The 72089-nt window shown below is 28.5% G+C and overlaps 2 protein-coding genes across 2 annotated transcripts; one reads left to right on the top strand and one right to left on the bottom strand.

Moving 5' to 3' along the window:
* Positions 1-368: 368 nt before the first annotated feature.
* Positions 369-21061, top strand: LOC135928145 (solute carrier family 2, facilitated glucose transporter member 1-like). The gene is made up of 6 exons (XM_065464514.1): positions 369-549; positions 757-864; positions 972-1159; positions 4498-4792; positions 11159-11286; positions 20828-21061. Exons 1-6 carry the CDS (start codon positions 369-371, stop codon positions 21059-21061), a joined length of 1134 nt encoding a protein of 377 aa, XP_065320586.1.
* A 6506-nt stretch (positions 21062-27567) lies between these two features.
* LOC135928156 (uncharacterized) lies at positions 27568-29796 on the bottom strand. The gene has a single exon (XM_065464525.1). It carries the CDS (start codon positions 29794-29796, stop codon positions 27568-27570), a length of 2229 nt encoding a protein of 742 aa, XP_065320597.1.
* Between the last annotated feature and the right edge of the window lie 42293 nt (positions 29797-72089).

Below are 72089 nucleotides of genomic sequence, written 5' to 3' on the forward strand. Positions count from 1 at the left end.
TATTAACTTTATTACACAATATTATTTATGTATATTGCTATCATCATTAATTTTGGCATCGCTAATTGGAAGCAGACTAAGTGATTTTCTTTTTAATAATTCATCTTTAAAGTCTTGCATGTTTGCAATTGCAAAGGAAACTCAATATCATCAATATTTCTTTTGGCTCTATATTTTTTATATTCTAATCTTTGAACTAAAGTGACCTAGTCCATTTAGTAGTTTGAGCTGTTGAATTCATATATTTCATCGAGTAATTAAAATGATTAAAATAGTTTAACACTAAGATTTTCAAAAAATAAAATTTTAAAGGCCCTATTGATACCTTTAAAGAAGTTTTTTTAAAATCCCTTCCATTAAACTTTTAAATGAATAAAGGAGTTACATCTGGTGCAGTATCTATATATTTAGCGGAAATATCGCCCACGAATTTGCGAGGATCTATGTGTTCAGCTCACCAAGTAATGCTAAGCTTCGCTATATTAATTTCGCAATTATTGGGATTACCACAAGTTATGGGCACAAGCCAGCTTTGGCCTATATTATTCGGTAATATATAACGTATTTTTTATAAGCTTAAGTTTTATTATGATAATTTAAAAAATAACAAATATAAAAACGATCATTATATAAATATGGAAGATGGGATTGCTAATAGTTCTTAAAATACAGGCAGAATAATATTTTAAAATAATAATTTGTATTTTTTTTTGGATAATATTAATTAATAATAATTGTTTAATTTATTTTGCAAAGCATTAACCATCATTCCAGCAATAATTCAGATATCACTTCTCCCATTTCTGCCCGAATCTCCGAGATATCTTTTAATATACAAGGAAAAAGAGCAGAACGCGAAAAAAGGTTTTCCAGAAAGATAACAGTTTAAATTTAAAAGTCTTTTTTAATATTAATTTAAAAATAATTAAACTCAAAATTGATTATTTTTAAAAAAATAATGCATGTTCTAGCTCTCATAATTTTGAGAAATTCTCCTGACGTAGAGGACGAAATAGAACAAATGAAAGTGGAATATCAGGATCAAAAAAGATTGCCTCCGGTAACTTGGGCTGATATGGTCAAGAAGCAGGTTTATAGAAAACCTCTAATAATTGCTAGTGAGACCAGCATATCACAACAGTTAACTGCTATAAGTGCGGTAAAAATATTTATAAATTTTAATATGATTTATTTTTAAAGTTATATTTTTTATTTTAATATGAATTCTTAATAGACCTGTGCACCGTCAGCGGCAAAGGCCTTTATATTTTATCGGCTTTCGTCAGCACGCCGAATACATTGCCGCCCTAAAATTGGCGATGCATTTTAAAAAAAATTAAAGAATGTAATTATTTAATTCAATGTATTTTATATAATTTATTTAGACACGCTTAGTTTCATCATTGTTAATAGAGTTTCTGAAACCTTTTTCGTGTCCAACCCTTTATAAATTTATGTATTTTTCTCATTCTCCATAAATAGATTAATGGAAAAATTTTCCTCATTTATATAATATTTTATAAATTTATTAGTATAATCAATAGTAAAACAAATTTATTTATAATAACTATAATATTATCAGATAAATTTCGAATGTAAAGGTATATAAATTAAAAATCAAATTTCGCTAAATGATAATTATTGTAAATAAATATTATTTTAATAAAATTGATTGGACATAGTTTCTTCTGGCGTTAAATATTAATCTAGGGATAAAAAAATTTCGCTAGTCGTATTTTTTTCAGGGAAGCAAATAATTTTTCTAACTAAATTAGCCAGTGGGCCATTTACTTTTTTCCAAAAGGAAAGAGCATCAGGTTCTTGTAAGCATATTAACCAAGTAAAATATAACATTCTTATTCAAAATTTATTCGAATTTTTACCCATAATACTTTCGATATTTTTTTGCAATAAATGAGTTTGATATTTGAGTCTTAGCTTCAATTTCAAACACCATTTCATCATTTAAATTATTGTCAATAGGTTTTAAATGCTTAATTAAAAATGGATTGTTTCGCCTGGAAAATGTGCCTCAAAAACTAACTATTAAAGATGCCTTGGAGAAGATATTTAAATGTCTCGTAGGACTTACAATAAAAAAACGATAAGATAAAAGATAATAAAGAAATACATAATCATCCCGAGAACAATAGAAATGGAGACCAAATAAAAATAATTCAGTTAAGAATGAAGCTTTGAATAATACTCAAACTCCAAATTAATTTATTAGATTTCAATGCCACTACCTTCACCTCTCATAAAGCGCGTAATTCACTGATCACGGAGTTCAAATAGTTTCTTACCTCCTAATCTTAGTAGCCTTTTCGAGCTGGTAATCCCGAATATATGCCAATACGGACAAGTATGAAGATTTCATTATAAACTATTAACCTGTTTTTGCAGGGCGTCCCGATATTTAAACAGCTTTATTTTCTTGATCTGAAACATTTTCTATTTATATTTATTTTCAAAAAAATCCTGATTCAAAGTGCTTACAAATTGAGTTTTAGCGTTGTTTTTCCTAAAAATACTTTTATTTAAGTTGAACTGGTGTTTATTATTACAAAATGGTTTTAAAACAGAAATTTTCCCTCTTTCATAGAAAAGAAGAATTTTTTGTTTTCATTCATTTGTGTTAAGCGAAAAACAGAAATATTCCTTCTCTCATTCTTAAAGAGAAGATTGTTTTCATATTCATTTACTTTGAAATTTAATCATTCTTGGTATACATTGGAACACCGGAAACTCAAGCAAGTATAAAATCTATTATATTTTAAAATTTATTACAAAATTGTTAATTATTTATAAAGTATAAATCCTATAATTAATTATATAAAATTTATATAACTACTGCTGAAGAAAGATCATCTAGCAGCATTAATTTACTTTGAGCCATCTAACCATGAGAATCAAAATAAGGAGGATTTTAAAGATGAAAATGAAGGTTGTATAATAAATAATTTTAGTGATACGAAGGAGTTTGAATCACACAGAGAAAGATTATATTAATGAAATATGCGAAATCGTCAAAAACAAAAAGCAAGAACATTATTGGGGATCAAATAATTTATTTCCATAATTTTCCTAAAATTCATTCTTTCGTAAACAATTACAAATTTATTTTATCCAAATTGAATATTTTGAATTTTTGCTTTGATTAATTATAACTTGCAGTTATTTATATTTATTGAGATACGGAAAGAAGACAGAGGGAATGTCAAAATCTTCAAATGAATTAGATTCACTATATATCAGAAGGTTATATCGATGTACATTATGTGAAAATAATTATAATTGGGAAACAAAAAATGTCGTATGAATCTCCACGAAACTTTTTTTAAAAATAAATCATATTAGACGTTATAAATAATTTACATTCAGGTTTTATCCCTGGATTCAAAAATTTGAGAAAATTTTTTTTTAAAACAATTTAGAAAAATCTTTAAAAAAAATTAACTTTGAAAATTTAAAAAAAAAAATTCTGAGAAAATTAAAAAAAAATTACCTAGCAAAATCGTCTATATGATCATATTGGGGCAAGGGGGGGGGGTAAATTTATTGGGCTAAAAACCTGAACCAAAATGTCCTCTTATAACCATGAGTGAAAAGTGACCAGAAAAAAATTGACTAATTTATTTTTTATGACATCAGCTAAAGCTTACATGCATACTTAATAAATAATAAGTAACATAAGATCCTTAAAGCATTTCGCATTTATTTAAGAATTTGGAATTAATATTGAATATGTTGTTGTTTTCCTTAAAAAATGCATTCTCAATATATTTATTATTTCGCGGTAGTGCGTTCGGTATAATACTTCACACAAATACATTCGCGGTGGAAAATTCTCTACAAGGGGTTAGCGATATAAGTTTCGCCATAACGAGTTTGCGATAATCGCTAAAATGTATTCGAAGTTAAGTTTTGCTAAAATAAATTCGCGATAATGGGTTGGCGATATTGTCTTCCTATAAATGTTTCATGGGAAAAAATTATCGGAATTGGTTTTGCTCTATTACATTCGTTATAAAATTCCTTCGCAATTAACGACATCCGCGATAAGTTTCGCGAAATATTTTTGCTGAATTGACCTGATACGTAGTAGACATATCAGTAAAATTCATTTTAATTTTATTAATTTTAATATTCAAATGTAAAAAATAATAATTTAATATATAATGAAAGATTCATTAAATTTATACATATAAAATATAATTAAGGCATTTTAAACATTAAAATTGGCTGCGAGCCTGTTGACGCAGCTTAATTCAATATGCAGGTTCAGTGTGGGGAAAATCGCTGGCCGCAGAGTAAGCCGGTGGTCCTCAGGTCTACTATAATAATTGTTACTTAGTATTATTCATTAACAAAGGCAGACCTTTCTAAAAGGGATTGAAACATTCTCAATTTTTTTGTAATTAAAAATATTTTTATATTTATAAAAATGTTCAAAAATTTTGGTAAAGCATTTTTTTTGTTAAACTAAATTACAAAAAGGTACTCTCATACTCCACGGCATTATTTATATCAGCGGGAGTAGCCGTAGGATATGCTACATATATAACCTTAGCTTTGGGGCTACTCTATTTTTTGCTATGCACCTTGTCTTTATTGATTATAGAGAAGGCAGGGAGAAGGACATTATTCTTAACCGGATTGGGTGGTATGTGGTTCTGCACATTATTAATAACCATAAGTCTGGGTATTGGAAATAGACATGGGTTAGAATGGGTCTCTTTACTAGGAGTTGTTTTCATATTCGGCTATGTAGGATTTTGCGCAATTGGACCAAGTAATTTATATAAGAATTTTTATTATAATACTTAAAATACAATCAAAATTTGTTGGGATGGATATTCTCTAACTTTCATATTTCAGTATTTAATTTCTTTTTTTTAAATATTCAATTTTTATTTATTGATCGAGTTTTCCTATTAAATATTTCTTCAAAGAATTAATAGAATTTTATGTATAATATAACTATAATGAAAAAATCAACTCATAATAATAAAAAATTATTTTGATAAGACAAAAATATGATGCTTATTAATAGCCTTAGCACGAAATTTTTATATAAAAAAAATATTTTTACCATGTTTATAGGTTTGGTATCATTAATTTTTCTGACATTATCAATTTTTGAAAAAACATAAAAGAGGGTTTTAATAATTAGCTTTCCTAACTTAATAACAATCCTCTCTTATGGCTTTGTAAAACATTAAGCTGATGATGATATTTATTTTTTATTAAACAATGTAAAGAAATGAAGAATATCATCGAAATTAACAGTCTTTAATATTTTAGTGAGTAATATGTAGCTCAGTCGATAATTTTTGAACGCGTTTCCTCCATTCTTCTAAATCATTTATAAAGAGTGGCTTGCTGGATCTATCCGTGAGTCTTAATGATTAGATCATAATTCTGGGAAAGTTAGCTAAGAACGAAAGGATAAGTTTTTTTTGTAGACCCCTGCACTAGCTAATTCAATTTCGAGTTTGAATTTTCTCAAACTTGGTCGGATTCGGATCTTGATTTTAAAATTTACTTTGGACCTAATCGGGTTCCGGCGTTGACAATTAAATTATATTGTTTTCCTAATGTTTTTTTGAATATTTTTTTCAAGAATAACCACAAAATTGTTTATTATTGAAATATGGTACTTTTACAACAGTCAAATAAAAAAGGTTCGAATCTGATCGGGCCCATTTTATAAAATTTTGGATCATATCAGACCTGAATCATTGGGGGAAAAAATAATAGGGTCGGATAGGTGAGAAAAAAATTTTTTCGTATCGAATCGGATCTAAAAAAAAATAAGCCTAATAGAGGGCTCTATTTTCTTGAAAGGCTAATAAAGCTATTTGGAATCAAGATTGTAAACCATCTTATCGAAGAATCATATATTAAGGGGCCTTTCTAAAACTTAAGCTTCTTATTCCAACCATTATTTTATATAAAATTACTAGATTTTTATTTGATTATCATCTGAAAATAAAATTTTATAAACAGATATTATATAGCTATTTTCAGGAATTATACCCATTAGTTTGAAATATAATTATGCTCGAGCCCCGCTATTCCCATAAAGTCGGTGCCTATGTAACTTATAGTGTTTACAAATTGAGCAATAGAAATTTTTAGTGTTGTTTTCTAAAACGCTTCGTTGTTTAAATTAAAATCGCATTTTTTTCAAATTTGAAAAATATACAAACTATTTTGTCTTTTTTTTACCTCAAAAAAATAGGTTTAACAATTTTCAAGTTACTATTTAAAACATTGTTTATGAAATGCAAAACAAAAGCGGTCCAATTTGTAAAAACTATCTAGTTTGCAAACTAAATAGTAGATAATTTTAATTTTATGGATTTTTCTTATCGTTTAAATCCCTCCACTTTTAATATAATAAACACATAGGTGCTGATGATAGAAGTGGCTATTTATATTCAAATATAAAATGACAGTTTTTTCCGTTAAAGACATCTGCGAAAAGATATTTTAATTAAAAAATGCAATTCTGCGAATATATTACATAAAATCATTATCAAAATCGCATTTCCGCAAATATATAATCATGAATATATTATTTAATGCGTTACAGTGATTAATATCGCGCATTTCCATATTTTTCGCGTGAAATATTATCGCGAGGCTAGGAATATAAATATATTTTATTTTAGCGGGGAGGCTGGTCATAAGTATCTGATTGTTTATAACGACAGGTAAACAACTTTGACCATAGTCCTTACTTATCTACGGGTTAAGCAAAACATTTATATTTATTAATTCTTATTAACATAACCCAAATATAATACTTATCATAGTAGGCAACCCAGACTTTACCCTGTCCCTATTTTCGGTGTGATTATGAAATCTATTTTTATATATTTATTAATTACATTTTCTTGAATCATGAATCAGTAGATTTAGATTGATTTCCTAATTTTAATGACGATGCAGTTATAAGAACCTGATTGATTATGCAGACATGTAACTACGAAGCCTTAGTACATACCTAGTTCTGGAAACTCAAGCAAAACATATAAATAAATTAATATAAGTCTAACTTCGAGATGTAAAAAAATCCAAATAAAATGATGTTTTTTATTATATATAAAAAGAAAATAACATGTTTAAAAATCATTATAATGAAATTTTGAAACATTCTCATAAATTTAATTTAAAAATTATTTTTTTATAAAAAATAAACATTTTAAAAAAAATGAGCAAATTATAAAAAGATGAGATAATGAAAAATTTCCAATAAAATACTTAGATTATTTATATTTAAAATTATTATGATATTGAAAAATTGCAAATTATATTTTCAAAACAAGAATTAAAAAAACGTTTACCCTCCTTCCCACCGATTTTTTTATCCCTACTTAATCTATACAAACAGTAATAACCCAGGCCTTAGCCCATACCTAGTTCAATCAAGATTAAGAAAATAATTTATATTTACCAATTAATATTATTATTATGATCCTAGATAACCTCAGTCCTTAGCCTGATATGCTTTTGAAGTAATGTTTTTGTTCTTTGAAATAATTGAAATGCATTTGCTTAAAATTTAGTGGGAATAATACATTAAAAGAAGTTCTGTGGAATGACCAAGGGGCGCATTACCCTAATTCGTTGCTGATTTTAACAGTGCTGCAGTTATCTGTTTTTTTGAATTAATTAAAAATATAATCCGACCAAAGGCCTGCAATAAAAGAAACTAAAATACTCCAATGAAATAAGGATGGGGCACCCCATATCCCCCTGTAGGAAAATCTAAGCTACATTTATTTCGCTGTAACATTTTTGGGTACTCACTTTCTGCAGGAAGTATGTATTAGCATTTTTATTCTGAATTCCTCTCTATGCCTTCCACCAGAGACTTGTTTAATGACAGCCATCAGAGTTCTTGTATTGGAAGGATTTAAGGATTCATAAATTACCAAATTAAAAAAGTTTATTCAGAATGTTTTATATTTAACCTAATATAAGTAACAAAAAATTAATAATAAAAATCAAAAATTAATTTCCCTAATATTTGAAATAATTATAATCCAATCAAAGCGTCCCTCGCAGTGGTGTAACAAGGATTTCATTTTGGAATCTAAATGACTGGGGTATATTCAGTCTTTTCTTCTAACTTACTAGACTAAAAAAAATTTATAGTGAATTAAATTCAATATCTTTAATTAGGTTTGGCCAAATTTAGATATAGCCTAGTTTCCAATTATCGTTCATTCAAACCAACTAAATTAAATTTTCAATTTTGTTCAGCATTTTTATATATTTTATTCGTCGAAGATTTTTGTAGTTATGATAAAATCTTAAACGGGTAAGCTTTACTGAGAGTAATGGTTTATTGTTTAAAATATCAAAATAAATAGGGAGTACCTGGGTCGATTGACAATTACAAATCAAAACAAATTATAGATTTATATGTAGCCAAATTCCTTATCTACAAAATAAAAAGGTATAGTTCTATACCAATAATACTTTAGGATCTTTGATTAATTATATGAAGTGTGCTATTTTCGCCATTTTACCCATACCCGGCAAAATAGCTAAGCATCAGGGTGTGGGTAGGTGGAAATAGCTTATGAAGATATTTGCGAGACCAGACAAATTTTTGAAGTGGGGATTTCCCCTTACCCCCACTTGCCTACGTCTATCGCTAGATGTAATGTTGTATTTTAAAATAATTGCTTAATATTTAGTCTGTATGAGACAAATTGCCTAGATTTTGTTTTGCATTAAAAATTTTATCTTAAAGACAGTCTTTTTTAAAAAAAATTTCGCAGTTTGAATACACTGAAAAAGCTGATATATCCTTAACTATCATAATTTTTTACTCTTAATTCGCTTGGTGTTGGATCTACCCCATTCTATGAAATATGGGCGAAACCAGGCAGCTACAGCTAGTATATATCATCGGATATTAATGTTAATCTTTACAAATAAGAAATTAATTTATTAAAAAGATACCATGTAATGTTTGTTGATTAAAATTAATCATGATTTCATGGTATTTGAATTTTGTAAAAGATTTATAAAAAATATAAAAAAATATAATTTGTATAATAACGTAGATTTAATTTCATTTAATATTAAACAATTATTTTTGATTTGTTTAATTTTATACCTAGAAATAAATTTTATATTTTGATAATTTTAGTTTATATAATTTTTTTTATATATAAATTTGTATTAAAAAGGATTATATTATATTTAAGACAAAATATATCGGAAATGTTTCAATTTTGGCATAAAATCTATAGCTAAAGGACTACGATACATTGAAATCTTAAAAATATATCCATTATGGATACAAATAGAGCATCAAATATACATCGCGATACTTTAACTTTTATGTAAGCAGAATCTGAAAAAAATAATATGAGAAATTTTACTATTTATTAAAACTGAAAATTCGACTCGTTTTATCCTCAAAAATGGTCTTTTAAATATGCTAATTATCTCTCAACAAGGGATGGTGTCTTTTTTAACTTTTACAATATATATTATACTTTTAATAGCTTTAATGATTGTCCCCGATTCATATATCTAATAAAATAAAAGGAATATAATTTATATCAATTTTATATAAAAAATAGAAACCTCATAAATTTTACGCGATAATAATCAATATAGTAAGAAAATTAATAATTCACCTAACATATTTTTTATGTCATTATAAAATTTTCAGACAAATCGTGGTTCCAGGTCTCTCTTCCATCTAGCGGGATTGGTTTCCGCCCTCCACCCCACCTCTCTCTTACTGCTTTTATCTCCTCAAGATCAACCATTTCAAATACAAAATAAATCATGATTTTGATTTTGGATACTAAATAAAAAAATGAAAAATTCTATGACTACTAAAAATACATTACAAAAGATTTCGATATGTGCTCACGTGGGTGAACAAGGGACAACTTGACGTTAGCAGACCCACATTCACCCTTCAGAAAGCATAAGATATTGCCATAGTGTCTTCCTACCTACTATGAATTTATTAGAGCAATGTCTAGCCAAGCTTTCCTGAATTCTAAATCGGTATACCAATGGTTGTTGGCTATCTTTTCACTAATGAAGAACTTCGTATAGCTATTTCTTTTCGTCTTGGCTGGATATATCACTTCCTTCTAAATGTATTTATTATTCTTTACTATCTAATTCCAAAGGGCACTATCTTTTACATTGTAGTTATTTTAAGACCGTCTCCACGACAAACATAAATAATTTAATCTCAAAAGCTCTTAAAAGGGCCAACATATCAAATATCATAGAGCCCAATTATTTATACATAAATAACAATAGAATACCTGATAGTATCAACCGAATACCTTGGTTTGCTGGTCTTCCAGTAGCTTAGGATTACACATGCTATAAATTTTTGGAGCGATCCAACAGAAATGCCTCATCAGTTATTTCTGTATAAATCTTGAAAATAAACAAATAGGCAGAAGACATCGTGTAATTTGTATCTCAATTGTCGCCAATAGGTGTTTTTGATGAAGAATTCCTTAAATTTATCACATTATTAGGGAAAATATTAAGCCAAATAAGTGGCGATCGTAATGAAGCCTTCTATCAAACAAGCCATTACGATGGCTATTCAGCAAAGTGATGCATTGCTATTTATGGTTCCATATAGCAATGCAAGTAAACCGATCTCTTAATTGTTTTTTATTAAATTAAATTAAATTTATTGTTTGTTTTAAATTTATATGATATATGCGCTATATTTTTATGTTAATTGTTTTTTTATATGACCTTTGTTTTAAATACGTTTATTGAATAATAAACTCAATGATTCTGTCTATAAATATAAATTAATGTTAATAAAAAATATTAATATGGCCTTCAAATTTGATATCTTTGCCTTACTCTGATTTGATTCCGTGTCTGAATTAGTATTTAAAAAATATGTTAATTTTTTAATAAAAAATTGGTTTTGAAACATTTTTGAAAAAGATCAGGGCTATTTATCTATCATAAGACTCATATTTTGAAAAGTAATAAAGTAATAGTAGTAACAAATATTATTCGGTTAAAATGTTTTATAAATTTTAATGCCGGCAAAATATTCACATTATATGTGATATAAAATCTCATTAATAGTTCATTATTTAATTATATATGATATATGCATGATCTGTAGGTGTGATCGCGTGGTTCATTCCAGCTGAATTATTTACCCAATCATCGAGACCAAAAGGAATGAGTATAGCAGTGGGATTCAATTGGCTCTCTAGCTTCTTGGCCGTGTTTTTGTTTCCTATATTATTGGTAAAATAATGATTCATTTTATACATGTAATATTTTTAATATCCTTCATTCTAATATTATCTATTATTTGATATTCGTTCATAAAATATTAATTCTAATCAATGGGAAAAGTGGGGTGACTAGCCATGATTTTAATTTTTTCAAAGAAAAGGATTAACAATTGAGTTTAATACAAATTTATAGCCAATCATGTGTCTATAAAATTTGAATTATAGCTGTATCTAGAATAATTTTTAAGTTAGATGGGTTTACTTAAAGTTAATTTTCGGATGCCCTATATCAACTGTCCATAGTATCTTATTTAAGAATTTCATCATTATGAAATGGATAAAGTATATTCCTTGATTAATATTTAAAAATCTACACAATTTAATTATTAAAATCTACGTTAAACAGGCTTATTTTAACGTAAATTTAACCGGACTCATCCATTTAGTGATAATATTTTAATATAGATAAAATCTGACCATACTTACTTATCCATTATTAAATGTCTCTATATATAAGCCAACTAAACTTGTAAGTTCTAATTTTTTGTACGAATAATGTTAAGAGCCTAGGATGATATTCATATAAATTTCATTAATTTGATCAACAAAAAATTCAGTGTGATTTTACTAGAAAGTGGTATTTATTACACTTTTTAAAATAGTATTATATTTGATTTTTTAATTGAATAAATAAACTTAGCTTATATGTCATAAATATTTATTTTAATTAGTTTTGTAAATGTTACTTCAAAAAAAACGCATTACCGTTACGTAAAAAAAAGAAGCGCCTTACCCTTACTCTTTACCTTGTGAGAAAAGGAACGCGCATTACTAGCTATTAAGAAAGTAAAGTGTTACTCGTTACTTGAAAAATTAATTATACAAAAATAATATACTCTATTGATTTTTATTAAAATTCATATACAAATATGATAAATATTATTATTTAAAAATTAACATGTATGGTATAATATCAGAGATCTGCAGAGGTACCATTTGTACGGCCCGGCCCAGATTAAAAAATTTTCGGCCCGGTCCGGCCCGGATTTTTTTCAAAAATTTTTTACGGCCCGGCCCGGGTTTAACAATTTTAGGCCAGGCCCGAATATTTTAAAAATAATTTGGGGGGGGGGGCGGCCCGGCCTGGATTTAAAAACACTCGGAATTTTATAAAATTATATTCGACCTGGTATATACAAAAAATTAATTATTTCGTATTTTATCATATTTTTCAGCGAGTATTATCATTTAATAAGCAAGTATATTCGCTAATGTTGTTAAACGGCTCGTTTTGAGCCGATTTTAAAAAACGGCTAACTCAATATTTTCGTCAGAAAAATATTGACTAAGTCTCAAAATTTTGATACTATATATCTAGACCTTTGCTCCTTCTATGAGCAAAATTTTCAGGCTTGCATAATATTTTCTGGATAAAACACTGAGTCCGTTTAACAACACTATTTTATTTATTTTTTATTCTAAACAGATATTTAGTATATTACAAATTGATACTATAAAAAATTTGTGTAAATAATATTTTGAAAATATACTATGTATTTATAAAAAAAATAAAAATGATATTTTAATTAATAAAAAATATACTTATATTATATATTATATAATAATGTATTTAATCCTTTGCGTATTTATTCCATGGCAGGAAAATTATAATTTTATTATGTAATAGATACTATGAGTGTTAGCTAGTGTTAACTTTCACCAAACATTATATTAATCATAACTATATATAATCATTATAACCATATCTAATTGACGAATATAATAATTCATGTTGTATAAATTTTTTAAAAAAAACCCGGCCCGGCCCGGGTTTTTTTAAAAAAAAAATTTTCAGGGCCCTGGTAGCCGGGCCGGGACTTGCCGGGCTTAGGGCCGAGCCTGCAGGTCTCTGTATAATATAAAGTATATAGTAAAATATGTCATATAAGTACAAGTTTAAAATAAAAAATTAATACAAAGAATGAGAAAAAATTTTAAAAAAAAATATATATATAAAATAATTTTTTTAAAAAAAATCAGGTGGCGAGGTCGGGCCAGGTGTTTTAAATATTTGATAGTTAGATATAATTAAAGAGGCAGCTATTTTCTGTTTGAGTTTATAAAATGGAGAGGTATGATTTTTTGATTGATTTGGATATTATTTTGAAGAGATTTAATGCCGCTTATCCAAAAGAGCAGGTTGATGCATCTGTTATGGGAACAAAGTGGTTGTCACACATTAGGTGCTATTTTTGATTTTTTAGAGATTCAGCTCTATTAAGGGGATCATGCAAATTATTAGATGGGGCCATGGGATCAATGCAGGTAAAATCCCACATTAAAAGCTTTCCCATTAAAAACGATACGATTGTTTTTCCGTCAGGGCGTTTTTTATCTAAAAAAGATGTCGGTTCTAAAATACAAAGAAAATTGGCTTTATTTAGAAAAGAAGCTATTATTGAATTTATTTTATCATGTCGGCTGATTTTTGATATAAATTTACAGTGGAGAGCGTGTCTCCCATACGCGTCTGCCGATTGATTGCACTTAATGCAAGTACATTGGTTTAGGATAACGAAACGAGCCGTTATCTATTAGTTGGTTATTTAAAATGCTGGAATAATAGTCCAACCATTCGGCCAGAGTTGTTAAAATTAAGTGTACTTAGGAGGGATTTATATTGATGATCATCGCTCAAGTTGAGGTGAGCTAAGGAACGAGTTACCAATCCTTGATCCCAATCTTTTTGTTTCGTTGAATCTGGTAGGGCTGTGTTTGGTAAGACATTAATATTCCAACAACGTAAGGCTTTATCTAATAAATTATCTTATGGTAATAATTTGCGAGGTAATATTTTTTGCTGATTTGGTTGATGATATGAAGGAAACAAGGGCTATACTTAATGCCGATCTTAAGCCTACTCCAGATTTACAAGGGAGAGTTGCCTGAAGCCAGGAGTTAGAATCGAGTTTGATGTTTAATAACTCTGTCATCATTTGTAGCATCTTTTGTTCGTATTCTTTTAAAAGAATTTCAAAAAAAAATGCACCAGAAGTTTTTAAACAATACTGGATTTGTGGTATTAAAAGGGCGTTTTGAGAATGAAATATGCTTGATGGATTAATTTCTTTAAGATCGATAGTTCGGGGAATAGTGATTGAAGATGATTATTTAAAAAATTAAAACTCCCTGTGCACCTCCCAATGGAGCTACTAATGTACTGAAATCGTATAAGGGCGCCCGTTTAAAGTTATTTAATATGATGTCTGTTGGAGGCGGAGAAGGATAAATTTCGCATTTTTTTATATTTAAGGATAAATTAAGTTCATTAAAGTGTTTGTTAATTATATCTAGACAATTCTGGGTTGAAGAAATGGTCCCCGATATAGTACAATCGTCAAAGTACCAAACGTGTAGATTGAGTTTGTGTGAGAGAGCAATATCATAAGATGTTTAAGGGTATAGCAAAAAAATAGCGGTCCTAATGGGTCACCCTGTTGGAGGCCTTCTGCAGAATTAATTATATAATTATTAAATCTGAGTAAGGAAGGAATGCCATAGCTAAGATGGATGTAATTGTGGTAGTCAGGGAATGTTTCCAAGAAAGTATCGATCATTTTATTCATATTAATTGAATTAAAGGCATTGGACATGTCTATTTTTGCCATATATTCAGGTTTGAGGTTGGATAAAACTAGGCAACTGCAATGGATTGCGGCCTCACAGTCTCCTTTTACTCCAAATCCAACTTGGTAAGGAGCTAAACTTAAGGTTATTGTAAATTTGAGTCGATTACAAATAATTTTTGAAATGGTTCATCGGTAGAAAATTCCAATAGCTATTGGGCGCGCTTCAGCTTTTTCAAACGCAATTAGTCGAGCACCAAAATCTATTGGTGCTAGTTTATATGGTAATTTCCCTTTGATAATAAGAATAAAAATTTTCGTTAAAGAATTAAGTAGAAATTCGGAACTGTCTAAAATCAAGAGGTCGATAATAAATGAAGGTCGAAGGTAATCCAGTCCTGGAGCAAAATCGTTTGGAAAACATTTAAAAACGGTTAAGGCTTCTCCGGGAGTGATATTTATCTTTGAATTTATTATAGGCAGTATTTGAGGAGTGTATTTGAGCTCGGATGTTTTTCTAAAAGTTGGTTTCTTGTGGTTTTTAGCGGTGTTAATTTTTCAAAATGAATATCAAAGTTTTCAATTCTTTCTTTGATGGTTCTGCATAGTGAGATAAGATATTTTTATAATAATTATTTATTTATATTTAAAAATTGATCTTCAAAATTTTGATCTGATAAACAAGAGAGGGCTCAACTTATCTTCCGCCATGCTAAACACACGTTCAACTGGCGCATAGGATAGGAGAGTTGTAATAGATCATCTTCAAAAGAATATTCTGATCCTCATCAAAATTTTTTTATCTTTATCAGAAAAAAAGATCTTCATCAAAAAAAATTTCTCTTTATCAGAAAAAATATGGTATGTGTGTGGTTTTTTAAAGGAATCAAAGTTTTTTTTAACTATATTTTCTCAAACTGGAAATATGTTCAAGCTTTCTACCTTCGTTGACCTATTATTTTATCCAGGGGTGAACTAATTTAAGTAGCAGGTGAATATTGCTAATAGTATATATTCATCTTTATAGTTGTGTTCGTATTGAAAATAAATATAATCAAAATATGAATTGCAAACAATATTTCAAGTATACCTTTTATTTATGTCTGGCAGGATTGCAATAATAAGTGGCTTACAAATTTTGAAATTATTTAAAGCAATTTTTTTAAGTTTTAATATTATAATAATTATTGTGTGTGAGAGATATCCCAAATGTTCTAAAATTGAAAAAGCTGTAGACAGATTCTATAACATATAAAATCATATATACATCCCATATTTTTTAATTAACACTAACCATACAAATGAAAATATATATAAACGACTTGGCATTATCTGAAAATCTCTGCAATTCAGATTTATCACAAGATTCGTAAATTGGTTATTCTCCTTTATAAGACTGTTAATTTCACGTAGTTATAAAAAGAGTTCTATCTGTTATAAACGGTTTAATCAGATATCTTCCCATTTTTTTCTTAAATGGCTGCACAGTTTAGAGACTGCCTATATTTATTCCACAATTGAGGAAATATTTGAGTTTAGACACAATTTTACAAAGTGTATACTTTGTATCCTTAATTTTTTTTATTGAAGTAAAAAATTTCTCATATTGGGGCCAGGGCAGGTTAATCATCTTCATCTGTCTTCAACTAAAGAAATATGTACAATTGACATAATATGTTTTATAAAATAAATTATAAATTAGAGAATAAGAATAAAAATTAATATCTTGATTGATTTAATATTAATTTGATTAATAATCTTGACTGAAAATTTAACAACGAAAATTAAATTAAAATGAAAGAATTGGGTGATTGGTCTGACTTAAAAAATTACTATAAAATTTGAAAAAATAAATATTTTATAATATAAAAATGTTTTTTCCATATTTTTAAGAAATTTCTTTATGCAACGAGTAACGTTTTGCGATGCCGTTACCAAAAAAAAGAAACACAACGGTGTTACCTTTTTTGATGTTGCTTAATTTTAATCAATTTTGAGATAAATTAGGCCAATAGAGATAGCCAGTCAGTGCCTATGGGTATTCCAGTAGAATAGTGTGAAGGGCATGCCAGGTCCCTGAAAATGTGGGAAAAAACTAGCGTGCTATCCTTTGTAACTTTTTTGGGTATAATGTTTCTACATTTATTTTGGAGTATATGCATAAGTTATTTCATTTCTAATATTTTACTTATAATAAGATACAATTGCCTCAAATTTTTACACCTTAAAATAATATGCTACTCTAAATCATAGAAAGCCGAACTAGCAAATAATTTTACAAACAAAATTTATCTCATTAAAATTTAACATTCATAATATATAGTAAATATTCAAAAATGTTAGTTTTCCATAATGTTGGTCAAAGATCAATGAGATGTTATATGATACATTTAAAAGAGTAATTGAATCAAAATGAACCATTAACATTCAAAAAATTAAATTAGTCATCATACTTCTAAAATTTGGTTAACTCATTTTGATTCTTTTAGACATTGAATAAGGTTTCACACTTTTCCTTTGAAAAATTTTCACACAAATATTTGACCTTATTCATAAAGTCGCATTTGTTTTTAGGTCTAAGTTTACCTGTGTCTTCTTTTTATAAATGCCCAGACATTTTAAATTTATATTAGAGCTTAATGGGCTGTTCCAGTAAAGCCAAACCGGCGTTTAATAAAATGAATTGGTAGTATTAATTAAAACACGGCGTTTTCTTGTTGAAAGACCCCCCTCCTCCTCTTCCTAAAACTATATATTCTTCAGGTCAACAAGCTCCATTGATAAAACATCTTGATATTTTGCATCTAATTTATCCCAAGAATTATGTTATTTTGTGTATTTGAGTATTTTTGCTGACACGTCAACAGAAACATTTTCTTGTCTTAAAAATGGCGGGATTCAATAAAGATTTTTTTAAATATTAAATGTATCTTATAAAATATAAAACTCATAAAATGAATCATTCTATTCCAAATACTAATAGAATGATTTATTTGAACAATGCATTTCATTACATGAATGTTTATTTTCGTTCAATAGAGTTTTCAAACATCTCAAATTAGTTGGGTTGTAATACTATTCCTATCTCTCTTTCCCTAAAAACTGTAAGATTCCGGCACGTACGCAACGAGGGAGGCAGGAGGATAACCCCTTCCCCCTTCAAATACAAAGAGATACTAAGTGAATTATCTTTCAAATATTTTATTTATTCCTACCTCTATTGCATATATATACCAATTTATATTTTTATCACATTCATAGCAAAAATAAATATGCTGATAATTTATTTTATGAATTTATATCGATTTAAACTTTTTCTTGTGGTTATATTTATCTACCATTTTAAAATTTCTCCCTAAATTATTTGATTTTCACTGAGAAGCTCAAGTAAATTTCAAAAAAATGAAATCAATTTGATTGGGACAAAAATAGAAACAATACATTGGAACTTAAAGAAATTATGACTGATGAATTTCATAAATTATATATCATTATTGAGTCAAAAGTAGAGCTCTATGAATTTAATATTTGCCTCAATTCGCAACAAGGCAAGCCCATCGTTCCAATTTAATATAGGGTCACTAGAAGAATGCTATAAAATAATTCTTTTTATCAGCCTCTTGGGTATTTTTATAACTTTAATGAATAAAAAGTTCTTGATTAATCAGGCATATACTTACAAACGGCAAATATTATTACCGCAGAGAAACAAATATACAAATCTATGAATCTGATAGCTCAATTTGGTTTAAAAAAAGCAAAAATAGCTTGACAATAGTTTTCCCATTTCAAAATCCTAAAATTATGTCAGATTATTTAAATTCTAATTCTATGACATCATTGGAATTTTTAATAATATTTAAACTTATATAGCATGATGGAAATGCAGAGAGTTAGATATAAATTGAAGATAATGGAAAGCTAAGATAGCTTGTAAACATTCCCTTCAGCGAAGATATAACACTAGCAATACAGGGCAAGAATGCCATATTATACTCGGCCAATATAATATACCAGAACAGGGCGCACTAACATTTTGTGGAGAAAAGCAATTGAAACTAATTTTATCTAGGAAAGTAGATTGTAAACCTGCAACTAGTACACCTAGCGAAAGAGTCTTTTCCATAGTTGAATTAATATTCAACGCCAAAAGAACCTTATCTTCCACCAATTTTGACAAAATAATATTTAATCATGGCAATAATAATATTACTAAATTTGATTTACAATTTATTTATACTTCTTGCTTTATGTTTTATTTGCATTCAAAATATATAAAAATCTGTTAAAAATCGATAGAATATTACTAATGTGATCATAGGCGCCGACTTCATGAAAGCAGCGGGACTCTCGTTCCCAGGAATATTCTACGAAATAGATAATATTGACCCAATATTCTAAATATTATATTCCTTTAAAATTTTACAGCCACCTAGAAACCTTTACAAGTCACCTCCTTTGAATGTGATGTATGATTCTGACCTGAGGAAAAAGGCAATTCTTTAGCCTATTTCGATGTATGTGATATACAAAAATTTATTTGACAATGTTGGAACTAAGAGTACTTAATAAATTATAAAAAAATGTAATATATTGAATTATAATTTAAATTCATTTAAAATTTCTTTAAAAAATATTTTCACTAGGCTGCGGATTATTTGCCGCACCAATGAACGCACATAAAAAAAATTAAAAATCCGCCGCCGCCGATCGAAACTTAGTTGCACTGGTCTAACTAGAGTATATTATTTCCTAAAATTTAAATATCCTTAAAAATTATTGATATAATTTATGGATTTTACACTTAATAAAGGCATGTAAACCTCCATAAGATTTATAAATGAAGACTTTATCACAAAATTCTTATATGAAATTTTATATTAAAACTTAATAATTTATAGTTTTGGCTAATTAATTTGATTTGGGGCAGTATATATGTATGATATTAGGAAAAATAATTCAGGTGCAAAAAAAGGTTACAAGGTGAAAATTCTTATTTTTAAAATATTGACAAGTTCATTTAAGTTTCGAAAGTTTCCCCCAAATTTAAAAAAAAAATTGTTGCGTATACTTAAATCTTTTTATAGAGAAATTGGATGCCCTTTCCGACAATTTTATGACAGCAGTATACTGTAGATAAAGGTGGACGATAATTTTTCAGAAAAAACTCCTATTTTTTTTCTAAGGAAGGGGAGGGTTATATTTGATAATTTTTTTAAAAATTATTAGGGAAATTCTTTTCCAATGAATTATACTCCGTGATTCATATATAATAGTGGAGTTGGTTAATTCTACCATAGAATTTATTTACCTTATTACTAGAAGGCAAACCTAATTAAATTGATGTTTGTTTCAGTTGATTAGTGTCTAACTTTCACCATTAACTGCACATATTCCAACCATACCCAGCCTAATATTTTACCCATTAACAGTGTATTTTTACAACCCTTTGCTTTGTGAGACAGTTATTAATTATTACACCAATATTAAAGTTAAGATTTTATATCATTATTGTAAAAGGTAATAAATAAAATAAATTTATAAATTATATCAAAAATATTAGATATGTTAATCAGCGAATCAAGTTAAATAATTTTTAAAGTTAGCGAACATCAAAATGTCAAATATTTTTCTTGTACATATATTAATTTTTCTTCTTCAAATTAAAGTACATGTTTTTATTTAGTAGGAGGGAGGGGGGGGGGGGGGGGGGGGGGTGAATTAAAATTTAAAGATGGCAGATAATAAAATTTTAGAAGGAGTAGGTGTTAAAATTTCAAAGGGATGCAATATCTTCAATAGTTTAGGGGGGTTGTTGAACTCCCTGATTATTTATCCTATTATATAAAATGCATATAATATATAACATAAAATAAAATATTTAATGTTTATTATATTATTTATTATATGCCCCATAAAATTCAGTCGGCATTACAGGATTACATATTTCTGGTGTTCACGGTATTACTGGCCCTTTTTTGGCTTTTTACATACAACTATCTGCCAGAAACGCAAGGTAGAACGTCAGACGAATTAGCCAGACTCTTCATGACCCCTTCTGAAATCAATAGAATTCACAAATTTTGGCGAAATTATCACTTTCGAAAGCCGCGAACTCATCCCCATCGTCATAATCATGACCATGATACTCGATTATAAAATAATATTTTGTTTTAAAGATAATATTTCAATAGAAGAACTAGTCAAATTTTAAAAATTCCTTGTGATTTTAAGGATTGAATACATCTTCTTGTATTAACATATTAAAATTATAAACAGTTTAATTTTATAAATTAAAATATTATATATTCTTATTCATTTATGGATTAATATCATTATAAATATTTTATTCAATATTCTTATAATTCAACATCGGATATTTAATTTATTCTAATTCCAATTAATTTTATTAATTCTGAGAATCTATATTATTCTATGGATAAGTACATATTTTAATCAATGACATGAAAACTAATATAATTAAAAACAATAAATATGATAATAAACTAAGCAACCACGTCATCAGACGCTTAGAAGATTTTATAATGAGCCTCGATCGTACACATTATAGTTGGCACCTTGAGACGCATATAAGAAATAATATATTTTATAATCATTACTGATGTCGACAGGCAAATGCTTGGTGTATGTTGATTTTTGTTATATTTTTTATTTCGTAACCTAAAACTAACTTTTATTTTTTTTGTTATCTCTTTAATTAGATTGAATTGAAATTGTTGTTTTTATTTTGTTTCAAATTTTTATACCCTATAAGGTTATATTTCTATTTTATTTTATTTAAAATTTTTATTGTTATTTTTATATCATTATTTTCGATCGTTAAAATTATCTACATTAACTATTTTTGTTTTAAATCAATTCAACCAACACGTTAATATATAACTTGATATGATGACATAATTTTTGATATATATAGAACAAATTTTTATATATAAAGTACTAACTTTTGAATAAAATGTAGTTTTACAATATCGGAATAATAAATATGGTTCGTTGTTTCTTAAAATGTGACTTTTTTATTGTAATTAAACGTTATGTATTCATTCTTAAAATGGAATTTTATGTATTATAAGAAAATAATAATAAAGAAAAGAGCTAATGAATCAAATAAAAAACGTATACACATGCCTCTAACCTACTCCAAACACAGCAATAACCCATATATAAAAATATAATCTCTTACCCATTATGCATATTATAATAAAAATAATACATCTCTTATTCATTAAATATATTATAATAAAAATGTATATTTTAGATGGATATAAATATTCATTTATAATTATTTGCATTATTCAAAATAAAATATAACTATGCAAGAATAAAGTACCAAGCATAAACATGTTCTATCAGCGTATATCCAAGAATTTGCTTTAAGGGGAGGGGGGCAAAAATTCTAAATTTATTTTGAAGTTATCAATTAACAACTTAAATCTTATAAATTTATTGGGATTTATGGCTAAAAAATTGACAATTACTAATAACTAAAGAATCTGTAAACTTATCAAATATAAATTCTAATAAATGTATAAAAATGCCGTTATAAATTGTTAGATGTAAAAACGATAAAATTTTTAGGCACTGCCCGGTTGGGATTTATTTTTTTGCCCGGCTAAATTTGTGCCTGGCCTTAGGATCAGGTCTTTCTCGCACCTTTTACATTTATGAGGTCAATTTTATACTCTACAGTAATATTTAATAATTTAATTTTTATCTATATAAAAAAATATCTAACTTAGTTATTTTTAATTCAAAAAATTTTTTAAAGTTTAAATTAAAATAAATCACAAAATCTGGACATATAATTGTTTCTATCATGATTACATATTCAGCCACTCTACAGCTCATGTATAAACAGTTCGTCGTATTTTGTTCAAAGTATTAAAAAAAACAATTGTCCAAAAAATATAAAATATAAAAACTTTGCTAAAGTTTACTTTTTTATTCCCTACTCCACTTTATAATAGTTAATGTAATATTTTAACATAAAATATGATTTTGAAAGTGAGATGCTCAGAAGATCCAACATTTTTTTAAACCATTCAAACAACAAACTGGTATATATTTTAGTTCAATTTTTTGTTTCTCTGAGTCGTAATATACCTCACCTCTTGCGTCACTTTTTTTAACCTAACCTTTATTTAATGCTATAGTTTGATAAACCAAATATCTAATAAATGAGTGAAAACAACTCTTAACGGCTTCTAGGTCTAAGCCCGATCCTAGTTTTGCTGAAATTAAGCAAAATATTTTATATTATTAATTAATATTCCTTTAACGTTAGTACATGTCAGGCCTTAGCTTGGATCAAGAATCAGTTAGCAGTAATGTATTTATTTGATTTGTAGTGACAGTGTAGTCATTGGTATCTGATTAATTATTCTCAGGAGTAACTACCAGACCTTATCCCGTTACTTAGCTGCAGTAAAATTAAGCAAAACATTTATATTTAATCGAGATTAATCTAATAAATAATTGTTAATCAAAATTTGTTAAAATATTACATTGACTCTTAAGGAGTAGTGTAAGGAATAAAAAAAACCAATAGATTTTTTATTTATTTTTTAAATTTTGAATAAAATGCGCCGAGTTGTAGCAGTGCAGATGTTGCTGCGCCTATCATGATACCTTTTTTACATGGTTGCATATTCTAGAAAAACATTTGCTATGTGGCAAAGAATTATATGTAGAGGAGATTGGGGTTATATTGTCCATAAAACATTGAAGTGCCATAAAAAATAAAGCAAATTTTACAAAATAATAGTCGTTTTATTCTTTACATATATCTCCACGATAGAGATTAATATTAAGAAAAAAATCTTTTAGTTTTTTATTAATATAAAATTTAAAAAAGTAAAAATTTAAGAATTCTGAAAAACAACTGGGTTACCTTTTAGTCTTTCGCGGTGTGTGTTCTTTTTTAGATTTTTTCATTTTTTCTACATAAATATGTTAATTCTAAGTAAATTAATAAAAATAAAATGTTGTAATGTTAAATCTATATAATTTATTACAAATAGGTTCATCTATTAAATAAATCACTCTGAAGAACTTGATGAAATTTAAAACTGTCATATATTCTACACAAAACAAGTCAACCATCTTCATATTGTTATTCAAACTCAGGGCTTCAGGTGTTCTCATGAATATAGTTGGATTTTTGTATTAAAAATAATTCTTTGCTTAAAAATAGCTTATACGCACCCTGCCAAACCCAGTTCTTTACATTTAATTAAAATTTAATTTCAAAATATTAAATTAACATAAATATTGTCAATATTTTTATACGTGCTAAAATTATTACTTAACATTTTGAATTGATATTTAGTTTGAAGTAACTTTTATAAAAAAAATTACTACTAAAAAATGTTAAAAATTAAAAAGTTATTTTTTTCATATTAAAATTTAATTTGTATTTAAAATTTTACACAGGGTATCGAGCCGAACCGAACCGCCAAACCGGAATGAACCGTTATGATTTTCTGAACCGTAACCTTAACCGAACTGTTATAAAGAAAATATAAAAAGAGCCAACCGAACCGTTATAAATATTTAATTTTAATTTATTAACCTAAATTTGAAATTTTAATTTTCCGGGGGCATTTTTCAAATTGGTGATTTCTTTTCAAATTAAATATTTTTATATTATCAACATTATATATCAATCAATACCAAGTTTATTTTTTTTTTCTTTAAATACTTATTTTATTAGAGATAAGGCAAATTATCTGTTAATTAGATAAGATATCTTAAAATCACACATAATTATTCTTGGCTAAATTAACAAGTTTATATATAAGTTATTAATAAGCTTTTATAATAATTACTTGCTAATAATTTAGGAAAAAATTAAATAATTCTACTATTAGTAACTAACATCTAATAGAAATCTAGTACTTTTTACATTCATTTTTATATTACAGTGAAACGATACACATGTTTAAATATACTATAAAAGGGGGTAAACAAAATAAGATTTTATTTTTAATAGAATAAAGATTGAAATTAAATATGGACAAGCAATTAATTAAGAAGATTAATAGTTGATTAATCATTATAAAAAAAATGTGTTAAAATTTAATTCAAAATAAAAAATTAAAATACTTACATATTAATTATTTTTAATTTTTCTTAAATAATAAAAAAAAATGTTTAATATAGAATCTTTATTATCCAATAGTAATACTAATTTTTCCAATTTAAATGAAAACTCCCAATCTTCGTCGAGAATTCAAAGACCAAAAAGAATACACAAATATTGGAATAAAGAAAAATTAGATATAGTTACCAAAATGTTATCAATGCCGGAAAAACAACAAATGAAAATAAAAGACATAGCAAAATATGTCGAAATGTCTACTGCATCTGTTCACAAATTTAGACGGGATACATTCCCAGAAATAAATGGAGATCCTTTAAAGGAATATAATATTCAAAAAAGAGGAAGTAAAAAGAAAGATTCTTCCATTATTGAAAGAAGTATCATAAGCCTATTAATGGATAATAACACTTTGACTATTCAGGAGATAATAGAAAAGTTACCTCCTGGTAGTCCAAAAACAAAAACCACAATTAGTAAATATATTAAAAATATTGGTTGGTCTAAAAAAAGGGCTGGCAAGGAGCCTGATAGAAGAAATACTCCCGGGGCTATTAATATTCGTCAAATTTATTGTGCAAAGATCTTAAATATCCCAAGAGAAAATTTATATTTCTTAGATGAGACTGGAATGAACTTGCATGTTGTACCAATCTACGCCTGGGCGCCATACAATGTCCGTCCAATAATAAAAATCCCATCCTCTAAGGGCAAAAATGTAAGTATCCTTTGTACAATCGGAATTGGAGGGGTAATTCATTATAAAATAATAGACGGAGCTTATAATGGGCTATTATTCCGTGATTCTATGACGGAGCTTATTAGTATCCTACCACCAGATGCAATCATTGTAATGGATAATGCATCTATCCATAGAAGCCATCTTATCGATTCTTATAAAGGTAGGATTACCTACCACCTTATTCACCTCAGTTAAATCCCATTGAAAATTTTTTTGGAGTTTTGAAAAATAAATTTAGAGCAATCAATCCCCGCCCTAATTCAAGAGATGAAATTGTTAGGAATATTATTCAACTCTTACACGGATTTATTCCTTATGATTTCACTAACTTTTACAATCACATGCAAAGCTATTTGGAATTGGGTTATCGCGGGCAACTGATTAATTAGGTAATCTTTATAATCGATTTGTATTAATAATTATAATATTAACTCTTTTAATTTCTAAAAAGGTACCAACATCAAATTCGTGGAACAATGGAATATTTTGATAAATTATAATTATATTTTTTATGTATTAATTATTTTATCGAAATTATTATAAAGGTTTATAGTGTTATCATATTTTTATCGAAATAAATGGATATACAAAATAGATTACATTTAAGAAATTCTAAAATATTAAAAAGACTTTTTACAAAAAATGATTTAGAATTTTAAATGAAATTTAATCAAATATCTTACTTGAGCATTCTCAAAGAAAATAAAAAAAAAATTCATTTTTCATCACAAATTACACATTTTTTTTATAATGATTAATCAACTATTAATCTTCTTAATTAATTGCTTGTCCATATTTAATTTCAATCTTTATTCTATTAAAAATAAAATCTTATTTTGTTTACCCCCTTTTATAGTATATTTAAACATGTGTATCGTTTCACTGTATATCATTGGCGTAAGCAGCGGGGGGAGGACAGGGTGACAAATCCCCCCCCCCCCCAAAGCCAAAAAATGCAGATGCCGGATATATTTTTCAAAAATATTTTTGTTTAGAGTGTTGTGCAGATTTAATTTAAACATTTCCATATTTTTTAATTCGTTTGTAAATAAAAATTTTAACTTGTAAAAATTGATAGAATATATAAATATGTTATTTTAACAGAATGAGAAAAGAAATCCATTTATTATTTCATAATATAATAATATAAATAAAAAAAAAATATATATATCATATAATAAATTTAATATTATTATATTATAACGTACAATAAAAATATTATAATAATATTACATTATGATTTCTTTAGTTAATAACTATCTCAAAGAAATATAGTACATACTCGGAAAAAATATATATATATATTAAAACATAACTGTTTAATTATAACGAAAAAATATTTTTTTTGTGGTTAAAATCTAAATATAGTTGCGATGCAAAATATATATAAAATTAACAATGACTATATTTGATAAACTAGGAGGGAAATGGGAGTGTTTCGAAGAAACATTTTTAGTTCCCCTTTAGGATTTCAAATTGGACTTTTTGTTTAAGAGATAGGGACTCGTTTTTGACCCCTGTCCTTAACGAAATTCTTCTACCCAATTGATTTAAGAACTTTAGGGATTAGGGACCGGGGTTTCCAAGGACGCTAAAAATTAGGGGAATAAATATAAAAGAGTTAGGGAGGAATCTATATTTATTAAACTTATTGGTTTCTTGTAGTTCCAAGGGGTCGGTATTTCCGTTAGCCGGAAAGGAGGTAACACAAGAGACGTCCCAGACAAGTCTTTTGCCGCCGTGCCAAGACGTTAAAGACATGCCGTCAGGGCGCTTACCGTCAGCATTTAGGAGACCCAATGGCTAAAAGCTATTGGGGAAACCGGCCGAAATCAAGGCTTTGCCGATTAACCTATTTAGGTTGTCGTGCCTCAGGAAACGGCCACTGACTTTAAGGCACGAGAAACAATGTCTAAAGAAAGGATCAACCTGTTTGTGACAGGCGGCACAGGTGTCCACAGAAGGGATAAGGCAACCAAGCCTATGGCCAATGGCAGTTTGAAACTCATCGTCTGTGAGTAACGTTTCCTTTTTACCACTCGGAATCGCGTCTAGCCATTCATGGCCGTTAGAGTTTTTTTTTGCGTTTCTGAGCAGTTGAAGGTTAGTTAGCTCAGGATACATACAAAGTTTTTCAAACGAGCATTGAAGCATAGGGACCAGGAAGCTCTTTAGATGGCAGGAAATTGGCTGCTCGGAGCCTTGGGTGATTAGAGTAAGCCACTCTTGTTTAGCTGAAGATAGAAGGGGATCGTCCAACTCGATAAGCGAGGAAATAGAATCGGCGAAGGATATTCGAGATGAAAGAAAACACGCAATTGCCATAAGGAAGGGGGGTAACAATCCCAGTCCACCCTGGTAAGCGGGCATAGAGGCGAGGGACCAATTGAAATCGGAAAAATTTAAGCCTAAAAGGGATTCGATAAAATGTTTAAATTTTAATTCGAAGACCTTAAGGAGAGTATTGTACTGGAAAACGGGGGAAGATTTAAATAAATGTAAGAATTTAGGTAGAAAAAGACATTTTTTGGTGAGAAAGAAGAACTGATGCTTGGGGAGATGAGGAAGATTCTTGAGTGAATTGGAAAGGGAATGGATCAAATCGTCAAAAGTTTTTTGACAAAAGGAGGTTGAAAAACCAATAGGGGAACCTAAAAGACAGAGTTCCTCGTGCGGAATGATTGTAAAATCTAAGGGAGGAATAAAATCCTTATTGTTGAGGGAGGAAATTTCACACTTTTTCCTATTTAGGGAAAGACCAATTTTCGAAGCTTCCATTTCAACGTACTCTATGGCCGACATAACATTGGATAAAGAACCGCCAAAAGAGCCATCGTCGAGATACCATAAATTAAGGTCTAATTGGAAATTAGTCTTTAAATTTTTGATCAAATCTTGAATCCCTATAGTAAAGAGCAGGGGGCCTAGAGGATCACCTTGCTGTATCCCCTCTTCGGAGGATATGGAAAATTCCCCGAATTTGAGTAACGAAGGGAATCCATAACAGGAATTAAGGAAATTCCCATATTTTGGGAAATGGTGTAAAAAAGATGGTAAGAATGCCCTTCTATGGATGGTGTTGAAGGCATTTCTGAAGTCTAACTTGCAGAAAACCTTATCGGCCTCAGTATTTATAAAAATACGCGCAACATGTGAGGCCACTTCACACCCACTTCTCACTCCAAATCCTAACTGTGAAGGAAATAAGAAGGAACTAGCCTTAGGCCGAATCCTATTTACGATAGCCTTGGCGACTAAGCGACGAAAGAATGACCCTATGGCTATAGGTCTAACGCCGCCATCCGGTTTGGTCAAGGAGACAAGACGGGCGCCAAAAATAATAGGACGAATGCAAAGGGGAACTTCGCGTACGAGGATATTATTGCACAGTTCGGTTAATGCTTTCAACAAAGGGTCAATGAAGCCACTATCAGGGCATTGAATTAACTCCACAAAGAAACCAGGTCTGAAGCCGTCCAACCCCCCTGTCGTCTCTTTTTTAAAGGACTTTAAGCACTTAAGTACTTCGTCACAGGTAAAGGGAATAGGGGAGGAGGCATGCGGGTGGATGTTAAAAGGGGACGCTCGTGGATGTTTTTCAAGAAGTTGTTTAAATATGGTAACGTTGATAGGTGAAATAGAGTCATCGGAAGACAATATTCGGGCCGCACCGCTAATATCTCCAAGATCTAATTTTTCGGAGATCAATTTGTGACGGAAGGAGTTGGGGTTTAAAGCGTACGAAGGAGAAAATTCATCGATAATTGTATTTTCAAAATTGGAAACTTTTTCCTTAATTAAGGCAGATAAGTTATTTATTTTATTTTTGGGTTTAACTAGGACTCGAAAACAAAAACTAACCAGGTCTAACCATAAGGGTATTGAGGAGAAATCCGAATTCAAATTATTTATAAGTGACATGAGGAACCTAGAGATAGACTCTCGGGCGGCTATAGGGATCCTAGAAAGAACTGGGGGCTTATGCGAATTAAGGAATAAATCAACAGAGCTTGAGGGGTGGAATGGGGTCATACGAGTGAGGAGCGTTAATTAAAGGATCTGGGCCGTAAGAGAGGGGAAATTTTCCAGAATTGTGGCACGCGGGTGAACCATGTTTCCTAAACACGCCATTTAAATTAAGCGAAGCTATTTTTAAGCATACTTGACAACAAGAGTTAACCATGAGATGGCTTTGAAAGGGAGAAAACACACAAAAAAAATATATATATTAAAGGATATAATTTTGATTGGAAGAAAAAAAAAAAAAGATGAAATGGGGGAAAAAAAATCAAAATTGGGAAGAGAGGAATACCTGATCTATCCTTTCAGAAGTATTATCGAGATTAGAGGGGTTGATAAATTTGAAAAAAAATAATAATAAATAAACAATAATATTTATAAAATAAGACTAGGTACATAAAGTATAAAAAGTATTATTACGAACAAAAAAAAAAGGGGGGGGGGGGGTATAAACAAGAAAAAAGGGGGAAAGAAAAAATCAAAAATTGAAAGAAAAAAGAAAGATTATGAACAATCGAAATTAGGAGGGTTGGTAAATATAAAATAATAATAAATTAGATGCATTGGCAAATAAAAAAAAAATAATCGAAAATACTGGTAAACCAAGAAATGCAAAAAAAAAAAAAAATTAAACTTTGTCGGGGAAATCTTTAGGGTGTGGTGATGTAAAAAGAATTCAAACTTAAGGAAATTTTTCTACGGCCGCAAAATAGGGAAATCTTAAGGTTATCTTATTCGTTACACAAAAGAAGTTAAGCGCTTCTACTATTTGAAAAAGAAAGTTTTGATAGGACAAGCCTCCCTCGATAGTTCTTTCAGCGAATGTTGATATGTAGTTGGAAGAGCGATAATTGATTATTTCGAATATGTTAAAATAATATTATATCATCTTTGAAGAGTGTAGATTATTATATTTTAGAAATCGACATTTTAATTGGACAAGATGTCTTTTTTTTTGGGAGAATTGAAAAGGGACGATATTTTCCGTGAATGGAGAGAACATTATCTACGACCTTATATAAGAAATTGTTAGAGAAAATCATCGTAGGAAAGAATAGTCAATTTCGATAACTATGACCGGGCATTAGTAGAGGCTCAGGGAATAAGAAAATCCAGAAAATATAAAAACCGGAAGAGGAGATATGCTCAAAAATAAATAAAATATTGTTTTTTTTTATTGCTCGAAAATTGTGCTTTCCGCGAATGTTGATAAGTAGTTGGAAGAGCGATAATTGATTATTTCGAATATGTTGGTATAATATTATGTAATCTTTGAAGAGTGTAGATTATTATATTTTAGAAATCGACATTTTAATTGGACAAGATGTCTTCTTTTTTTTGGGAGAATTGAAAAGGGACGATATTTTCCGTGAATGGAGAGGACATTATCTACGACCTTATATAAGAAATTGTTGGAGAAAATCATCGTAGGAAAGAATAGTCAATTTCGATAACTATGATCGGGCATTAGTAGAGGCTCAGGGAATAAGAAAATCCAGAAAATATAAAAACCGGAAGAGGAGATATGCTCAAAAATTAATAAAATATTGTTTTATTTTATATTTGTTAATATTTATTCCTATCTCATATTAAATATATATTTAATTACATTTATTATCACATTCATAACTAAGTTTATCAATTAATTTCGATTTCAAGTTTTCCGGCGTAATATTATCTTATTATTTTTAAATTTTTATTGGCGTAATATTTATCTACCATTTTTAAATTTCTAGTCAAATAATAACTAATCTGAAATTGTCCAACAGGGAGAAAGAAATTGCAACCTTGTCCTACGAGATAGAGTCTCCGCCATCAAGCAGTAACAGCTTTTATGGAGTTAGAAGAGCCGATTATTTGCTTTACTGACATATCACAATGGCCTGAAAGAAATATTTCCTTAGAAGCAATAAAATTATTGGATTAAATACTTATTCCAAATTTTTTTTCTCATTAGAATGTACAACTATTTTATGTATTACTTTTCAAAAACATGATGACTTGATTAAGAAGATGAGAATAGCGGAGAGCATTTTATTAGAATTCAAGGAAATTAGGGCTAATGTTTATGAAGAATTTCATGTTTTATATGTTATTGTTAAGTCAAAAGCAGAGCTATACGTGTTTAATATTTGTCTCACTCGACTTGCAGCAAGGCAAGCTCATAGTTAAAACATTAATATAGGATCAGTAGAAGAGTATATCTTAGATACTAATACATTTATAAACCAAATAAATGAATGGTTTTTAATTCATTATGCAGCACTTACCAATCTGCAAATATTATTTCCATAAAAGCCTTCCCAACCTTTTTCAGATGGTGATAGAAAAAATATTTGTTGGATTTTTATCATGAAGATGTTAAAGTATCTTATGATGCCTTACTAACTGAATAACTATGTTTATAAGATTAACTATGGTTGATACAGTCCCAAAAAATGCTATGGATGCTCTGCATTATTTCAAACACATTTTAGATTATATTCTCAATGTATTAAAAGGGTTTATATATATTAGCAACTCTTCCCAATAGTAAACTAATGAGAGAACATTCTCTTTTTTAAGAAGAATAACAGAGCCCTGCAGAGGTACCATTTGCAGGGCACGACCCGGATTTTTTTAAAGATTTTTACGGCTAAGCTCAATTTTCAGGCCCGGTCCGGCCTTTTTTAAAATAAAGTTTTCAGGCCCGACCCGGATTTTTTTAAAATAAATTATATTTATTTTTGATTTTTATAGCTAATAATAACGATTTCAAATATAGGCTGTTTTAAAATATACAGTCCGGCCCTTTTAAAAAAAATTTTCAGGCCCGGCCTAGATGTTTTTTTTTAAAATTCAGGCTCAGCCCGGGTGTTTTTTTTAAAAATTTCGGGCCCGGCCATACGGTCCGGCCCGGGGGCCGGGCCTGCAGGTCTCTGAAAAACATACCAAGAAGTACAACATTTGAAAGTAGATTGAAAGGTTTGGATCTTTTAAATATTCATAGGCATTTGACGCCAAGCAAGGATAAGTAATTGAAAAATTAGTTCAATCCCAACGAAGATTGGATTTTACATTGTAAATATATAACACACAAAATACAATTATTCCCTAAGCTTTTTGTGTATTAATTTATATTTCTAACATTTAAATTTTTTATACTTTATATATAAATTTTAAAGATCAAAAAATTCAAATTTCTATTTTGGGTCATTTAAGTGATTCTTTACATATAATTTTTTTATAATTCACATTAATTTAAAATTGTGTATTAGAAATAGTTATTTTGTCCTAATAAATTTATGCTTGATATTTTTAAAAAACAATAATATTTTTTAAAAAATTTTATTATCCACCCCCCCCCCCCCCAGACTAAATTCCTGCTTACGCGTATGTATTATATGGTTTATTTTTTATCTCATTATAAAAACTTGGTTCATAGAATTTAACAATAAATAAAATGGTCAGCAATATTTTAATGATATAATAATTTTTTATTTATAATCATATTGTTTTTTTAAATTCAGAATTCTAATATTCATTTAAGTCATTATAAATTATTTATTATTAAAATAATATTTTTAACATTTGAAGAAAGAGAGATCGCCAGAAAACATCTTTGTAAAACTTGGAACTTGATACAAAGTCTAAATAATCAGAATATTGAAATTCTAAATACTATGCCTACGTGTTCGCATTCGAAAGATAATTTCGATGATGATTTTGAAGATTTATTAAAGTCGCATGAAAGTCTTAATAAGAATAATTCTCAGGGCATAGAAAATTGAAATAGAATATATAATTCGGTCAATTGATAATATAGAGAGATTAGAAAAAGATACTAATCTTTTGAATTATTGGGAAAATGTAAAGAATAGTATGTCAGAACTTTATAAGTTAGCTATAACTGTGCTAGCAGTTCCAGCTACACAGGTATCCGTAAAAAAGAGCATTTTATAGCCTTAAGTTTATACTCTATGCGCAGAGAACTAAATTAAATCCTGAAATATTAGAAATAGTTATCCATTCTAATTGTCTTTTTAACATAAATAGTATACATTTTATTATCTTTATGCGTTATTTTATTCATCATTGTATTTACGCATGTTTGTTTTTATCTTATTTATTTATGAAATAAAAAAAAATTAATTTGTCTAATTTATATTTACTAAGTTTAATAAAAATATCTATTAGATTATCATGGTTAAATTAAATAAGAAATTATATATTCAAATTTTTCTCTAAAATTAATATATACATGGTTAATGATTAATTTTTTTTAAATCAAATTTATAAAAAACGGAACAAACCGAAAAGAACCGTTGTAAATTATAAACCGAACCGATATGAATTTTTTTTAAAACCGAAATGGAACAAAACCTTTATAAAATTTTAAACTAAAAATCGAAACAAACCGAACCGTTATGCTCAACGGTTCGAAACCCTGAATGACATATTTCTGTGGAACATTTTTAAAACCATTGAAGCATCTTATTAAAATACATTTATTTAAATTCAAAATATCAAGATATATTAGTTTTAAAATTATTTGATAAGGAAATGCCTGATTCGGAATAACACTATCCACGGTCTCTCCTAATAAAAATAACAACAAGAAATAAAGATTTTCTAATAAATTAATTTTATTTATTTTGAATATTTCATATAAAAATTGAACTAGGGGTACCACCATTATAACAATATTGAATAAAACATTCATATATATTCAAAATCATCTCTACCATCCTTAAATTCTAATGAAGTCATCGCATCACATTGGCGTACGCTGCGGAGGGGGGGGGCAGGGGGACAAATCCCCCCCCCCCCAAAGCCAAAAAATGCAGATGCCGGATTATATTTTTCAAAAATATTATTGTTAATATTAATTTATATTTGTTAATATTTATTCCATATTTAATTACATTTATTTATCACATTCATCTACTAAGTTATTTTATCAATCAACTTTGATTTCAAGTTTTCCTTGGCGTAATTTTCCTCTCTAGTCAAATAATAATTATCTCTGAAACTTGTCCAACAGGGAGAAAGAAATTGCAAGCTTGTCCAACGAGAGCGAGTCTCCGCCACAAGCAGTAACAGCTATTATGGAGTTAGAAGAGCCGATTATTAATGCTATTACTGAAATATCACAATGGCTTGAAAGAAATATTTCCTCAGAGGCAAGAAAATTATTGGATTCAATACTTATTCCAAATTTTTTTTCTTATTAGAATGTATTATTTAATTATACAACTATTTTATGTAATACTTTTCAAAAACATAACATTGACTTGATTAAGAAGATGAGAATAGCGGAGAGCATTTTATTAGAACTCAAGGAAATTAGGGCTAATGTTGTTGAAGAATTTCATATTTTATATGTTATTGTTGAGTTAAAAGCAGAGCTATACGTGTTTAATATCTGCCCCCCTCGACTTGCAGCAAGCAAGCTCATCATCAAAACATTAATATAGGATCAGTAGAAGAGTATTACAAAACAAATGTCCCCTATGCCAACTTTTTCATATAGTGATAGAAAAAAAATATAAATATTTGTTATATTTTTATCATGAAGATGTTAAAATATCTTATGATGCCTTATTAGCTGAATAACTATGATTAAAAGATTAACTATGGTTGATACAGTCCCAAAAAATGCTATGAATGCTTTTTATTTCAAACACATTTTAGATTATACTCCCAATGTATTAAAATGGTTATATATATATTAGCAGCTCTTTAGTAAACTTGAGAGAACACTCTCTTTTTTAAGAAGAATAACAGAGCCTTGCAGAGGTACCATTTGCAGGACACGGCCCAGATTTTTTTTTAAAAAAATTTTCAGCTCGGGTTTTTTTTATTAAAATTTTCACGCCCGGCCCGAATTTTAAAATAAATTATATTTATTTTTGATTTTTATAGCTAATAATGGTGATTTAAAATATTTGGTTTTAAAATATACAGCTCGGCCCGGATATTTTTTCTAAAAAAATTTTCAGGCCCAGCCCGGGTGTTTTTTTAAAAAAATTTACGGGCCCGGGTTAATTTAAAAAAATTGAAATACGGTCCGGCTCGGGGGCCGGGCCTGCAAGTCTGTGGAAAACATACCTATGAAATACAACATCTGAAATTGAATGATTTGGATCTTTTGAATATTCATAGGCATTTAACGCCAAGCAAGGATAAATAATTGAAAAATTAGCTCAAAACATACAAAATACAATTATTCCTAAGAAACTTTTTCTATATTAATTTATATTTCCAACATTTAAATTTTTTATACTTTATATATTTTAAAAGCTCAAAAAATTCAAATTTCAATTTTGGGTCATTTAAGTGATTCATATCGTGGGTTAAATTCACTTTATATTTTATAATTCACATCTATTTTATAGTTTTTCAATGCCGGTTTATATATATAATTTTTTTAATTCAGATTAGTTTAAAATTGTGTATTAGAAAAGTTATTAATCCTAATAAATTTATGCTTAGTATTTTTAATTAACAATAATATTTCTTAAAAAATATTATTATCCCCCCCCCCCAGACCAAATTCCTGCGTACGCGCCTGTCGCATCATAATGCTTATGATTGATTAACCTGTAAAGAGTATAAGGGAAATACATATTATTGACAGATTTCTTATCAAAATTAGTATACGTAAAATAAATCTATATCTGTTGTAAAAGAAATCATCAGGAAAACCATTATGTATAAAAAATATAATGAACAGAAGAATCATCACGAGAGGACCTAGTGTTCCAATACCGTTAATAACTAATAAAGCTTAATTTAATTATATAGTAGATTAATCCATTAGCATAGACATCTTACTTTGTAAGTTTATATCATTATATTTCCATGTGCATGCTGTTAATTAAATTTAGATTTAATGTTTTTATTGCAAAATAGGGTCTATTCCAAATATATTTGCTCTAATAAATCTATTTCTATACCAGCGATTGAAAATTTATTTTAAGATGCTACACTATTTGATTTCGCGAGATTATATGATGTATCAAATATTAACCTTGTACATCAATATAATGTCACCCTCATTGTAAATGAATTAGACAGTAAAATCTAGACGTAAATAATAGGCGAGTTAAAAATTTCAAATTATGGGTGCACGGACGGATTAAAAATATTTTGAAAGAATAGATGGGCAGGTGAATTTGAAATAATTTTCCGACGAAATGCATAGAACGAGTATATATTTATTAAAAATAATTTTATTATTTCATAACATTGAATATTTGATAAGTTTAAATAATACTATATTAAACTATAATAAATATAGAGCCAAACCAACCAATCAAATTATTTTAAACATGAGGCTAATTTTTTAAGATAAATTGTAAGGTTGGTAATTTTTTTAAACTATAGACCAAAGGTAAAAAACTTTTAAAAATAATGGGTGAATGGGCGTTCGTTTTAAAAACCTATTGCAGATCTCTAGTATAGTTTTTCCATGTTGTTTGATAAAACGTTTGTGCAATTTTCATTTTCATATTCTTATTTTTAAATATATCCATTAAAAACTTATAAATATTTCATATAGTATTTATATTTACCTATTTTTATATTAAAGTATACTCTATTTAATTTTCATTTCATGTTAAATTTTCATTCACTTGGCAATGAATGGTGTTTCATACTTTTTATAAAATTATTGATGAGTAAATTAAATTTCCACTAAATTTTTATGAGAACTGCCTGCCCATACGTCTCCCCCCCCCCAACACTGTTCTGGGCTTAATTCTTATAATTGATCATTATAAGATGATCCATATAGTTAAATAGTATAATGTCTAACTTCCATATTATTAATGCGGATCAATTGTTTTAAGTTCTTTTCAATTCGGATATAAAGTGGGTGTCATTTAAAATTCCATTTAAATTCGGTTGTATTTAACTAAATTTCATACCTGTTTTTAATAGAGATGCACCATTTCAAATTTTTCTACCGATTCAGATACAATATCTAAATATTTTGTCCCAAATCCTGATATTATTCTACTCTGATACTGTTTTTGCTTTTTTAAGACTTATCTTATTTTATTATAAGAATATTTTTAGCCTCATTTAAAGTTTGCCAGTTTAAAAAATGACTATGAGTGACTTGAAGTCATCCCTACGAGTTTGAGACTTCACCTAACAGGAAAAATTGCCAATAGCTATAGGTTTATATTTAAGTTGTGAAATTATTTTCCTTTACCGTTGATGTGTAACGTGGGAATTAAGTTGAATTGCTGCCCTCCTCTTTATTCCAAATTCAGCAAAAAGAGAAGCATCCGACATGCAACAACATAACTAACATTAGATAAATCTCGATAAAATGTATTTCCCATCTATGCTAGAACACTTGGGGCTTACCTCACCAGTTTGGAAAATACCAGTTATGCCCAAGGCAGGCAGAAAGTTAGCTGGATGTTAAATGTATTAACGTTTTTGCCACCAGCAATTCCTTTCCGGACTCCATTATCTAAACGGAGATATAAAAATTGTTGGCGTTATTGATCAAAATTTCTTCATTTTTGGTTTATAAATATTTAGGTGTTAAGCATTATCCTAAAAAATATTTAGAAAATATTATGATTTGACCTAATGCCGAGCACAAAACCGACCACTTATTCCATATTTGGTAGTAATATAAATTGAAAAATGTTCAATTTTGTTTAATTTATCTATAAATACGTGTAAAACATTATCCCAAAAAATATTCTAAAAATATGTTGATTTGACCGATAACCGACTTGAAACAGGCCCAATGACTAAATACTGCATTGCTGGGGTTATCCATGGAAAACTTTTATTTTTGGTTTATACATGTACATATACGTGGTAAGCATTGTCTTAAAAAATATTTTTAAAATATTATAATTTGACCGAATGCCGAGCTCAAAACACTTATTAAATATGTGATCGACCGAATTTGGTAGTAATATTAATTGAAAAATGTTCAATTTTGTTTTATTTATCTATAAATACGTGTAAAACATTATCCCGCGAAATATTTTAAAAATATCATGATTTGACTGATAAACGATTGAAACCTGCCCAATGACTAAAAACTGCATTGCTGACGTTAGGAAAATTAAAATCACAAAACCGACCACTTTTTAAATTTTCGATTGACCAAATTTGGTAGTAATATTAATTAAAAAAAATTTCATTTTTGGTTTATTTATCTATAAATACATGTAAAACATTATCCCAAAAATAATTTTAAAAATATCGTGATTTGACCGATAATCGATTTGAAACCGGAATACTGCATTGCTCTCGTTATTCATGGAAAACTCTTTGTTTTGGGTTATTACTTGTACATTTAGGTGTTAAGCGTTAAAAAATATTATGATTTGACCGAATGCTGAGCTCAAAACCGACCCGCTACTAAATATTCGATCGACAAATTTGCTAGTAATATTAATTGAAAAATGTTCATTTTTGGTTTATACATCTATAAATACTTGTAAAACATTATCCTAAAAAATATTGGAAATATTATGATTTGGCCGAATGCCGAGCTCAAACCCCACCACTTAATAAATTTTTGATGTTCCAAAAAAAATAATTTTAATATTACAAAAAATTATTTCTCCCTCCACCTCCGTCGAGATTACCTAAGTGCCTGGTATTATTCAATTTCATGAAAATTTAATATTCTAAAAAAAATTTTAAAATTATAATTTTTTTAAAAAAAATTTGGCATTTTCCTAAAGCGAAAATAAATTAAAAGTGAAAGTACGAAAAAAATAATAAACAAATAAATAATAATTTTAATCTTGGCTTATTACAAAATGGTCGGACATTTTTAAGGGTATCCCTGGTGAGTTAAATAGGTTATTAATTCGAATTTGATAAAAAGTAATTTTATAACCTTGTGTTGGCATTTATATGCTTAGGACTTTATTTCTGCTCACCCGAGGAGGGTATCCTTAATAAGTTTCCGACCCTAAGACAAGGGAAGTCTATCGACTTTACAATGCTTAGCAAATAGATCTATCGATCATATAGGGGGGGGCGTATCAGCGGTGTATAAAATTAAGTATTTGGGTTTGGCGGCCTATTACTCCCTATATTGGTGTTTTATTAACAAAAATATGTGTACTAATTATCAATTTATGATTGCTATATTATGTATTAGTGCCAAAGGCTATCAAGTATTAAAGAGTATGTTATTGCGGGGGAGGTAAGGCATTCCTCGGGGCCGGGAGAGCGTTCCTCGTTGGCCAAGAGTTCGTCCGATCCGACCGTATTATTGCCTTCGGTTAGATTTAACGTTTCGTCGAATAAAACAAAAATGTACTTTTCAATTAATATTACTATCAAATTTGATCGAACATTTAGTAAGTGGTCGGTTTTAAGCGCGACTCGGTCAATCATGATATTTTCAAAATATTTTTTAGGATAATGCTTAATACCTTAAACCAAAAATAAAGAATTTTTTCCTTGGATAACGCCAGCAATGCAATATTTAGTCATTGGGCCGGTTTCAAATCGTTTATCAGTCAAATCATGATATTTTTAAAATATTTCTCGGGATAATGTTTTACACATATTTATAGATAAATAAGACATTTTTTAATTAATATTACTACCAAATTCGGTCGATCGAATATTTAATAAGTGGTCGGTTTTGTTTACGGCATTCGGTCAAAGCATAATATTTTCAAATAGGATAATGCTTAACACATTAATGTGCACGTATAAACCAAAAATAAAAAATTTTCCATGGATAACGCCAGCAATGCATTTCGGTTTCAAATCAGTTATCGTTCAAATCACAATATTTTCAAAATATTTTTTAGGATAATGTTTTACACGTATTTATAGATGTATAAACCAAAAATGAACATTTTTCAATTAATATTACTAGCAAATTTGTCGATCGAATATTTAGTAGCGGGTCGGTTTTGAGCTCAGCATTCGGTCAAATCATAATATTTTCAAAATATTTTTTTAGGATAACGCATAACACCTAAATGTACAAGTAATTACCAAAAATAAAAAGTTTTCCATGAATAATGAAAGCAATGCAGTATTCCGGTTTCAAATCGATTATCGGTCAAATCACGATATTTTTAAAATTATCTTTGGGATAATGTTTTACATGTATTTATAGATAAATAAACCAAAAATGAACATTTTTCAATTAATATTACTACCAAATTTGGTCGATCGATATTTAATAATTGGTCGGTTTTCTGCTCGGCATTCGCTCAAATCATAATATTTTCAAAATAATTTTTAGGATAATGCTTAACACCTATATACACGTTTAACCATAAATGAAGAGATCTTGATCAATAACGCCAGCAATATGTGCCTTACAAATTTTCTATTATTTTTCGATTCTAAACCTACACATTAGTTAAATGTCAAAGAAACCTATAATTTTTTAAAAAGTTTTGGGCTTTTCATGTGTATTTATACCCAAATTTAAAAAAAGCGCTTACCAATAATCATTCTGGTATCCTAAGATGATATATTTATATTTATACATTTAACGCCCTCTTATGATATATTTGTTAAATTTTGCAATTGAAAAATAAAATTTAAGTTTTAATAAGCTAGTAAATATATTTTTTTCCAATAATATTAAGTAAAAATAGAATTTTAAATTATTTCATATTTAATCTCAATTTTTTATTTGATAAAAAATTGATTTATGTTCATTAAAAAAAATGTTTCTGAAAATTATTTTTAAAAAAATATTATATAATCAAATTTTGATTGATTAAGATTAATTGCTTTTTAGAAATGCATTTTACCAATGCAGTTTAGCAATGCAGTATTTAGTCATACCGTAATAATCCATCTTATTTTAGTTGTATTATTTATATATTAAATAATATTATATTATATTTTGTTGATGATATTGTAGAAAAGAAAGAGATGTTTGATAATATACAATATTCCAAATTTTCTGGCTACATTTTGCGTGCTTCTAGTCATGCCGTGCAGATCTTAAGAATTAATAATCCTTGCGAGATTTCTCATGGGATTTAATTGCGGTAAAAATTGAATTTCACATTAAAAAGTTTCAAGTTCTAAGAAGAGCTTTCCTATATTATTTTTTAAAACACATTATATTATTTTCTAAGTTATTTATAAAACATATAATGGTGCTGTACCAATTTATTTAGCGGAGATTTTACCCACAACATTAGAAGGAATTGCGGATTCCACGTATAAGCTTAGCATGACAATTTTAATATTAATATCACAGTTTTTGGGATGGCTCTATCTTCTTGGTTCCCAAAATTTATGGCCTACCCTCTTTGGTATGTAGTCTCATTATTAAAACTTAGTTTAAATCAATAAAATTTATTAATCAGCTATATATGCAATACATGCAATTTATTATTCAGTTGGTTACTCTACCATTTTTACCACAGGTTATTACATAATTTTTAGGAAAGACGAAGCATGAGCCAGAAATTGTACTATTTACTTGTTTTAACATTTTGACTTAATTAGGTCTTTTTTTTAAATTTAATTAGTTACCTCTTTATTTAACTAGTTTCTCCTTTAATAACCGTTGTCTTTTCTTTCTTAACTAACTAGTTATTATATATTCTTATATTATTTGTAATATCAAGCTTTGATTAAATTGAAAGGTATCAATTCTAGAGCCATAGATGAAGAAATAAACCAAATAAAATTAGAGTTTAGAGAGCAACAAAGTTTACCAACCTTAAAATGGAAGGATTTATTTGCAAATCCTACTTTTAGAAAACTTTTCATTATCACATGTGCTCAAGTAGGGCAAGAATTGACTAGTATAGGAGCTGTAAGCATAATATAAATTTAATTATATTTTTTCCCCTTTATTAAACCTTTATTGTTTAAATTACGTTGGCTTTACTTTACATAATAATAAAAAACAAAGTTGTTAATAATTTACCAAAATTTCCTGTATTTTTTAAAAAATTGGCACCGTATATATATGTTTAGAAGATGATAGGAAAGATTGGAATTATGACAGCGCCAAAAATCAAACTTGGATAAAATTAAATATAGAAAAAGTACTTTTAACTGCCATATGTTAGAATAGCCACCCCACTATTTTTTTATCTTTTAGACCAATTTCTATATTTATGACATATGTCTTGCCTAAGTTTTTTTTAATATTTAATGAGCAATCAAATGAAAGGATATTTAATCGTCTACAGCTCAAGTAAAAAATAAACAATACGGATACAAGGTAGGGTTCATAATTAATAGGGAAGACCCTGGTATATAAGTGTTTTGCTCTTTTGCCATATAAATTAGTCTTCACCGTTAATATAATACACATAAAATAGATAATTTTTGGCACAAATAGGATATGCTCAATCACTTTAATAATAACTAATTTTCGTCCTCTAGTCGACTCAAGTTGACGACTCAAGTTCATTGAAATATTCGTCCTCTAATCGACTCAAGTATATAATTTGTATACACGACTCAAGTTGGAAGTCTAATCTAAAAAAATGTAAAAAACAGAAAAATATTAATGATAACTAATTTGATATATTCCTCCTATAGTCTCCCCCCCCCCCTTTAAAAAATCTATCTCTCAATGGAATTTGTGTATTTTATACAATTTATAGGTAATTTTTATAATTTTTTAAGATTACATTTTTATATATTTCTCACTATGTTTAAATTTTCTTTCATAATGCATGTTGAATATTATCTAAATCATATTCTAAGCCATCTATTTACCATGTCAATGTTGTATATGAAAAATAAACGAACCTTTTTCTTTTCATAAACAATTAAATGCTGGCCAAATTAAACCAGAGATCGACAGATCCCTTAGAAACATCTGGTATTCTCTATGAAAATGAATATTTGCTGACATATTCTTTTAATTCTCTGATAAGAAATATTAACTTCATAAATAATTCAACAAAAACTTATGGCCTTTTTTACAATGTGATATTACAAATTTTATTATTTTAGAGATTATAATTTATGCTATAATAATAAAAATTGATCCCCTCAATAATTATCTTCAGGCTGTAAAGAGCATTATAATTTACGGGAAAAATGTATAAATACTGAAAGATAATAGAAATTATCAATTTATTTGACCTTATAAAAATAAAGTCAGAAAAATCAATATATAAATTTAACGTGCATCTAGAAGAATCCACAAGGATACGGAAATAGCCAAAAAATTTATATGATTTTAAGAAAGATTTTCCAATTATGAAAGATTTAAAACATCTCTCTATGAATCCAATTTTTTTATCGTGGAAAGTTTATCACCACTATCGATTTTTACATTCATTTAGACATTATTACTTCGAATATTTTTTAGTAATTATTTTGTGTTTTTTATACTTTATCTCATATTAAATTTTGTTATGAAAATTGTCCAGTTATAGGCTTATAAATTGGCAGAAAGGCAAATAAGGTTTTAAAATTCTTTATAAAAAAATTGGCATACAGGCAAACTTCCCTAATAAATTGAGTGTCAAAAGCTTCTTATGAAGCATCGTTCTAGTATAGTATAAAATATATATTAAATAATATAAAATCAAATATAAAATTTTATTAATTTACATAAAAAATATTCAAAATATGATCAAAAATAAAATATAAAAAGCAGTTCAATCAAAAATTACCTTCCATTTTCAATCATTTATATAAAATCAACCATATTATAAAAAGGTAAAATCTATATCTTATCTTAATATATTTTATAAAAATTTATAATAAATGCTCCTCATCCTCATAATATATTTTTAATTGAGGCGTAGAAAACTATTATATAAAAGGATATGTAATTTGATAAAGGAAGATCAATAAAAAATTTCTTGAGGTTAAATTTAGTTTTACCTAAGTCACACCAATAAATAATTGATAGATCTTTTAGACCAAAATCCTTGTTAATTAACAATTCTAAAGGAAGTCCTTATAAGACATATTCAAGAGAAGATTTTATCTCAAAAATATTTTCACTTGAAAAATTAATTAAGAAGATTTAATGCTTCCCGTTCTAAATCGCTAAAAATCGCTAAAAACAACAAAAATAATTGGAAATTTTGCTTATATCTCCTAGAAAATTTTTAAATAAATATAGTTACTATCGAGGTAAAAATTTGTATTTAAATTGAGTTTTAGGAAAAATTGCTAAAAATGAGGAAAATCTCATCAATATTCCCAAATGTTCCCAAATTTTCTCCATTGGACCTTGGGAGAGGGTTCACGTAGATTTGCTAGAATGGAAGGGAAAAAAGTTTGTCTTGAGTGTGGATTTATTTTCTAAGTGGATTGAGTTTGAAGAGGCGCATGGTTTAACTACGTGAAGTTATAAGACATTACATGAAAATATTTTCTAGGTTTAGTATTCCAAAGAATATAGTGTCTGATGGAGGGCGGGCCTTAGTTTCGACATTGTTGAAAAATGAAAGTAACGCTGAGTTGGAATATGTAATTAATCAATTAGTAGGGGTTCGGTTGTATGGAATGGCTAAAAAAATGGGAGAAAGGAGTGGTCATAGGGAATGTGGGAAATAAAATACTTAGGGTTAGATTGGAGGATAATAGTGAGGTCACAAGGCATCGAGATCAACTTAGAGCAAGAAGAGTATCAAAATGTAATGGGAAAAATTAAAAAATTACGGGAAAAATTATATAGGAAATAAAGGGAAAAATTTGGGAAATATATGAGAAAGTAAATAATAATTATCTGAGTTATGAAGAATAAGTTGAAATCAAACAGAAAAAAAATTAAAAATTATACATTATGAAAAACAACGGAATATTGAATTGGTATTTTATGTGATTTATCGTGATAATGTGGTGTAGGAAAGTTAAAGGATGAGAATCAGGCGCATACGCAGGAATTTGGTGTGGGGGGGGGGGGGGGGGGGGTAAATTTTTTAAAATAAAATTATTGTTATTAAAAAATATCAAGCATAATTTTTTTTAGGACTAATAACTATTTCTAATACAGAATTTTAAATTAATGTGAATTATAAAAAATAAATATATAAACTGGCATTTAGAAAACTATAAAATAAATGTGAATTAAAAAAATATTAAACGGATATAACCGGCGGCATATGAAAAACTATAAAATAAATGTGAATTATAAAATATTAAGTGGATATAACCAGCATATAAATCACTATAATATAAATGACCTAAAATAGAAATTTAAATTTGTTGAGCCTTTAAAATTTATATATAAAGTATAAAAATTTAAATGTTGGAAATATAAATTATTACAGAAGTTTCTTAGGGAGTAATTGTATTTTGTATGTAATAACTTAAAAAGTATTCATGAAAAAATATAATTAAAAAATAAATCGCACAAAAAATATTATTAAGAAGTATATTAAAAATTCATAATGTAAAATCCTTCATTGGGATTGGGTTAATTTTTCAATTATATCTGTACTTGGCATCAAATGCCAATGAATATTCAAAAGGGCCAAACCAATGTATTGTCAGAAGTTGTACTCCTTAGGTATGTTTTTATTCTTCTTAAAGAAGGGATTCTCTCATTAGGTGCAGTACTAATGTGAAGAGTTGCTAATATTAATAATTTTAATACATTAGGAAAATAATCTTAAAGATGTTTGAAATGATGCAAAGCATCCATAGCATTTATTGGGACTATATCAACCATAGTTAATCTTTTATACTATAGTTGGCATTCAACTAATAAGGTATCATATGATACGTTAACATCTTCATGAAAAAAATCTGATAAATATTTTTTTTTCTTTTACCATCTGAAAAAGGTTGGAAAGATTGTGGAAGTAATATCTGCAGAGGCAGACTGTTAAGTGCTGCCTGATAAATTAAAACCCGTTCATTTATTTGAGTTCTTATCTAAGAGAGGGATAAAGACATTTATTTTATAATACTCGTCTACTGACCCTATATTATTGTAAGAACAATGAGCTTGCCTATACATGTTAGACTCGTATAGCTATGCTTTTGACTCAAAAATAACAAATAAAATATGAAATTAATTCTTCAACAACATTAGCCCTAATTTCCCTGAGTTCTAATAAAATGCTCTCCGCTATTCTCATCGTCTCAATCAAGTCAATGTTATATTTTTGAAAATACATAAAATAGTTGTTAAATATACTTTCTAATGAGAAAAAAAAGTATAAGTATTGAATCTAATGATTTGCTTGTTTCTGAATATCTCCTTCAGGCCATTGTGATATTTCAGTAAGAGCATTAATTATCGACTCTTCTAAATCTATAAAAGCTGTTACTGCTTGATGGCGAAGACTCTATCTCGTCGGACAAGCTTTTTGCAATGTCTTTCTCCTTGTTGGACAAGGATTTTCAAAAATAATTCTGTTTACAGAATCCCCTAAAGCTTTAAATTTCACAAGACCACGAAAATTACCTTCATTATCATTATTATTGAAATTCAAGCTTCCTGAATCCAAATGGCCACGTAATTCTAGGCCCTGCTATCCACAATATAGAATGGCCTCAATATTTGCTTGATCTTGCATCTATTTTCTTTTGCTATTTTAATCCTATTTTTGTTAATATGTAGTGCTGTAAACATTTTTAAAAAAATCGAACGCGTTCGCGTTCAACGTTCATTGACAGAAATCGAACGCGTTCACGTTCACGTTCAAATTCAAAAAAAGGAACGCGTTCAAGTTCATGAACGCGTTCATGCGTTCAAAATTTTATAAAATTTTTTTTAAATTTAATTTAATATAAATAAATGCCTTATATTTTTCAACACAATATATTAGCCATGATAAAAAAATAATAGTTTTATTTTGATAATATAATTATAAATACAATATAATAGAGCGATAAAAAAATAAATTTATAAATTTTTTTCTTAAATACTAATATTAAAATGCCTTATTATAATTAACTATATATATATATTATGTAATTATTTTTACTTAGAACAATTAAAATAAATTATTAACTGGCTATATAGTTATACATATTATATAATATAAAATAATTAATGTTACAATCAGATGTCTTTTTAAATTGGAGCTTGAAGATGTTGACACTGATATAATACTTTTTGGACACATTTTACATTTGGTAACTATAGAATTACCTTTTGATTTTAAAACAGTGAAATATTTTTGATATTTGGGCCATGGTAATTCTAATTCATCTAATATTGAATTTTGATTTTCAGAATCTGATGATGAAATATTTATATCCATGCAAATGCTAATCTATTAAATTAAAATATAAAATATTCAAATTAATAAACTTTAATCTTATCTTCTCTAGCAGTAGCACGTTATGATACGTTAATTGCAATATGAAAGAGGAAAAAGTAAAAACAGCTGATTAAAAAATATAAGACTTTTTTGTTAAAAAATTGGATTAAATATTAATTTTTCAAATAAATAAAAATATAAGACTTTTTTGTTAAAAAATGCGGATTAATATTAATTTTTCAAATAAATAAAAATAAAAAGTGTTTATAAAATTCGTTCATCAAAGAAAAGGAACGCGTTCACGTTCAAAGTTCGTCAAAAAAAAGGAACGTCGTTCATCACCTTTTTTTAAAAAAACGAACTTCGTAACGCGTTCAACAACACTATTAATATGTGATAAAATGGGAAACATATCCCCATATTTGAAGAAATAATAGGTTCACAGCGTTTGCGATAATTTGTTTTTTGATGATTGTCAAATATTTCTATAACATTTTTGCACTTGTTGACTTAACTAACAGGACTCATATCTTGCAATAAGCTCATTGTCTCGGATAGAGAATTCTAGCCATAACTATCTAGTAAAATAGCTGTTTTAAGATTTTAACTTTCAATTAGCACATAAAGTTCGTGGATATTGAAATTTGAGGGGTGAAATATAAATATATTATTAAATAAAATATTTATTGTTAAATAATAGTGATTATATCTTTCGGTTAAAATTTTATATTAACATCATTGTTATATAATAGAGATTATACCTTTCGGTCAAAATTTTATATTACCTTCTTTTTTTTATATATATCATTTTAATGTGACATTTGTTTATTCACTTAACATTGTTTTTTTAATATATCAATTTGTATTGTTTAAAAAAAGATATATATAGAGATTGTTTTGGTTAAAAAAAGGGGAGTATAAAAAAATGTAATTCATCTTTTTTTTGAGAAAATAAAAATGTAACTTATTATAATGAAAATTTAAATTATTATAATAAAATTAAATTAAATTAAAACCTATACAAAATATTGGCGTACGCAGCGGGGGGGGCATTGGGACAAATCCTCCCCCCCTCCGCCCCCCCCAAAGCCAAAATGCAGATGCCGGACATATTTTTCAAAAATATTATTTTTTATATTTTTATATTTTATTATAATTATTCATATCTATTTCTTTTTAAATTTTTATATTATAACCTTTTTCATTTACTAATTTACTTTATTAATTTCGTTTTCAAGTTTTCCTTGTGGCATAATATTTATCTATTATTTTTAAATTTCCCGGTATTATAATTTTCAAATTTCTAGTCATGGATATTAGACTTTTTTTTAAAAACGCTGAAGGTGAAAATCATGCCAAAAAGCAAAAAAGTATAGTATGATAATTTAATAAACAAAAGCTGTGAACTGATGATTTCCTCAAAAGAATCAATTCAAATGGGGGATATGATTCCCATTTCATCAATAATTGATAAAAATAGGGTTAAAATTGCAAAAGAAAATAGAGGCAAGATAAAACTAACTATTGAGGCTAATTTATATTGTGGCTTGCAAGGTCTAGCACTTCGTGGCCACAAGGATTCAGGAAGCTTAAATTTTAATAATAATGATAACGAAGGTAATTTCCGTGGACTTTTAAAATTTAAAGCATTAGAAGATCCTGTATTAATGGAGAGCCTCATTAGTACCAATAAAAATGCTACTTATCTCAGCCCTAGGATATAAAATGAGATAATTGATATTTGCAACAATATCATTTTAGAAAAATTGATTGTTGAAATCAATTCTGCCCCATGCTTCTCAATTTTGGCAGATGAGACAACGGACATTGCTGGCATTTAGCAGATGTCGTTGTGTGCGCGATATGTAGATACTCATAAAAACATTATCAAGGAAATGTTTCTCCAATTTATTCCTGTTTCAAGCATGACTGGGTCTGCTTTAGCTGATGTAATATTTGTGAATCTTAAAAAATTAAAAGTAATAATTAATCTTATTATATAATTATTTTAAAAAATATAGCTAAATATAAATATGATACTTGGGCAAGGGTATGATGGAGCACGTGCAATGAGTGGACAATTCAATGGGCTTCAGGCATTTATTAAAAAAAAATGCCCAACAGCTAAATATGTTCACTGTGCTGCCCATTCACTCAACTTAGCAATATCGGATTCATGTTCTTTACCATTGATATCAAATTGCTTAGGTTTTTAATTATTAAATTAAATTTTTTATATTTATATCAGGTAAAATATCTAGCATCTATGAGATGTTTAGATACCCCAAGCTTCAAAATATTTTGAACAGAATTATATCTGAAACTCCTTGCCCAACAAGGAGAAAAAAATTGCAAAAAGCTTGTCCAACAAGATGGAGTCTTCGACATCGAGCAGTAACAGCTTTTATCGAGTTAGAAGAGCCGATTATTAATGCTCTTATAGAAATATCACAATGTCTGAAAAAGATATTTCTTCAGAAGCAAGCAAGTTACTGGATTCAATACTTATACCAAATTTTTTTTTCGCATTAGAATATATTAATAAATTATTTAATTATACAACTATTTTATGTAATACTTTTCAAAAACCTGATATTGATTTGATTGAGATGATGAGAATTGCAGAGACAATTTTATTAGAACTCAAAAAATTATAGCTAATGCTGATGAGGAATTTCATATTTTATATGCTAATGTTGAATCAAATGCAGAGCTATACGAGTTCAATATTTGTCTCCCTCGACTTACAGTAAGGCAAACTTATCGTCCAAATATTAATATAGGGTCAATAGAAGAATATTATAAAATAAATGTCTTTATACCTCTTTTGGATACATTTATAACCCAAGTAAATGAAAGGTTTTTAATTTATCAAGAAACACTTATCAATCTGCAGATATTACTTCCGCAAAAGCCCTCTGAACCTTTTTCAGATGGTGATAGAAAAAAAATAAAATATTTGGAAGATTTTTATCATGAAAACATTAATGTATCTCATGATGCTTTATTAGCTGAATGCCAACTATGGTATAAAAGATTAACTATGGTTGAAATAGTCCCAAAAAATGCTATGATGCTTTGTATCATTTCAAACATCTTTTAGATTATTTTCCCAATATATTGAAATTATTATATATATTAGCAACTCTTTCCATTAGTACTGCAACTAATGAGAGAACATTCTCTTCTTTAAGAAGATTAAAAACGTACCTAAGAAGTACAACTTCTGAAAGTAGGTTGAATGGTCGGGCCCTTTTGAATATTAATAGGCATTTGACGCCAAACACGGATGAGATAATTGAAAAATTAGCTCCCTCCCAACGAAGATTGGATTTTACATTATAAAAATATAATGTTTCTATAATATTTTTTGTGCTATAATTTTTTAATGTCTTATATATTTTTCTTTTACATAAAAAATATAATTATTCATATTTCCAACATTTAGATTTTTTATACTTTATATATAAATTTTAAAAGCTCAAAAAAATTTAAATTTCTATTATGGAGTATTTATTTTATAGTCATCATATCCTGGTTATATCCACTTAATATTTTATAATTCAGATTTATTTAAAGTATTTATATGCTGCCGGTTATATTCGTTTAATATTTTTTAAATCAAATTTATTTTTATATATCGGTTCGGTTTATATATTTAATTTTTTATAATTCATATTAATTTAAATTTGTATATTAGAAATAGTTATTAGTCCTGATAAATTTATGCTTGATATTAATAAATAACAATAATTTTATTTTAAAAAATTTTAATTATCCCCCCCCCCCACACATTCCTGCGTACGCTACTGATACAAAATGATTCTCAAATAATAATGTGGATGCGAACACAATTTTAACATTTATCATAGGTATCTTTAATACCTTATTAAGAAGCTTATGTCTTACTTCTAGGCTAATTATAAAATGTTATAAAATTATTTGTACTTTTTTGCTTTTTTTTAAGATGACTGGATTTTCATCATCAGCAATATGTTTAAAAAAATTTATGTCCATAATTATTATTTGACTAGAAATTTGAAAATAATAGATAAATATTATGCCAAGATGAAATCGAAATTAATTGATAAAATAACTTAGTAAATGAATGTGATAAATAAATGTAATTAAATATATGTTTAAAAAGAAAGAATGGAATAAATTAAATATATACATATTTTTGAAAAATTTATCCGGCATCTGCATCTTTTGGCTTTTTTTTGGGGGGGGGGGGGGGGGATTGTCCCACTGCCCTCCTCACTGCATACCCGCCTGATGAGAATATATATATGAGTTATGAATTTAATTAATTTTAAATAAAATCTCAAAAGAATTAAGCTTATGAACTGTTATGGTGTATAGTTAAAATTAAATGTTTATTATATTTATTTGTTGTTTTTTATGGTTAATGATGCTTACTACCAAGTGAATGTATGGAAATATTCTAAATACCAACTTAATTTGCTAAATATCGACCAAAATTTATTAAAATGTAATAAGATTCTTATTATTTAATATATTAATACGGAATCACGTGGTCGAGTCCGGCCTCCTATATATTATCCCCCCAAGGATGGAACCACCAAGTTAGAATAAGAAAAAAAACATGATCATTCCCCGGATTCGAACCCGGGAGCATGGGATATGTAAACCAAGCTCTTGCCTACTAGGCCATAGAGGCTTACCAAAAATCACGATTTTTCAAATATATATTATAAATATATTTGGTAGTGCCTATCCAAATGAAAAATGAACAAAATTCAAATTTGATAGATGGTACCTTAAGGTACCAAGCATCATTAACCTTTTTTATCGTGAAAATTGTCACATGGTACCCCAGATAAAATAATTAACGTGAAAAAATGTATATGTTTAAAACGTATAACCACTAAATCGCCAAGTTCATAATAGCCAAAACATTTAATAACATCCTCAAAAAATGGCCCCTATTAAAATAATGGATATTTGAATCGTATGATATTATTAATCATTATTTCTTTAAATATAAATAGTAAATGTGATTGGTGCCTCGCTAAAATTAAAATAATGGACTTTTGAATAGGCCTAAAACGAATTATTTGTTATTTGATATTCGATTCGAAATTTCGAATCGAATATGAATAATGAGGAAAATTATTCGTATTATTCGAAATTATTTATATATAAATATTCGTAATTATTCGCAAATATCTATCAGTGCGATTGAGAAAATAGAAACTTATTATAACTTAACAAATATTCACGCTATAATATCAACAATACTGGATAGACTAAAAATGGAATTTTTTGAGCAACTACCAACTACATATAACATAGACACGACAAATCTATTAGAAAAATTTAAAGATGTATATAATGATTACAAAATATAATATCAAATCAACATCAGTTAACCCAATAGTACAGTCGAACATGGATAGAATTTTTAAACAAAATAACATCGCATCAGTATGTGTGGTGGAGACATATCTTAACGAAATAAGAATCAGTTCGAATAAGAGTCCCTTAGAATGATGGAGATTGCATGGGAATCGTTTTCCTATGTTGTCGAAAATGGCAACTGATATATTGTCAATTCAGGGATCTTCGGCTTCATGTGAGCGGTTGTTCTCAATAGGAACAAATATGATAATGAAAAATAGAATGTCTTTGAAGGAGGAAACTATTAAAAAGACTTTATGCTTAAAAAATTGGATATTATCAAATTCGGATTTACTATAATTTTATATTTTATGTATTATTTTCTATTTTTATAAAATGAGATTATTGTACATTTTTAGAAAATTTTAATAAAATTTGAATATTAGATTGAAGAAATAGTTTAAATATTTTTTTATAAGCAATTCTAATGCTAAAAATCGGATATTTTGGTCAATTTGTTTGGTTAACGTTTATGAAATCATTGGGTTTTATTTCGTTTATTTTCAATAAATTTTTATATTGTAATGACAATTAGTTTAGAGAATCCTTAAAAGTGTCATCTTTAAACATCTGTAAAAAAATTTTTATATTTTATAAGCTTTAGAAAAATTTTCGAATCGAATCGAAACGAATAATGATTTTATTATTCGTACGAATACGAATAGCGCAATTATTCGATTCGAATTTTCGAATCGAATATGAATAATAGTATTATTCGATTCGTTTTTTTGTAGGCCTACTTTTGAATCATATGATATTATTAATCGTATTCATTTGAAAATGTAAATAGTAATTGTGAAATTGGTGTCTTATGTTTTGATGAGAATAATGTGTAATGTTTGGGAAACCTATGCCATATAATTCTATAGGAAATTTAATGGTACTCTTAATAATAGGCAATTCAAAATTAGAATGTATTAGAAAAAATTTTCAAGTGTTAGCCTTATAATCAATTTTATCTGTGTTCCTATGCTTAGCCATTATGCAAAAATAATAAGATTTATATTTTAAGTGTAATTAATTTTAGATTAATTAAGTATTCATGCCAATTCCTTCTCAAAAACTATAATCCTTATTTTTTTGATTGCTATTTGTCATCAAACCAATGTGTAAAAAATATATGATGTATTTTAATCTTTTTTTTAGAGTTTATTGTATAATTTTAAAATACTGAATCACTTAGTTGTTTATCACCTTTAGTTTATTCAAATATGTTAAAAATGTCATAAATATATTTCTGTGGCTACCCATGCAAATTGAATTCATATAATTATGGTTTTGATAAAGTTTTTTTTATGGTATTTATATAGCATCAAATTTGCTTACAATTTTTACAAGTTAACTTAGATATAATAAAAATGCCTTTTACTCTCAATTATATAACATTGACCATTAACGACGATCCATATTTAACATAACCCATTTATTCAAAATTATATTTATCCATAATAAAACAACAATCTAATATCTATCCATTAAGAAAAATATAATATAATAAATCATAATTATCCAATTCTTCATCTCCCAAAGGTCCACAGCTGACATCTTCTACCATTAATCCAATATCTCCAACTAGGGCTTTTTCCTAACAATGAAACTCCATGTGATCATCACCTCTTCTTCTTCCCCCAAGGAAAACTTACTTCCCCTGTCAGAAAATAACTGACATTTTTTGTATTATATTAAATTTATTTCTTCTTTTTTTCAACAATTACAACACGTCCACCCTTCACAAGCCCAGAGTCCCTCTCTCTGTGGTGGTGTTGTATCGAATCACCCCTTTGAATTGTATCGACTCACCTTTTTGAATTGTATCGAGACGCCTTGAAGACGTTCAGGGAATTTGTCGAATCGTCTTCCCTTATGATGATTTATAATATAATATCGCCGATACCTTTCAATATATAATCGCGAAAACACATATCAATAATGACATGTACATTGGGGTATCTGCATTTATAATCTATGGAACATTAATATGGACAATGTAATATCAGCAAAACATAATAATTCATTCATTTTAAGACATTTGGGAAATATGAGCTATAATACACATTATTTGGGTATGATTCATGGTAATTAAGAAATAATGATTTTACATATAATAATGTAATGTGAACATATTGTCTGTGTGTGAAATGCAATTTCAACACATGTAGTCTTCCTTCTGTCATGTGAAAAAAACAAAGCTACATCTTTATAAATATCTCCTAAAATGAATATAAAAATCCATCTTTAGGTATTAAAAATAATTGCGAAACTTTGCCGAACAAAGATTATAAATAAAATTACAATACATACGTATATAAATACATTTAATATTATATATGAAGGAACAAATATATAATATGTAGAAAATACAATATTTTCCATCTAGGAATTACTCAGTATCCTAAGAAAAATATACCATTTCTACCTAACTCTGTCATCAGAATTAGCACAAATTCATAAAAATGTAGAATACAAAGTAACAAAAATTGAGAATATAATGGGCTATATGGTATATACGTAAAGAATTTTCAATATACCTTCACAATATAAAATAATTTGAGTCTTTTCTTTAAAAAAAAATGTTCATATATAAATAGTAAATAGTGATGTGCTATAAAATTATTACAAAGATAAAAATGTAATATGCAGCATAAATTTACAAAAATAAATTTACACCAAAAAAAAAACTTTCTCCAGTATGCAAACTAAACAATATTCTCACCTCAAGGCATACCCATCAACACGGGCTGACCTTATCTGTAAAAATATTTTCCCTTCACATCATTGCATACCATAAAAATAATATAATAATTGCAAATATAACTTTTTATAAAATTTTATAATTTTTAAAAAAAATATATATATTAAATATAAAGATTTCATAATTTTTTAAAAAAATATATTACACATCATCTAATATATCATATAAATTCCTAACCCATTTATATATATATCAAATGTAGACACTAAATCAAAATAACTATCCACCTCTAACCTTGGATATTATTCTGACTTCATCATACTTCAATTCCTTTAAATTATCATTCATAATTTAAATATATCATATGTGTAATTCACATTACACCCTATTTCATAAAAATGGTTAATTACTTCAAAATACACAAAATTTAATATGTCATATATGTAATTCACATTACACCCTATTTCATAAAAATGGTTAATTACTTCAAAATAAACCACATTACCTCACCCTCAATGGATCACTTAATGATATATCAACTTTAATTGAAATTAAATTACAAATACAATATATAACCCTAATTAATAATAATATCCCTTTAAAAACCCCAAAATGCATAATTCTATAATGCACACTTTATTACAAAAGTCTATTTCCATATATTTCTCCTAAATTTCAAATATTTAAATATTGAGCCATCCTTTCTGTCCTGCTGATCATGAGGTCTTTTATCTTCCTATGACGGAATACTTATAACACCATTCAATGAGTCTTTAGGCATATCAAATAATAATCAAAATTGGATGTACCATTATTATGATCTCAATTTTATTCCAATTAGATAAAATTTATTATGAATTTTTGTTAAATATGGATTATTATTATTATAATGGTTATTATTTAGCGAAAATTTTTATATCTTACATTCATTTAATTAACAATTTTTATATCTTACATTCATTTAATTAACACCATTTTTTCATTTAATTGTTTAATAGATTTTTTTATATATATAAAGGATAAATTTATATATAGATTGGAAGTTAAAAATATAGTTAAATTGTAGTTTAATATTTTTTAAATACATTATATAATAAAAATTTTTTGTTTATTGCCTTGATCCCTGCAAACCTTTTCATGGTGGCAGCGGAGAGATATACGATTTTAAATTAAATTAATTTATTTTCAAAAAATATAATATAAATTAGATCAAATGGATCAATCAACTATGAGGAGAATTGTTAAGCTAGACATCAAACTACGGAGCTATCATGTATAATGGAAATGATTACTAAAATTGGGATATAATGACTTACAAATTATTCTAAACCCACAAACACGATTGATTTTAGCTACTAGAATGTAGACAACTAGATAAAAAATATTTCTGGAATGTAATATTTAATTTATTCTAAAAACACGTAAGATATGATTAATTTTAAAAAAAAGTGAAGAATAAAAAAAAAAAAATTTTTTTCTCTAAATCATGAATAGACCAATTTGGGATACTAATATTAAAACAAAGTCCATTGACAAGTTAGATGATTATTTAAAATTTCATGATAGTGAGAATACTCTAAGCTTAATAGGTAATTTACCGGATGAATTATATTTAGTCATGAAAGCAGTGTTTCCAAGAGAGTTAAATTCGAGTTATGATAAAACATTATGTACATTAGAGTGTTTATGTAATTATAAATCGGCTACAGAAATAAAAGAAAATTGTTCTAATAAAAATTTTAGTAAATCTAATAATGAGAATTGTTATAAAAATAGAAAATTGGATAAAGAAACACATTATTATAAAAGAAATTATAATTATAAATCTTTTAGTTTAAAAAAATTAGATATTGAATTAAAACCTTATAAACTAAAAGAAATAAATTATATAATAAAATTTAAAACATTTGTGATTATAAAAAATGATGAAAATATAAATATACCCATAAGATCACATGGTGAAATTTTAAAAGAGTATTATGACTGTAAAAATAATGATATAAATCTTAGTACTGAAAAAATTAATGAAACTGAAATAGTTGAAATTCCCATATACAAAAATTTTAAAAAAGTATAATCCAAATCATTAAAGCTTGACACTTATAAATTTAAAAAAATCAAGAGAGTAGACAATACAAATAAACATTTACCTTATATAATTAATGATAAAGTGGACGAATCTTTCAAAATTAAAATTTTAAATACAATGAAATCTAAATTATGTTTTAAGGACAAAACATGTGTAAGTTACATTGACCACTTTAAAACATTATTTTTATTGAAGATAAAAGAAAACAGTAATTTTGAGTTATTATTTGATTTAAAAAACAAGGGAGTAAAATTTAAAAAAAAAAATAATAAAAATAATTGAAATTTTAATAAAAAATTATTAAAAATAAATAAATAAAATTGAAATTTAATATCGATAAAAATTATTATATCAAACGCTATTATTTAAAACGCGATATTTATAATATAATAAATTAAAATAAAACGCGACCAATCAATTCATATTATTTCGATTATTCAACATTTGATTAATTTATTCTACTTCAATTATTCTTATTCAAAATTCGATATTCGTTAAATTAATTCTATTTCGATTATTTGGCGATTCTTATTCAATATTACATATATTCTAAAATTATTCAATAACAAATTATGATAATAATTAACAATAGGATGACAAAGTCGAATCACATACTAAACCGTTTTTTTAAAAGAATTGGAGTGAGCAAGGCAAGATAAGATTTTACAACCAAAATAACTATCATTTATCAAGACGAAACTATGAAAGATTTTATGATCAAAATAGATGGGAAACTTGAACACAAAAGATAAAGAGAACCTAGGCGGCGTTCCTATAGAGGGTGGAATGTTAAATATGGATTATTATTATTATAATGGTTATTATTTAGCGAAAATTTTTATATCTTACATTCATTTAATTGACAATTTTTATATCTTACATTCATTTAATTAATACCATTTTTTCATTTAATTGTTTAATAGATTTTTTTATATATATAAAGGATAAATTTATATATAGATTGGAAGTTAAAAATATAGTTAAATTGTAGTTTAATATTTTTTAAATACATTATATAATAAAAATTTTTTGTTTATTGCCTTGATCCCTGCTAACCTTTTCAATTTTAAAAAACAAATGCTAAATTATATCAATTTATCCTTATTTATTGGAATTAAATTGAATATTCTTTCTATTATTCCTTGCTTGATGGTGAATAATGAGAATATAAGATATAACATTGTAGGTTCAGCTGATGGTACTTCTAAAAGCCCAATTATAGAGTAATTATTATTTTATTCAAAGTACCATAAAGTTACCAATTAATATTTATTCAAAGTACCATAAAAACTTTGTTATCAAGAAGTTAAATTTTTTATTTCATACTTGCTCATAAATTCATAAAATATATTTTTATATCTTTGAATTTATTTTAAAAGCTTAATTTTTCCATAAATTTGTCAGTCCAGTTAGGCCTATTGTGAATACATGTATCTACATTTCATTTGTATCTTTCTCTGTGTCTTTTTGATATTTTTAATAAGATACTTATGTTTATATCTAAATACTTTATTTTCAAGAGAATATTTCTTGACAAAAGATACAGACATTATTTATACTTTTGCTTAAAAAAGTTAGTATTTATTTTTAACATTTTCACATAGATCCTGCATTAATTTTAAGTTTTATTTCTTTACTAATTTGCAAAATACTTGGCTGAAATAATTTGATAACAGAATCTTTAAATATTTTAATCTTTAATCATCAAATCATGGAAATATTATGATATGCACTCAACCATTTCACAAATAAATTATTCACCACATTCACATGCTACAGTTATTAATCATTCAATACACCAAACCAACCTAATCATAATATGAGTGGTGGACATCAAAGCTCAGTACTTATATTCTCATAGAAATGCTTACTGCCTCATTCAATTGATATAATTTTAACTCCAGCATATACAACAACTGCTAAATCTAAAATATTTATTATTCCTACTGAAAATAGTAGGATATTTGTCTGGGACTATAAATATGCTAAAATTGATGACATCTGCTTAGACAATATATACGGACAGAACTTTCTACATAGTCCCTAGCTTGTATTGTCAACTCTATACCATTCACCACGTCAAGTATGAAAATGGCATAATCCCAGTTATATATGCTCTTCTTCGAGATAAATCAAGGAAGACATATATTCAACTATTTCTTATACATTTTTGTACCTTAGGTATAAATTTCAACCCACCAATCGGACAAACAGATTTGGAGGTAGAAACTATATCCGCTCTTTGATTTGTTCTAAATATAGGGATCAAAGGTTAATTTATATATTTAAAATATTTAAGCTTTCATTATTCTTGTTAAATTTTACTAAAATTTTTATTTTCTCAATCATCAAAAATAAATTTTTCAATATCACAAAATCGAGAAAATTAAAATAACAATTCCGAGAAATCGATATTCATATCATCTCTCACCATAGAGAGAGTCTCATCTATTTCGGCTTTGGTCCTCGTGTGTCTTCTTTATTTTCATGACCTGCCTCCATTTCCCTTCCGAACTCGAAGTTTTATCCATTTCATTGACATTATTATCATTTTTGTGTTCATGCTGTTTTTTTTATCAATTATTAATCTATTATTGTTTTATTCATATTTTTGAAAATTAATTTCATGGTCTATCGCGGAAATATAACATGCTTCCTTCCCCTTTAAAATATGTAACACATCATAATATTTTAAATCCATAACATTTATAGGCACAGCTTTTTTGACTAATATATATATATAAATCTGGATTGTAATGTGAGAGTAATTATCTTTTTTCTTATTTTCCACCGTAATATTATTTGCCGCAAAATGCGCTTCAAGTCTTAAAATATAATTGGTAAAATTTTCTCCGAGATTTTGTAAATGTCATCATTGATAAATATTTTTAGAAATTTCACAATTATTCACATATTTTTTTATATATAATTTCGCGAGCTCCGTGAAGTTGGCCGAACATTTGGAAGCACTAACGATAAATCACATATGTCATTTTTTAGGCTTATTAGTGTTTCAATCCGTATAGTAGCCGAATTTAAGGAAAAAAAGTTATAAGCAAAAATAAAAATTTGTGCCAACTTCACGCTTAAAAGTTGACTGAAAGCACTAACGATGAAACTTATATCATTGTTTAGTGCTTAATTAGTAGAGGTTAGTGCTTCAATCACATTTGTAGCCGAATTTAAGAATAAAAAGTTACTGGCGAAAAAAATAAAAATAAACAAATATTGGCGATGTGCCAAAACAAAAACTAGATTAGTACTAAACATCCGGGTTTCGCCATTATTTAGTGCTTAATTAATTTATTTAAATTCCGTTATTAATTTGGATAACTGCCATAAAGAAAAAAAGTTATAAGCTAAATAAAAATTATGACGTCACGACTTAAGTGTGAAGTTGGCCGAACTTTTGGAAGCACTAACGATAAAACTTATATCATTCTTTAGTGCTTCGTTATTAGAGGTTAGTGCTTCAATCACATTTGTAGCCGAATTTAAGAATAAAAAGTTATTGGCGAAAAAAACAAAAATAAACAAATATTAGCGACGTGCCAAAACAAAAACTAGAGTAGTACTAATCTTCGCCATTATTAAGTGCTTAATTAATGTATTTAAATTCCGTTAATATGGTTAACCGCCATATGGAAAAAAAGTTATAAGCTAAATAAAAACTATGACGTCACGTATAAAGCGTGAAGTTGGCCGAACTTTTGGAAGCATTAACAATGAAACTTATATAATTCTTTAGTGCTTCGTTAGTAGAGGTTAGTGCTTCAATCATATTTGTAGCCGAATTTAAAAATAAAAAGTTATTTGCGAAAAAAACAAAAATATACAAATAATGGCGACGTGCCAAAACGTACTTAACATCCGGTTTTCGCCATTATTTAGAGTTCAATTATTAAATTTGAATTCCGTAATTAATTTGGATAACCGTCGTATGAAAAAATCGTAATACGCTAAAAAATATTTAGAGGTCAAATTTTGGCTAGAAAATTATGAAAGCAATAACGATGAAATTTATATCCTTCTTTAGGGCTTCCTTAGTAGAGATTACTGCTTGAATTACTTTTGTAACCGAATTTAAGAATAAAAAGTTATTTGCAAAAAAAACAAATAATGGCGACGTGCCAAAACAAAAGCTATAGTAGTACTAAACATCCGGTTTTCGCCATTATTTAGTGCTTAATTAGCAAATTTGAATTCCGTAATTAATTTGGTTAACCATCTTTATAAAAAATTGTAATACGCTAAAGAAATGTTCAGAGGTCAAATTATGGCTAGAAAATTATGAAAGCATTAATGATGAAATTTAAATCCTTCTATAGCGCTTCCTTAGTAGAGATCAGGGCTTTAATTACTTTTGTAGCCGAATTTAAATATAAAAAGTTATTTACGAAAAAAGCAAAAATAAACAAATAATGGCGACGTGCCAAAACAAAAACCATAGTAGTACTAAACATCCGGTTTTCGCCATTATTTAGTGCTCAATTAGTAAATTTGAATTCCGTAATTAATTTGGTTAACCGTCTTTATAAAAATTGAAATACGCTAAAGAAATGTTTAAAGGTCAAATTATGGCCAGAAAATTATTAAAGCAATAACGATGGAAATTTATATCCTTCTTTAGGGCTTCCTTAGTAGAGGTTAATTCTTCAATCACCTTTGTAGCCGAATTTAAGAATAAAAAGTTATTTGCGAAAAAAACAAAAATACACAAATAATTGCGAGGTGCCAAAACAAAAACTATAGTAATACCAAACATCCGGGTTTGCCATTATATAGTGCTCAATTAGTAAATTTGAATTCCGTAATTAATTTGGTTAACCGTCTTTATAAAATATTGTAATACACTAAGGATAATGAAAATATATAAAATTATAAAATATGTAATAAAACCTAATTAAAAAAATTATAATTTATAAATTTATAATTATATAATTAAAAATAAAATTCTATAATTGAGTCCCCAAAAGGGAACCATAATTGTGTCAATTTCTATTTGTAATTTTTGTCGAATAAAAAGAAATTCTCTGGGTTCATTTGTGAAAAGTCGTATTTTATTACCCAGATTTTTTAAAAACATAAATGTTGAAGGCGAAAAATGCCCGTTAGTAGAAGTCACTACTGGAGGGAATATGATGTTTTTAAAATTTTTGTATTTGTTTGTCTTTTTAATTTCTGCCTGTGTTATTAAATTGAAATTTATGTTTGAAGGTAATGATGAGACACACGTGTAGTCCCAATGAGTGATTTGCCGAGGGCCCAAGATATGGTTGTCATACCATCAGGTCTTAAACCATCTACTTAAGATAAATTTGATGGTTCAAGATTGTTTGGAATGTGTGCAGCTGTTAGGCTTCTATTTATTATATGGTTTACAGCTGAGTGTTGATTTATTAATCACATGTGGGAAATTCTGTGGTTATTTTTTTATATTACTCAAAAATTTTTTGATTACTTGTAAATTTTTATAGTATGTAACACATTTCCATAATGTGAAACATTCTTATATAGTTAAATAACTTTCCATAATTATTGTAAAAAACATTTTGATATAATTTTTTAAAAAATTTTTAATAATAAAACTTTAATAAAGACGAACGTCAAATTTATAAATCGAATATAATTTTATAATGTTTTAGTCTAAAATTTTCTTAAGCTTCGAGAAAGGTGTCAGAAAATTTGAAGGATTAATATGGCAGTAATTTATCGTATCAGGGTCTCTCAGAATTCCTGCATAAGTATTAGTGATCTGCATCGGGCCTAATTTTTCAAGCCAGGCCCGGTCCGAAATTTTTTTAAAAATGTTTTGCCGGCCCGACCCGGTCATGCCCGAATTTATTTAAATATAGAAAATAATTTTTAAAATTACTCAAAATAAAAGACATATGTTATATGTTGTCTAGTTTCTATAAATAAAATCAATAATTTTTATTTTAAATAAAAAATACAATATACAATATATAATTGATAAATTTAGATATATTAAAAAAATTTCTAGGCCCAACCCTACCCGGCCCCTTTTTTAAAAATATTAGGCCCGAACCCGATTTATTTAAAAAAAATAGGCCTGAGCACGGTTCGACGGGTACTTCATAATATTGTGATCTTAATATAACTAAAATTTATGATAGGAATAAATATATGAGTAATTTTTTCGAATAAAATAAAACTATGTATAAAGAACAATTTGAATCAAGAATAAAAAATTTCTGAGAATGTTTTTAACCATATCATTTAATGACACCTCAGAATAATAGATGCTGGAGAAAAAATGTAGTTGTTACAATAAAATAATAAAAATTATATAATTATTACACAAGAATGGGGTTTAATGGACCCATTTAGGCAGTAGTGGAAATAATATTTTATGACTTGGTTATAGCTATTCATGTATTTTGGGAGCCTTAATATATATAGCTTCTGAAACATTATATTACTCAAATATAGCAGATGATCTACGGAAACAATTGATAGGTTAAGTGCAAAAAGACAATATGCATTTTTTAATTACTTGGGGTTTTTAATCAAACTATTTAGAGTTTAAATTTTACAAAATAAGTACTAAATAATGGTGAAAATAAAATGTTTGTAGCTGATAGATTTTTTGTTTATTTTGTTAATAACTTTTTTATTTTAAACTAGGCTATTAAACTGATTGAAGCACTAACCTCTACTAAGGAAGCTCTAAAGAATTATATAAATTTCATTGTTATTGCTTTCATAATTTTCTGGCCAAAATTTGACCTCTAAACATTTCTTTAACGTAATACAATTTTTTATAAAGACGGTTAAACAAATTAATTATGGAATTCAAATTTACTAAGTGAGCACTAAATAATGGCAAAACCGGATGTTTAGTACTACTACAATTGTTTCCGAAGATCATCTGCCATATTTGAGTAATATAATGTTTCAGAAGCTTATATATATTAAGGTTCCCAAAATACATTAACCAAGTAACAAAGTATTATTTCCACTACTGCGTAAATGGGTCCATTGAACCCTATTCCTGTGTAATAATTGTATAATTTTTATTATTTTATTGTAACAACTACATTTTTTCTCCAGCATCTATTATTCTGAGGTGTCATTAAATGATATGGTTAAAAACATTCTCAGAAATTTTTTATTCTTGATTCAAATTGTTCTTTATACATAGTTTTATTTTATTCGAAAAAATTACGCATATATTTATTTCTATCAGAAATTTTAGTTATATTAAGATCACAATATTATGAAGTACCCGTCTATTGCAATTGTGCCGAACCGTTGAATAAAATTCGTTGACTAAAACAGAAAATTTTAAAGTTCCTCACAATACTTAATTTCCCAAGAGAAAGACTTTTTTTTTAAAAGACACAAACGGAAAAATAAGCTTTTTATTAAATTTGAAAATAAAATAAAAATTTACATATTTTGCCTAAAAAACGGCCTTTTAATATCTTATAATTAAAATAACAAAATAATTCGCTCCCACAAAATAACAAGACTCATTCTGAGTCTTATCATTCGGAGCCAAATTACTCTGCCAATATTATAAATATAATGACGTTATAAAATAATGTATTCACACAAAAAGAACGAGAATGATTTTACATATATATATATATATATATATAAAATAATATATTAAAATAAACGATAAAGAGCAAAATCCGACATCTCTCCCCTTCCCTACTCCAAAGTTCGGGCCAGGGGTAGTAGAGATCTTCCCTAAGTCGGAAATAAATCATTAAGTTCCTGGGTATTCACTCCCAGGTCCAAATATTCCTCATGTGTAATCACTTGCCGTCCCGGCGCCTCCAGAACCATGGGTCGTCTTTGTTGGACCATTACCCCCGTCGGCTCTGGTCTCCTCTGGGAAGGGATGGACGTCACCTGCATGGTCGTCGATTGCACTGTTGCTGCTTCCTCACCTCCCACGTTGGGGTCCCTCCTCCGTAGCACATTGAGTTGTGGGCAATCCCTTCTGACGTGTCCCTCCACTCCACAACGAAAGCACTGCAATCTTGTTTCCCATCGGGACGCCGGCAACACGCGAGTATCTGCGCTTCGAGCTCTAGGATGACGCTCGTCTTGTTCACGGGACATCGGTCTCCATTCACTGGCTAAGCGTTCCATATCGTTGCTAATAACCGTGGTCCGCAGCATATGGGTACCTAAATCTACATACCTTCAGACATAAAGACTATATATCTACTATTAAAAATATTCCCGTACTTCCTAATCCTCTTTTCCCCCTTTTTTTTTAACAATCCCGAATTTACTGCCCCATTTCAATATACCCCTTATAATAATTTAGAGCTTACCTATTTGTTATTGGCATAACTACGAACTTCAAAGACGCTGTATACCACTTTGATATTATAAACCCCGGAATGAAAACAATATTTTCACAAGCACTTATACTAACAAGACAAATATTTAAAATAGAAATTTTAATTACAAATTTTAAAACAATTTTTTTCTTTTAATTCCAAACAAAATTATGTAAGAAAGAAATCTTAATTCAAAATCAAACTATTTTCCAAAAAAAAATCTTTAACTATTTTTTAAAAAAATATTTTTTAACTCAAAACTAATTATTTACGTTCCCTCTGCCAACCCTCACTTCTTTCTAAGACATTATTTTGCTATCTAACCATAATTTTCGGAAAAGAATAATTTTCTTTTTCATAAGAAACTTCCCTTATTTCCTTATCAAGAAACAATCTTATTCCTTATATGAAACCTTGACAAACTCAACTACAAACTAACTATTCCCGTTCCCTTTTTATCTCACACTCCTACCATAAATCATTTTTCTATTCCTCTCTAAAAAAATAAAATAAAAAAAAATATTTCTCTTTCCCAAAAAAAACAATCTCATTTATTATAACATAAATACAAGACATTAACATACATATTCGTTTATATTTTTTTTTACATCCTATTTTCATGGTTATTCTCAAAAACCTATTCCCATTAACTTTAAAAACAAAGGAAAACACTTTCCAATTCTTACTTTAGATCAAATAAATTTACCTTAAATTATTTCAAATATCTTACAACCTAAAAAAACGACTCCTTAACCATTTAATGCACAAAACAAAAATCTCAAATAATTCATAACTAACTTGTTCGTTACAGGTATGTTATTGCGACCTTTAAAAAAAAATAAATCCAACTCCTTTGATATTATACTAACTGAATTATTCGTTACGAAAAAAAAATCCTAATTCAACATAGAATTTTACCTCAAAATTAAACTTTTCTTGTTCCCCCTTTTTTTTTTATAAATCACATTTCAATTTCCTTAATATTAATATAAAATTTTCTTAACATTTACTCCCTCTTCCGCCCATCTCACATACATTACACTTTATAGAAAAACAATCTTCAAACATATAAACAACTTCACAAAAAAAAATTTTCGAAACATAAACCAAATAAAAAAAACAATTTTCTTTCTCAACCACCATAAACCATTTTACTATGAAGTATGATTTTCTTAACTTAACTTAAATCAAATTAGTTTTACTATTAACTATGAATTTATTTTAATTTTTTTTTAAAGCTTTTACACGAATTATCAGAAAAAGAAAACGCTATAAAGTAATGTTTTTCTTACGTATACCCAAATCAATCTTACTCTTAATGATTAATACCTTATTTCCTTTTTTTTTTACTTTTACAAAAACTATCAGAAAAAGAAAATTACCTACAACCCTCACCGCTTACTCACCCTTCCCACTATATTTACAAACAAATTATTTCAATACGTGGGTGCTACTATTTACCATTTATTCGGGTCCTATTTCTTGGAAAGTTTCTACAAGGTCCTATTTCTTGGAAAGTTTCATATCTTTTCTTTTTTTCCTGGAAAAGAGGAACCCGTTGATTTTACAATGACCTTGAAAAAAAATAAAAACTTTTGGTCATTCACTGCCCTTTTATTTCCGTCCTTGCCCCTAGGACTCCAGCTGCCCCGGCTCGACTTCCCCGGACCTCACTTGCCCTGGTTCGATTCCCTTCCTCAGCTGGTCAGCATGTCGGACCCCTATTCTTCCATCCGGGAACCTTATACGGCACAGCATTCTACCCATTTTTTCGACCACTACTCCCGATTCCCATTTCTTTTCACTCCCATACAACCTTGCCCACACTGTGTGGCCTATCTCAAATTTTCCACCATTTTCCTGTTCAATCCTTTCCCCTTCCTTCTCTTTCCCTGGTTTTAATGCATCCAAACCAATCCACGTTCTCCGACCCAAAAATTTCTCAGACGGCGACAACTCCGTCCCTTTCATGCTATTATTATAATAAGCCACCGATACCCATACTTCACTTCCTTCAAATTTGGCCTTCCTCAACCAACTCTTTACAATTCCCACCATCCGCTCCACCTGACCATTAGAGCTCGGATGGTAAGGCGGTGCCAGCACATGTTTCGCCCCACTTTCCATACAAAACCTCCCAAACCCTTCACTACTAAAGGCCGGACCTCCATCGGACACAATTAATTTGGCCACTCCAAACTTCGCCCATAAATTTTTCAACTTTCTGACCACGATTTTAGTTGTTAATCTACCTACAACCTCAAACTCTATCCACTTGGAGTATGCATCAACTACCAAGAAATACTCTTTCCGGTCAAACTCAAAGAAGTCCACGTGCACCCTCTCCCAAGGACCCGAAGCTTTCGGCCATGTACTCTTTTTATCCCTCGCAGGCATACTGACCCAGGTATTACAAACTACACATTGTTTAGCCAGCTTTTCTATTTCCTCATTCATTCCCGGCCACCATACATATTCGCGACCCCATTGTTTCATCCGTTCTACTCCCTGATGCCCCGTATGTAACATTGCCATTACGGCTTCTCTCAGCCTGCTAGGTACAACCGCTCTATTTCCCCGTACTACACAATCATCCAATACGGTTAATTCTTTTCCTACATTCTGGTATCTTTTATCTCCCTCACGCCATGGCCTACGCCCCATTATACACTTCTTTACTCGACACAGATATCTGTCTTTCAATGTTGAAGCCCGAATTTCCTCCCAGTTCACGGGACCACCTTTTAAAATTCTCGACATCGCCCTTACCATAGCCATCTCTCTTTGTTCCTCCACCATTTCATTGTTGTCCTCAACTTCCTCACCTGCCCCACATCTCGACATAATGTCCGGCAAGTAGTTTTCTCGTCCCCTTCTATACTTCAACGTTAATCAAAGCTACCCACCAATAACAACCACCGCTGCAACCGCGGAGACATCATCAGCTCCTTGTTATCCTTTTTGAACAAATGTATCAAAGGTTTGTGATCCGTATATACCACAAACCTTAGCCCAATTAAATACTCTCTGCACTTGGTCAGCCCAAAAATCACTGCCAAAGCCTCCTGTTCTATGACGGAATATCTCGTTTCCGCATCCCGAAACACTCTGGAGAAAAATAACACTGGCTTCTCTATCCCATCTATCTCATGTAATAACGCCCCTCCCACGCCTTTACTGGACGCATCTACCGCGAGAATCACCTCCATCTCGTTGTTGAAACATGCCAAAATTGGCTCCTCCCCAATTTTCCTTTTCAGACCCTCAAACGCGACATCCTGTTCATTGCCCCACTCAAACTTTACCCCCGTTTTTAATTACTTGTACAACGGCGCTGCTATTTCGGCGAAATTCTCAGCAAACCGATGATAGTAATTTACCATCCGAACAAAGGACTGTACCTCCTCCTTACATCGAGGCCTTACCATACTTCCAATTCCCACCATATTTTTATCAGGGCCGTACCTCCATTCCATTTATTCGATGCCCCAAATAGACAACTTCCATTACCCCAAATATACTTTTCTCTCTACTTGCACGCAACCCCTTCTCTCGTATCCTCTGAAACACCTCTTCCAGCCTTCTATTGTGCTGCTCCGGCGTTACCTCTGTTATCAACACATCATCCATGTAATAAAATACCCCCTCCAAACCCTGAAACACGGCCGCCATAGTCCGCTGAAATATGGGCGCTGAAACGCTCAACCCGAACGGCAACCTCCTTAAGGCAAACAATCCCTTCGGAGTAGTTATCGTTAACAATTTTTTCATCTCCTTCCTTACCCGCAGCTGCAAATATGCTTTCGAAAAATCCACTTTCGAAAAATATTTCCCCCCTTTCAAACTAGCCAATATTTCCTCAATCCTGGGTAAACGGATATTTCACCTCCACCACCCATGGATTCACCGTTACCCGAAAATCTGCACATAAACGCAAACTCCCATTGGCCTTTTTAACGGGTACCAAAGGCGTCTCCCACTCACTGTATTCAACCGGGCCCACTATTCCCTCTTTTACCCAACGATCCAACTCTCTCTCTACCTCTTGCCTCCACCTCATTAAAAATTTCCTTATACTCCCTGGTCAACCGCTCTACTTCCTTCTTCAGACATTTCAATTCCTTCTCCGACCTATGCGATCCTCTTCCCTCATTTACTTACTCCTGTATCTTCTCGCACGGTAATTCCCCATTCCCTACACCTCGAACAGGTTGTATCACTTCCTCCTCCCTCATCGTCAACTTCCCTCCTTCCATTTTTCCCAACATATGATATTCCCTTACCGCGTCTATACTATCTTTCACTGTAATTCCCTCACTTTCACCCCAATACAGAGAATCGTCCTCATCCATTTCGATGTTATCCCTTCCTTCTCTCCACTCCGCCATACCCTCCGGCTCTATTTCCTCCCATTCATCCATCACTGTTCTAATGATCACTTCTCTACCCTCGCTATCTATGGGGATAAACACACCCCATCTCGCAAATACTCCCCAAAAATTATATACCGGACCAATTTTCGTGATCCAATCCCATCCCAAAACGGTTTCTACCCTCCGATCCATTATCCATAAATCTAACACAATTAACTCTCCACTAAATACATCTCCGATCTTTACTCGACCCATTACGGTCACTTCCGACCCATCAAACTACCTCACACAAATTTCCTCTTGACTTATAACACCTTTCGGCCATAACTTGCGATATTCCTCATATCCCATCACTGATATAGCCGCTCCCGTATCAAACAACATTGATACCACCTTTCCATTTAAATTAAACCATACCCTTGGGCAGGGATCATACATGAAACTCCCTCCTCTCTCTCCTTGCAACCCCCGCATATCCCCTTTGCTTTTCCTTGTCCTCATACTCCCCTCAATCCGTTCCCATCTCTCGGCCGGCATTCTCTTTGCCTTGCCATCATACAGTCACCTCATTTCACAATCCCTCGCCCAATGCCCCTCCTGCCGGCATTTAAAACATATAATTCCGCTCTCTTTAACTACCTCCAGAGTCGTTGCTCCTCTGCCTTCGTTTTTAATTTTTGCCATCCTCCCATTAATGGCGCTCGATACTTCTTCCCTCTGCGGGAACCCTCCTCTCGTATTGACATTTCCTACATTACAATTCTCTTTCCGATGGCCAAATCTACCACATCCAGCGCATCTCAATCTGTCTTGCTTACTGGGACAAAATGTCGAAATGTGACCACTCTGGCCACACTCACAACATTTAATGTCCCGACACTTACTGGCTATATGTCCCTTTATACCACATTTATGACATACAATATCCCTATTTCTCTGCCCTTCCGTCCTAAACGACCTTGTAAAACCTCCACGACCTCTATATATCTCCATTCTTCCATATCCACTTTCCTTTCCTTCCCTGCTCTATTTCAAATCCTCATTACTTGCCCATCCTTGCAACATTTCTTGCACCGGCAACCAAGTAACTCTTCCATACCTATCCTCTTCCCCGTTGTGCCCTTCTATCAACAACGTTTGCCCTCGTATTTTAATACTCCTATTTCGGCGTTCTCTCCTGCCAAAATACAAACTTCCCAACCAAATCAACAATAGTACTATCGCCCCCAGTAAATTATACTGTAC

Source organism: Gordionus sp. m RMFG-2023, chromosome 1 (assembly GCF_954871325.1).
Source record: "Gordionus sp. m RMFG-2023 chromosome 1, tfGorSpeb1-WG-v2, whole genome shotgun sequence".
Lineage (NCBI taxonomy): Eukaryota > Metazoa > Nematomorpha > Gordioida > Chordodea > Parachordodidae > Gordionus > Gordionus sp. m RMFG-2023.

Excerpts from the sequence above, each read along its gene's own strand:
- LOC135928145 (XM_065464514.1), top strand. The coding sequence starts at position 369 with ATGAATAAAGGAGTTACATCTGGTGCAGTATCTATATATTTAGCGGAA. Across the intron at positions 550-756 it reads GCTTTGGCCTATATTATTCG|CATTAACCATCATTCCAGCA; the intron begins GTAATATATAAC and ends TATTTTGCAAAG. Across the intron at positions 1,160-4,497 it reads AGTTAACTGCTATAAGTGCG|GTACTCTCATACTCCACGGC; the intron begins GTAAAAATATTT and ends AATTACAAAAAG.
- LOC135928156 (XM_065464525.1), bottom strand. The coding sequence starts at position 29,796 with ATGACCCCATTCCACCCCTCAAGCTCTGTTGATTTATTCCTTAATTCG.